The sequence below is a fragment of the Bactrocera latifrons genome, unplaced genomic scaffold (assembly GCF_001853355.1).
Source record: "Bactrocera latifrons isolate USDA-ARS-PBARC rearing strain unplaced genomic scaffold, ASM185335v1 scaffold_188, whole genome shotgun sequence".
Classification (NCBI taxonomy): domain Eukaryota; kingdom Metazoa; phylum Arthropoda; class Insecta; order Diptera; family Tephritidae; genus Bactrocera; species Bactrocera latifrons.
This window is the reverse complement of record NW_017535385.1, coordinates 180,167-238,189: the sequence shown is the minus strand read 5'-3', so window position 1 is coordinate 238,189 and position 58,023 is coordinate 180,167. Positions and strand designations below refer to the sequence as shown.

Genomic DNA, 58,023 nt, shown 5'->3' with positions numbered 1-58,023 from the left:
ATCACTATATATTTATATTTCTGTAATGCTTTCACTTTCTATAGCTTTAGTTTTCAAAAAGCTAAATGAAAATGTTCAAGTTAATGTGAGTTTTCAAAATTATGTAGCTTGCCGTTTGCCTCAAATAAAGTTGATGTTTATGACCGATCGGCGACAAAGCTTTTTACAGCTCAAATTCGTTTTTACCTCATTTTAATATCGGTTTTGCCTTTAAAGCACAAAAATTTGCAACATTTTGTCAAAAAGCTCACAAAGCTCACAAAAAGCTCTAACTAAAGTTCCTTTTTCAATTTAAGCTTTGGCTTATAAAGCTTTAACATTGAAAAGGTAATATTTCTTACAAATATGTTTCTGTTAAAATTAATGCTTTTCGTCTTGTCATTTATATTTGCACATTTTCCCTCACACAGTATTCAAAATCAGCGGGATCTTTTGGACGCTTGCAACTAACGCTTATTCTTTTGAAACTATTACTACTTTTGCCGTTAATAAAAAATTGCAAAGCCATAGCTAATTGATTTGATGCTATTTTGCCTGAAATGCTGTCGGAGCCATAGAAAATATAGAAAATTATACACAGCTATATGTACATACTTATACTTACATACACATGTGTATTTCCAACCGTACGACATAAAATAAAACGGAATTAACGTAATTTCATAGCGGCACTTTCATGAAAAGATTTAAACACCAAACAAATTAGCAGAGAGTGACTAACAAGTAACGATTTAAATACGAAAACTTTCTACTCACATGGTAAATTATTTTTTTTTTATACAATGCAAGTAAAAATCGTTTATTATATACGAAAAATAACAAAAAAATCCTATAGTTGCTTAAAAAAGTAAGTAAAAGTGTAAATTAGTATATGTAAAATGTGCGACCTAAATTCTAAATTATTTACCAAGCGAAAGTTTTAAATAAAACACACTACAAATGCAGCACTACTTTATACATATATGTACATAGAAAGTATATATAATATATACATGATTCCTTATATCCACTCCGAGATATGTCTGTAGTATTCCGCGCAGAAAGTGTAGTGAAATGATTATGATTTACACAGTTATATTGTGGAAACCAACGCCAATTTAAAGTCCAATCAAAAATCGTCACTTATCTTTGATAATTAAAGACAGATAAGAACTGTAAATTGTTTCGTGTAATATTGAGCATAGTGAGTAGTGGTACGAAGCTAAATTTACTAAATTTTATTTATACTTACAGTTATAAATATCTATATATACATACACGTATATATAAATGTCACTATTCGATAACTGAAAATATAGTTGTAATGTGAACAAAGGTTAAAAAAAAAAAACAAAAACAAAAAAAAACACAAAGCAAAACAAAATACCAAGCTAATCTTAGTTATTAATTTTAGTTACGGAATTTAATTAATGTATGTATAATTACGACTATTATTACTATTATGACTATTATTTAAATTTAAAGAGAAACTATATTATTGTTACACAAATATAATTAAAATTAAACTTGAGCGCAGTAAAATTAAATTGTATATGTAATTAATGTAAAAGTGAGACTAATTTAATATTATGTAAAAACAACAACAATAAAACTAAAATAAATAGAAGTCGACTAAATCCATAAAAAAGTAAATCAAACTCCATACCTGTGTGTGGGCGTAATTAGGCGAAGAGAATGCCGGCAAAAATCGCGCTTCAAACTCGCAACTTCGAAATGCAGCCGAGCTGCAGAAAAGCGCTTGCAATTAAGTAGTATTTAGCCCAGAAATGTAGCAGCAATGCTTTATGCTGTGGAGCTCAAAAAATTTCAAACGGACCATGCCTACATCACATGCGCGCTTTATCCTTTGAGTGCTGCGCACCTTCTCACGCAGCACGCGCTGGACACTCGCTTGGACTGCGCACGACTTTTGCAGGGCAACTCCGCGCCTAAACGCACACACACATGCATAAGTATATACATTCACACATACACACATTTGAGCCAACGTAAAAAGTCGAAATAATCCAAATATGGAAAATTGAGTTTAAGCCGCTCGTATTTCGATTGCAACGAATGTGTGTGTGTGTTCACCAAGTATGTGGTGTGGTTAATGTTGTTTAAATTTGTTTTAAATCTTGTTTTTAATACGCGAAGAGGAATATTATTTATTTTATTTGTAACATATTTTACTACTAATAATAAATGTATGAAAGAAGCATAGACTCAAACCGATTGTAAATTTCAAAAGATAAAAGAACACTAAAAACCAACTGTGTGTTAATATACCTACCATACTGTCTATACATGTACATGCATAAGTGTGTGTATGTATCGTATGTGGCGTGTATGCACTAAAAACAATCAAAAGGGAATAAATACATATATAAAAAACAAAACGTAAGAAAGTAACCAAATCGACTTCACACACGCATTAATACCAACATAAACATACATACATACATATATACATACATTCATACTGCATACAGAGCACATACATACATATACATACACACAAACAAACATACATACTAAAGTTAACGAGAATGATGATGTTAATGATGATGCACTCATAGAGTTGAAGAAATGATTATTATTATTAAATACGAAATAAATAAACAAAAAAATCATAAAATACTAAAATTTAAACTCCGTGCGTTTTTATTGCCCACTTGTTTTTTGTTATTGGCTAGAAAATTGTTAGTTGGTGCATAAAAGGTATTGGAGTTCACAGCTATGCTCAGCGGTTAGCGAACTCTCTTAGGTTTTTCAGCTAGTGCGTCTGCTCCCGTTGGCTTTTTTTAGTTAGATCGGATTTTCTCATCGGTTTTTTAGCAAGTTCGCTCTTTTCATCTCAGCAGTATCGAAGAAGAAGCTTCGAAAACGGCGCCATGCCAATTAAAGTGATTTTTATCTATCAGCCATACAAAATGGAGTAGATGACACGTTTTCCGGCTCAACGCCCTTAACATACAATTTTCGGCAGAGATTGCAGCTGAGTTTCAACAAATTAATGAAGGATGTTAACAGTTCTCGTCGGGCACGATCGTCGGGCACGATCATTTAGTCCTTTCAGCTCATTGTTGATTATAATCCCTCCCAGAAAAAGTTTTATAAGCTCCCGCTACGACCACTGCCTACTTCGTATGTTCATACGTCAAAATCTATTAAAAATATTAAGAAAACTTATTTTTGGTCTCTTAAAAAGTAAGCCGTAAGTTACAGGACATTTTTTTTACTTCCGGTTTAAATCTCAAATTGAAGCGTTATAGTCAATTTGACATTTTATATTTCCAACTAGTACCAATTCCAATCCCAACTAGTTCGCCGACTGTCGATTTTTTTATACAAAGAACGGAATATTTTTGCAATTTGGTATTTAAAAAATAATGGTTCGTCGACTGCCAAGTGGAGAAGGACCTGGCTTCACTTGGAATATCTAATTGGCGCCACGTAGCGAAAAGAAGAAACGACTGGCGCGCTGTTGTTAACTCGGCTATAATCGCGTAAGCGGTGTCTACGCCAATCAAGGTTCGTCGACTGTCCTATCAAAAAATAAAAATAATACATGGTAAAGTACTGATATTTTAAATGAATAGTTCGAGTTTTCACTGAGAGCTTTTATAGTACACACTTAAATACATAGATTTATACTTACATACATACATACACAGATATAATATGTCATATAGTAAGTATGTACAAAATCGTGCGGCCGCGGAAAACGCAAACAGCGGCAAAATGATGGCACACGGCAGCAGCAGCAGCAGCAGAAGCAACTCTGGCAACAACAATAAAATCAAATAAAATTAAAAGCATTAATAACAACAACAACAGCACACACAGCCACAATGCCCGCGACAGCAGGCAATGAGGGAAAAATAAAACTAAAGCAGCTGCTTCCGGTGTTTGATTGATAGTGAACTGGCAGTTTGTTTATCTCTTGGATTTGAAAGCAAAACAACAACACATCGACAAACCGACTAGCGAACACACCACATACATACATACAAGTGTATGGACGATTGTACATGTGTGCCGACTGCCGAGTGAATAAAAGAAAATATTCTAGAGCGGCAAGAGCACATTTCAGTCACGCACACACACATACACACACATCAACACTAACACAGCCATGCACGCCCGCATACATAGAGACGTGCACCCGCAAAGGCGAGCGCACGTCGGCGCATGTATGTGTGTGTGCATGTGGAACGGTGTTCAATTGCTCCGAGCGATAAGCACCATGCACACTGCCTACGAGTGCGGAGGGAAGGCAACGCAATCAGAGCGATGCAGAACAAAATGTCTGTGGCAAAAAGATGCAACGACTGAGAAAGGGACACTGCGCGCCGCTGCACTCTCGCGGGCCGCTGCATTGCGGCGAGACACTTATTTTTAAATGCATGCAACACACATACGCACATGCTTATGCACATAAAAATGTTAATGCACGAACATATGTACATACATATTATATATGTATAACGACATATCAGTATGCGTGTGTGTATGTATGTGTGTATTTACTTAGAAATTTGAGGAATACAACGTGTACTCATAATCGAACGCAAACCCCACACATTTTAATAAATACGCACGGATGTTTGCATAGCACTATACAAAAACAACTACAATTTAATAAAATATGCATATTAGGGTGCGCGACAATGGACATACATATATACATACATATACTTTGCAAGCAAAATGCTTTTTTTATAAGGTCCACTGCTAAGACCTTCTCGGTTCACTACATTGTTCTACAGACAAGCAATATCGTTACATGCGAACTTGTGGTAAGATACATCAGTTTATTAACCATGTATCTGTTTGCAAACACCCAGACACCATATGTTGTATTACTCTGCATGTGGATTACCCTAATATGACATATATATGTACAAAGGTGGCACACAAATACATTCACCGGCAATCGTTCCGCCAATTCGTTGAATGGAACGTCAGCCTGTCATTCAGTTGCTGGGGTGCACCATGTGTGAGCGGACGCACATGCCCCACTATAACACACAGGAAATCAGCTAAATTGCAACAAAACCAACAACAGCGACAACAACAATCATCAAAACTGCTACATCCGCCAATGCAAAAGAAAATATGTAGCGCAGAAATAATAGCAATACAAAATGCACGTTTATGTTGCAGACGATGGAGATGCTTCGCCGGCACCCAGCATCCGTTCACCACAAGCAAGCTCTCAACGTACACGCACACTTGCAAGCACATTTACATACATATGCACATGAATACTTGGAAATATGTATGTGGCATCACTTTGGCACTCGTAAGCCGTTTTACAGTTACAAAAGAGTAAGTTATCTCAGCAATTTCAGGTGGTGAAAATCCGAGGGAACGCAGATCAGAACTGGTGTTTTTGTGATTTCGAACAAAGTTTTTCTTCGATTAAAATCAGCTGATTAAGTCGATGGCTGACTGTCCCGAAAGTTAAGGTCTAGAGATATTACTGTTATTTGGGAGCACTGCTTCATCCTGGGTATTTAAGCTTCGTAATTCTAACAAGGGAACCTCTGAAACAAAATGGATGAAATTTATCCACACCATTTCCATAAACCCATCTCTAAAACCCGGCCCTCATGGCATTTACGACGGTATTTGCAGCATGTTTTTTGACTTCGAGCCTCAAACCCGTCGAACCCATCAGGAGAAGATAGAGCAGCCGATTGGTTTCCTTGCAGGGGACACACCACCAACACTTGCTGTGCCTCCCAAAAAATCACTCTGGGCTATGTGGCAGAAAGAACTCCACTGCAATAGCAAAACATGAACATCTGACAGCGGATGCTAAGCTAAACCGAATTTGTTGCTCCCAATTTGCTTGCAACTGCCGCCCTCCAAGGGAGCTGCTGGTGAGAGGAGCGCAGGGGCACAAATACAAACACAACCACAGCAATTGGCAACGTCAGCATGATCGTAAACACCATTGCTGTTGTTGTTGCAATTGTTGTTGAGTGCACAAGAACTAGCGTGGATCACGCAGCTGTTGTTGTTGACTACAACTTCAGTGATAATTTAATTTATTTTTAGGCTGCTTATTTATATGAAATAAGAGATTAGCAAGAAATTGCACAAACAAACATGTGCCCCGACTATGTAAGTGTGTGTGGTTATGCATTGTACGAGTATCTACGATAACTCCGCAGACTTTCAGTTGCTACATAATTGGGTATGTCCAGAGTTGGCATTTGGAACAACAATAGCACGGAAGATAAGCTATCTAAGCAGTTCTGGACATTCAATGAAACGCTTGCTTGTTGGAATCGGAATTCTCTGCTCACCTACATTATTATATTTAACTAAGTTCCGCGATTAAGGAGCGCTGTCGAGGTACTTGGATGCAATTGTTATAATGGCAACGATCTTATTTCGTTAATGAGGCGATGACTATGACCATAAAACATACGAAGAAAGCAAATCAACTGATTACAGGGTTTGTCAGGAAAGTAATAGGACTGATTTGCTATGGTAAAGGGCATTCCTAGCTAACGAACGAGCGGTTGGTCAGTTGTCTCCGAGCACCTGAAAAGAATTTCTGTGAGTGGTGCAAACCGAAAATGCATCATTCTGTGAAACTCGGTAAATCTGCGACAGAAACGTTTGATATGATCAAGCAGGCTTACCCAGACATTGCTTTAGCAAGAAGTGGTGTTCTTCCGATAATGTGACTCGTGTGCGTAAAGTTTTGAATTCAGACCGTCGACTAAGTATTGTTAAATTTGTCAAAATCTGTGGTTCAAGGCATTTTTTTTTTAGAGGGGGTATCATCAAAGATATCGTAATTTTTCTGGACGATATGCACGATTCGTAGTGGCCACATGAAAAAGCAGGCCTTGCAGCACAGTACGCCTACGTACTAAACCCTGAACTCTGTCATCATTGCTTGTATTTGTACGGAGCTACCGTGCCATTCTGCTCTTCATTCACGAGTTTCGCTCTAATTCCAATTAATTCTTAGATCATGGTTCATGACATTGTGACGGAGCACATGAACATGCGCAAGACCTGCGCAAAGATGGTCCCAAAAGTGCTCATTGACGACCAGAAATTGCGGAGAGTGGAAATGTGCCAAGAAAATATGAACATGTGGGGAAAGTGACCCCAAGTTTCGGATAACGGAATCACAGGTGACGAAGGATGTTTGAGTGTGATTCCGAGTGACACACGCCGACTGAAGGGATTCAAGCAGCCTGCAGCTCGGCTCTCAAGGCCATTCCGGAGGATACCTTCCGCGACGCCTTCAATGCTTGGAAATCGGGCTGTCAGCGCTGCATCGACGCAGAAGGAACATATTTGGAGTTTTTTTTCTCAAAGAATTGTAACGATTGCTTCAATAATTTGTTTTAAATCGACTCAGTTTTATTACTTTCCGAACAAAACCTGTTCAATTGGAATTCCATTTTTTATCTTCTTTAAACTGACTGTTTTTAGAGGCACAGCTCCTCCAAATAACTCTTAACTAAATAGATGCCTGTAATTCTTCAAGCCATACTTTCAAGTAATACTTGGCATTGGGTAAGTACTTGCTATCTTATAAATAAATGTAAATCCATACAAACGCTTAGTTGTTCTTCCGTTTTGTATAAAATTCTCTCAATTTTTAATTAGCTTATGGCAGGATATCGTGACCAGAAAATTGATATGCCCGCCTAAAGAAAGGCGTAGCAATAAAAGTCATAAGCACAACCCAAGCAATGCCTTTCGTTTGTTGTCGTATTCCCGCGAACGGAAGTCGTTTGTGGCTCCACGCACACCAGTCAACACAAGCACACGCACCGACAAACCACCACGAACATGAGTAATGGGCAATGTGCAATGTGTTTGCAAAGATAAATACTCATAAGGCAAATACATTGGAACACATCCTCTTTCTGAACTTCCTCTTCGTTTTTCATTTCTGCTCGATCCTCCGCTGATCTCCACGGTTTCCCTGCAACTTCATTTACCCGTGTTTACATATTTATTTTCGTTCTATGTACATAAGTATGTGTGGCTGTGCATAACATATTGCATATTCGCTTTCACATTCGTATGCAACAGGTGTATTGCAGGTGGACTTTTTAATAGTAAATATCCGGTTACCATCTTTGGATACTTTTATTGTTGGCATTTTCCAGCCCGTAAATTTTCTTATATAACATATTGCCGACAGAATTTCCTCTCGCAGCTTCTGTTGGCTGCGGAACAACGTAAAAGCGTCTCCATCTGATATCACTACTATAATTGTCGTACAAAAATAAATTTCCCAAATTGTACTTCTTTGCCGCTTCTCGACAAATTATTTAAGCTGATACAAATTTCAAATGTTTTGAATTGAATTTCAAGTAATCACAATCACTACAGAACAGCACAAAAAAGAGCAACATTGGCATTAGTGGCAAATAATCACCTTTCAGTGTTAATATTATCACTTCGTCTGAGCTGCGCAAACATCACCGCTCAGCGATAACCTCATAGTCGCTTTGGGTCATCTTTGTTGTTGCTTTATTTTTTTTTTTTACTCGAAAACAGAGACAACACTATATAAAATAGATCTGACACTCATATACATATACAAATGTAGGTATATGAATGTGTGTGTACGAAATTGAAAAAAAATTCTGTACAATTTTTCTTTGCTTACGCTTTTCGCCATGGTATATTTAATTGTTTTCCACCTTTGATTACACTGGTCAACACTGATTTTGGCTACGACGCATCTCCAACCTAGAATATTTCACTAATTACATAAATAGTGATGCAGATTTCTAGATATTGGAGCATACCGGTTTTTCGTTCAAGCAAAATGTATGTGAGAAAATCTCCAAATATCCAGAAAATATGTGAAGGGCAAAATGTGAAACAAAAATTTTTGGTTTAACACATATTTTTAGTTTTCATGATTTAAATGAACAGAAGATGAAGGCGGAAATTGCCCAATTTCGAATTTAAGAATTATTATTGGACATGGTCAATTCTTAATTTAAATCTCACGCGCTTATGGCCGAGTTTCTGTTTTACCAATTTACAATATCAATTTGAGATACCAAGTCCAGATCCTTCAACACCTGATCTCTCCAACGGAGTGGAGGTTTTCCTCTTCCTCTGTTTCCCTCGACGAATACTGCTTCGAATACTTTCAGAGCTGGAGTGTTTCCATCAATTCGGACGACATGACCTAGTCTCTTGATTCGGTGAACTACAAGTATGTCAATGGCGTCGTATATCTCATACAGCTCATCGTTCCATCGAATGCGATATTCGCCATTGTACATGTAATGCCGACCCATTAGATATTGTCATCTTCCATGTTTCTGCACAATATAGTAGGATGGGGATGATGAGTAACTTGTAGAGTTTGATTTTTGTTCGGCGAGAGAGAATTTTACTTCTCAATTGCCTACTCAGTTCGAAGTAGCACCTGTTGGCATGAATTTCGAGACTGACATTGTTGTTGGTGGAGGATGGAGTCATGTGTAGAAGTTCACGTAATTGAGGAAAGTTCTCTTAGCGCCATTCATTTGGAAGTAGCCAGAATCGGTCCTTTTACATACGGCTCAAGCAGTTCACGACTTCCGGTCTTAGAACTCTCTGGGTAGCCAAAACACATCCCTTTGAAGGCGAGCTAAAGTGATAAGGCCAACTAAAATAGTCTTTTATGAATCATTGTATTCGAATGTACAAACTCCAAAGTACATATTTAAGAAGTTATTTTTTTATACTACCAAACMTTATATAATATAATATATTACTATTGGTAACCTTGTGTTGTAAGAGAGCAATCAGCTGACTCGTTTCTATTTCTAATTTTCCCTGATATCCATGTATACCAACGGCTGAATCGGACGATAGAAACGGTCGTGAGAGTTCATTTACAATGTCCGCTCTTAAGATGGGTCATATCAGTTGATTGGGTTCACGGTATTGCATTGGTGATTAAACAATGCAGGACTTCTATGGGCTGGAACTTTCACAAACATTCCTTAGTCTAGAACTTTAAAAACCAAATGGGACCAATTCAGTTGCAAGGTCTACAAAGTACAAGATGCGTTAAATGATACTCAGCCAAAATAAAAAACTTTTCATAGAAACAGCTGTTTTCTACTAGCTGAAACGCCGCAGCATATTGAGAACCTTACGAAAGAAACGAAGAATGCTGATTTCTTTCAAGTAATTACCGCAACAACAGCATGTATACTAGTGGACCTAATATTATACAATTATCGAATGACTAATATTATTATTTGTAGTTTTTAACTGTGTTACAGACGGCTATTTCATTATAAGTAATTAAGGTAATGCTTTGGGCGAGTTTACAGTGCGACAAACGCTCTCTATCTGGTTTTCAGTGTTGCGACTTTCGTTTAGTTAGCTTCTATGGTCGTTCTCACTACTAAACGGCAAAGTGCATGTTCGTCGCCGGTTGTTCGTTTTTATCATTTACATCGGTGCGCCGTCGCTAGAGCTGCGATCGCGTCAACAAGCTGCATTTGTCCATGCGCAAGCGATCGTCGTCGTCGCACACACACTACTCAATGGAGAAATGGAAGAGTCAATGACCCGGAAATCGTGTCTAAAACTGACTGCAGCACCAACAGCAACAGCCAAAGCAACAGTAATAGCAACCATGCGGCGGGCATTGGGCGTTGGGCGACGGCAGTCACAACAGCGAACGCGACGACGGCGCAATACGAGTATGTAATGTTGGCGGCAGTCGAGAAGTGCGTGTGCGTGTGCGTATGCGTGCACTTGCCTACAAACATGTGCATCTGTATGTGCGAGGTAGTGTGCCTATGGACAGACACGTAAATTATGCATGGAGGGACTAATGGGTGAAAAGCCCGAACCGATGGACAATCAATGGCACAACAGCCGACGCGTTTTATTTAATGCAGGAAATGTAGAACTCCGCGCAGAGTGGCGTGGCGCAGCATTGAGTGGTTGGCTGGTTGGTGTGCGCGGTTGCGTGCTACGGCGGCAGCACTAGAAGCAGTCGAGGCAATCAAACGCAATTAATGTGACGTTGATGCCCATCTATCGATAGACCCCAGCCAGACAGTAATGGTCCAGATCGCTACGGGATGCACATAACACACTAAAATTATAGGCTCCACGCATTCTCTCGCCCATTCACGCAACGCGCTGCGGAACGCGCACCACACCATCATCGTCACCGATGCATTGACGCATTGGCTCATTGCGTGAGGCGAGAGTTGGATGGCGATTCAGATTTGCATCGCGCAGGTGATGTGAATGGCCCGATCCAAGCAAATGCTGAGTTAATACAAAACTACTTTTCCTAATTCACGCAAGTTGGCGTACACTTAAACCGTATGTATGTATGTATGTGCATACATATGTCCATATGTACTTCATAGATATGTAAAGCGCAGGCAGATTTTACATCGAGCGTTAGCTCCCCATTCTTCACTAATAATGCTCACCCTTTTCTGATGGCGTTTGCTCCTACTCAGTCGAATGCTCTTTTTTCCTCTTTGATTTGGAAATCTATTTTTATTCCACATTGAACTGCGGGGGCAGGTCTTTTGCTGGTCGGAGCTTTGGAGACGGCTGCAATAGGCTGTTGCTGCAAGTGCTAGTTGCAGGCCGACATAGCCAGCCGCAAAGTGCATTGATTCACCAGCCGCGTTCATTCTGCAATCGCTTTGTAAATACTCGTGGAGAATTTGTCGATCTTTGCTTTTCTTTTCTTTCTTTTCTTTTGTTCTTCTTTTATCTCCAACACGCGTAAAGGCTAGCCGACTTCTATTATGATATTTCTTTCCTGTTTTTGTTCAATTATCTGCCGTTGTTGTTGTTGTGCTGCTCTAATCTATCATTGTTATTGTAGTTGTTGCAATGTAATTTAGAGATTTCCAATTATTTGTTTGTCAGTTGATCACTTTCTATTCTTTTTGTATTTGTTTGGTTATATTTCCCTAGAGCATGGTATTAACGCCGAATGTAACCCAACTAATTAGCTGAAATTTATTAGGCCGAAACATTATATATGTATTTGAAGTGTGACTTTAAATAATTGCCCAATATTTTAAAGTTGTACTAAAAGAGGGTGATCCATTTCAAGGTTCTCTATTCGAAAGCACATTTTTTGGCATTTATTTTTTTGGAGATTATCTCATTTCTTTCAATTTTGGCCGCGGGTGCGTCTCAGATGATCCATTCGTTGAGTCCAACTTTCGATGACTCGTTCGAGCATTTCGACTGGTAACTGCCGAATGACACGTGTGATGTTTTGCTCCCAGGCCTGAATTAAATCGGGATTGTCCGTATAAACTTTAGAAATTATCTGCTCACCGAAGTGTTCTGGATCGCATCTTCTTAGAACTTTTCAAAATCTCATAGAGCGAAGCAATGTCGTTTGGGAAGGTCAACCGTCCTCAGTTCTTGCATAAACTGTATTTTGAACACTTTCAATTTAAGATCTCGGCGTAAGATGGGCCAAATCGTTCCATACGTCAGCTCGAGTTGCTTCCAATGGCGTCGAATCGACTCTCCGCGGTCTTCGTATACACTCACAAATACGGCTGCTTTTATTTTCTTCACTACGTGCTGGACCTGGTCTATTCGGTCCATATTATCCAATAATGAATGCTAGGTCTCACGATGGGAGATGATGTTGCGAATAGTACGCTCAATAGGCCGATTACGTCGACCATAAGTTGAGCGAAACATTTTTCACAGAACGTGAACTTTCGTAATAAAGTTGAACGATTTGTAAACGTTGTTCAGACGTAAGTCTTTCCATGATGAAATGCCAAACAATATGGAACAAAATTAACATGATTAACAGGACACACGCGTGAGCTGTCAAAAAAAGGGTGTAGAAACAAATACCTCTACTTGGCTCATCCGTTGTATGTTAGTACTTGGACTTTAATGTAATGCGATCGCAAACTCAAATCAGACTCAGCCTCAGAACTCAGACTACAAAGCTTTATTGAGAAAAACTGTGGTTCCGTGGGTCAAAAATCAATATTTGCTTCCTTCTTTTACAATCGGAGGTACGCATTCTAAACATATCGATGAATAATTCCCAATATTTTTATTCTCAAGTAAACGTATGTGTATGTGTGTAAGCACCAGAAAATCCATTGAAGTTCTTCCGCCACAGAGATTTACTAAAAAAAAAAAATATAAAAATATCTCTCAGGGGTTGTTTAAGTAGGCGTGTATCAAACATAACGGTATGTTGAAAAGCACACAAACCTCGCCGTACACACATACATAAATCAACTTATGACCATAAATGTATGTTACTATGAGGCACTGCATACTTGTCAAATATATAACACTTAGAACATCCTGTCGTAAGAACAACACCGTGCTCTTTCTTTCTGTTTTCTTCAAGAAACACTTGAAGAACGCTTCACATCCGCCGGTTGCGAAGCAAATCATACGCTATAGCATGTTCGTATGTGTTTCGCTGTAATACACTTGCTTATATATAAACAAACAAACATATATATAATTACCCTCTGGCACCGAATTGATTTGCCTAAAACTTTGACACTCTTCTCAGGGTCAATTTACTAGTGTTGAGAGTAACTAAGTTTTCTTGATCGACGGAAATTTAAATTTTTTCAGCGCGAAATCGCATATTCGAAGGCAGCACCGCTTCTTCCCTCTAAGGTTTTTTCCATTTATCATATGTACATTTGCACAGTTACTTTTTGTCCAGAATATTCAACAAATTTTTATTACATCATTTATTAGCGACTTATGATGAGAAATGAAGGGTTGCTGCTTTGAAATTGTTAATGAAATTCCCTTTAAAAGTACTCGTATAAACGTTTAATCGTAACCCCTGAATACTCATCTAATATCTCTCTTCTCCTCTTTGAGCGCTCTCTATTGTCAAAGTGCGTTTCCTCCTGTAGGTCAACAAAAGAAAGCTTTAAAAAAAAAATTTCCACCTTAAAGTTTTTCTCCTGTAATCACGCGTTATCACGGATCACAAGCCTTTAATTTCTTTCCCATGACTCCATATAAAAGGTGATCCAGGTAGAGGAATTTTTTCAATAATCGTTTCACGCCTGAACAACGTTTACAAAGCGTTATTAAGAAAGTTCACGTTCTGTGGAAAATGTTTCGCTCAACTTATGGAAAACATAATCGAGCTACTGAGCGTACTATTCGCAACATCATTTCCCATCGTGAGATCTAGCATTCATTATTGGATAATATGGACCGAATAGGCCATGTCCAGCACTTAGTGAAGAAAATATAGCAGCCGTAGCTGAGAGTGTACACGAAGACCGTCGAGAGTCGATTCGGCCCCGGTTGCAGCAATTCGAACTGGCCTATGGAACGATTTGGAGCATTTTAAGTCGAGATTTTACATTGAAAGCGTTCAAAATACAGCTTGTGCAAGAACTGAAGTCAACATCGCTTTGCTCTATGGGCCCTTGAAAATTTTCAAGATATGGAATATGTAAAGTCTAAATTCTATGCGAGCAATCCTGCTTCGATTCAGGACTTGGAGCAAAACATCACCAGTCGAAATGCTCGAACGAGTCATCGAAAATTGAGCTCAACGAAAGAACCATCTGAGATGCAGCAGCGGCCAACGTTTGAAAAAGGTGTCTACAAAAAAGAAATGCCAAATAATGTTTTTGTGAATGATAATAAATATTCCCCGTTAAATTTCTGTGTTTTTTCTTTAAAAAAGTAGAGAACCTTGAAATTGATCACCCTTTACATACAAACCAGACCATCATTTATGGGTCGTTTCGTGTCTATTGAACTTTACAGTTTAATTGTGCGCATGTCAGGTCGCTTATTCAGCAAAAGTTCCATAGATATTATTTACCCACATAATTGATGGTAATATCAGAGGCCTCAGTACTAAGGTTTAAGATACATACATATATTCTTAAGTAGTGCACTTTTTATTTTATAATAAAATTCGCGAAAACTTTTTTTAAGAGCTGGTATCATTGAAAAATCTTATTATATTGAACTTTCATTATTGTTCACCAACATGAAAATTGATTACAAAACTGCGAATATGGATAGCATGTACATATGTATGTGTGTTCAAAAGTGCGATCGATTTTGCACGCAATTCAGAAATCTAAAAACTTGGCTAATAGTAGTTTTCAACGTTGCTATAGCAAATTCTTACAAACAAACACGTACATCCATATAATACAGGAATACAAACATAGTTGCCACACATACATATATATACATATATGCAGTATATCTACAGTGACATAATTGATGCTGTGAAAGCTGCTATTTTTATTCGCGTTGCCTTGCTCAAGTTGTATGATAACAAATACATACATACGTACATATATACAAACACACGAGCAAATAAAGCGCTCGTCAGCAAGCTTGTAAGCCGCACTGGGGTTAGTCAAGCGCACGTCTCACAACACAATTAAAAACAATAACTACAATTGCGAGAAAAAAGCAAAATTATGTTTACAACAAATGCAGCCATAAAGGCGAAAATTGATATCAATAAGAACGCTGTAGAGTGGACTAAGCCAATGGCAGCTTTTGCGCTCGGAATTCTTTAAAGAAAAGCTGAGAAAAATTAGAAAAATCACAATCATAACAACTATAATAATACTTTAATGGCAACTAATTGGTTTTACAGCTTTTCTCTTATGTTCCAAAGCAGTTAGCAGATCATCTGTTTAAAAACTTTCCAAGTAGTAGTTTCAAATAACGCTGGTCAATACTTCGAAGGTTGTATCGCTCACTTGAATGACTTGAATGATCGTAATTTCTCCGAAGGGTTTATTCAAAATAAAATCGTCTTGGGCCATTTTTAATTCCGGGAAAAAGGTCTTTGGAAACCAAATGCTTCCAGATTTTGTCCCCCGATCCGAGATTGCCTCTAGCTAGATAGGTCTATCGCAATTATTTCAAACGTAATTAAAAAGCAGAGGAATAGGAAAACCTCCACCGCTTTGGTAAGGCCAAGTGGAGAAGAACTCTGGCTACACTTGGAATCTGCAATTTTTGTGCTGTTGTAAACTCGGCTATAACCACATAAGCGATGTCTACGTCAATAAAGAAGACGAAGAGCTTAATGTTTGGTCGAATTCATCTTTTTCAAATATTTCGAAAAAGCTTATATATCTACATGCRTACATACATACATGCATATATAGATATGTGTCTCCTAAGGCACAAAACAATCATTAGCGAGAAAATGCAAAAACAATTTAATAATGAAAAAGAGAATAATTGAAACTGCTGAATAAAGTAAAGAAGTGAAAAGATTCAAAACTTTATTATAATTATAAATTAAAAAGAGAAAAAAATGTGAATTTGTTACATGTTGCTTTTGGTGTTTGCTGTTCACTTTTACAGTTGTTGTTGCTTTCATTTCTGCTGAACTGATTGCCCGAAGCGTACTTGCTTATTTTGGAGTTTCTTTTACTTATCTTGTGGGTCTTTAGGTCTTTTATGTCCGCTCATACCAACAACAACGTGGACGGACGCGTGCTCTGGCAATACTTTGCGTAGCACAGTAGTCGGGCATGCCGCGCAGCAAATACGCCAAAGCGCGTAGCCACATACCCGAACTGCATGGAGTGAATCCAAAATGCCGCACATACACATACACACACACACACACCTACATTTACATGATAAAGATACAAAGGCTTATGTATACCTGTGTATATACCAACACCTACAAAAGTTTGAAGTGGAGATGTGGCCGGCAAAGTGGGAGCCACATAGGTGTGTACCAACACACGCCGAGGAGCAATAAATACCCGCCGTAAAACCTCATCAACGACGACAACAACGTCAAGTCAGAGTGCTCGCAGCAAAAATATGACCGTGATGACGATCGTGACAATCAGCCAAAAGATGAGGAAGGGATTACTTAATGTTCATTAGCGGCTTCATCATGAATATCGGCTTATAATAAGTTGGAACGTCTGTATACACATAAATCGAACATTGAAGGCATGGCTGCAGTCAAAGAAATAAAAGCTTTAGATTTACCGATATAGACAGTAATGTTTCTTGATCGGATGCAATTCATTCGTATATCCTTCTACGTCCCCACGGAGTTTCTCAAAACCCAGGAAACACGACTTGGAAGGCAATAGTGGTTTGTCCAACCATTTTGACAGTTCTTTACTTACTCTAAGTGCAAGATTGACAGTTACAGCAGGTCACATTTGAAAAAATCTTATTCTTCCACTGAAAGCTCAGTACATGTACTCTCTAATGTTGGACATCAAGTTTTCCAAATGTGACTGAAGCCAACTGCTTACTTTAATGAAGCTGGATCACCCTTAATGTGCAACAACAATTAACCGCTTTAATATTTCACCGTTTCTGCTTTGGCGCTGTTTCTCTTCTGTTTACTGTCATAATCATACACACACACATACACATGCAGACAGACTTTGGTATATTCTTACTTTTGCTTTTCGTTCTTCTACCCATTTCAGAGAAATCTCAGTTTTTATTGCAGTGCCTGCTACTGCTTATCGATATTGCCAGCATTGTTGTTGTAGCTGTAGTGCTTTGTGCCTTGTTTTGCATGCGTGTAGTGAACGCTTTGCCCGTTTTACGCCGTTGTTTGTTTTTTCCTCTGGCGTTGCTTGTTGTTCGAGTTTGAATTTCAACTTTTGTTTCTGCTTCATTCGTCCTTTAAGGTCATTAAACGTTTCCTCTTCTTCTTCTTCTTCTTAACCATGCTGCTCTTCGTCACTCCACACGTCCATACAAACTCACATAAATGCATACACACATACATATGTACGTTCATAAATACTCTCATTCAGTCTCACTTCATGCTTACCGTTTTTTCTACCTTGGCCACTTCGAGAACTTGCGACGTCTTCTTTTTGCAGCACTCTCGCTGGCGATCGTGATCGTTCTTGTACGTGTGCGTATGTTGTGACGCGAGTTTTGGCTTTGAGAGCGGTTTATAACAATCTTTTGAATCGCTTTTTATTCGAGTGTGAATGAGGTCTCCTTAATATTTTACCCGTCATAACCGTTCTAAATATTCCTCTGCTGTTACGACCGAAATATCTTTTCATAATATTGTGGAATCATGATAGAATTCCATTGACGACTTAAAAGGTGTATACTATGTAGCATTGTTGTTGTAGCCTAACATGATTCATGGCTTTTATGCGCCTGTTATTGTCCATATTTATGGTCGCCAATTCTTTCCCGCTGGGTTGTAATTTTATCGTCGTCTGTATGGCACCCAATATTATTGTAAAAAAAAAATACGAAAATCCCCTGCTAGCCTTCGCACACATTGGGTTGACAAATAACGGCACATAGACTGTGTGTCAAAAGTCGGCGTTTAATTAATTAATCGAATTGACATCGGTGGGCATCATGTGAAATTCCCGCTATGTCAAGATCGGTCGGCCGCTAAATGACGCATTTCCATGGAGTCCTACTCTCATTTGGAACACGCTTTCATTCAAGTGGTGAACATGTGTGTGTGAGTGGTGGTGTTAATGTGTGGTGCAAATGTACATGGCAAGTGATTGTATTAAATGCCGTCCATATTGGCAATTACAGCAGGCGCCGCCTGCCTTTGAACTGCGCGTTTGTTAATCATAACTGTCTTGAGGCGATCCGACGAAAATTGCACCGCCGCTGACACTGACAGTGACACAGTTAACAGTTGCGCTGATGGGAATTACTATTTGTCAGCATATAAATATGCACATGTTTTTACATATGTATGTGTGTGAAAGCATGAGTGGGAGCATTTGTGAGCGAGTGAATGTGTTTCGGATGTTGTTGTTACTCCTTAATACGGCCTTCTTGCATGATTAAGCTACTCACCCCCACCCAAATTGAGGGTCAACACAGAGGTTAATTTCATATAATAGTGACTGTAAATTTCACAGTACAAATATATTTATGCATAAATATGTATAGTATATGTATGTATCAACATATATGTATGTATATACAGTTTCTGAATTTGCATTCTACGACAAGTAATGCGATTTCACACATACAAGTTTCCAGCTCTTTTATATGGTCAAGATAAATTATGAATTATAATTTAAAAAACAGGGGTCGTAATGAGTCTTGTGGACTATAAATAAATTGTTTCTTCACATGAGGACGTAAACGCTTAAGCTAAACACCTCTACTGCCTTAAAACTTGGGGACCAGCCTCTTTGGAGACCCTGTAGGAACTGAGAGCTGACTTCACTGAATGAGACGAATGATTAGTCGGTATGAGATGTGCAAAAAATATCCTTTTACAGAAATTGATTATATTGAGGCTTTACACTTTGCACTTGAGTTCTAGCATGATCCGATTCTTGTGATTTTAGCGACATTGCCAACACTTCCTCGAATTCAGCATGGTAATATCCTGCCTTAGTTCTGCTTTCACTAGACTGGATAAGGAAGCGAAACAAATAGGTCCGATCAAATAAACAGTCCCCGCACTCTCGACTTGGCTGCCATGACACTGTTGACAGTCATGTCTTCGAATTTGTAGATAATTTCATCTGTCTTTGAAGAAGTATTAACACCAACTACAATGTCAGTCTCGAAATTCAACGCATAATAACTCTTTTAAATATATGCTACTTCGGACTGAGTAGGCAATTGAGAAGTAAAGTTCTCTCTCGACGAACAAAGACCAATGTCACTCATTTTTACCGTTCTGCTATATGGTGCAAAGGCATGGACGTGATAAGTCGAGGTTACGAGTTTTTGTGTTTCCAGAAAACATTATCAGAGTCATGTCGCATATTAAAAAATGCATGGAAACCATTACAACGTTCGACAATCCCTGTCGTACAATGAGGTGAATATTCGTACGAATACATGTGACATGGCAGCCAATATGTCAATTTCCAAGTAATGGAATTCATGTTTCATTAATGAAACTATGAGCTGATGATACTAAGAGAAAAGCACTCATGATGCGCTCAAGGAGCCTGATGAACAACCCACCTAAGACTGTAATCCGCACAGCCTTCTGTTGTTCTTCTGAATGGCAATGTACTCCTTGAAGCATTGGTTACAAGACCATTGATAAGTGAAAAAAATGAAAAAAATAACTTGTCGTTTCTATGTTTTCTGAACTTCATCAAATGCTAAATGCTATGCTAAATTTACTCAATGTTGCACAGAGTGGGGCTACTAAAGGAGAAACATATAAAAAAAAACGACTATATAATATTAAACAATAGATACTTTGGTTACAAACTTATCTATATACATATATCATACTTTTTCTGGAGCGATTGGTAATCGCCATTAAAATTGTTTATGTCACAGTTATTTTGAAAAAGCTGTTATTAATTGTTGCCTCAGAAGCGTGCGTGTTTCGTTGTACTCGGGGATTTTAGCCAAATTGACGTCTTCGCCTTCATCCAAACGATGATCGTACAATTCCTCACCAAATATTTCATTCCAATCTGCGAACAGAAAAATTACATGAAATATTGCAATTAGTATTCTTCGCCTCAAGGAAAATATAAGTCCACTCCAGGCGGTTCGCAATATACAATAACATGCTTACCTTTACTGAAGTCGTGTGCGTTGAAACGCACCCAAAGTGTATAGCGAAACACGTTAGTTCGTAGCGAATAGCCCATCACCTTGATATTTGAAAGCTTCGGCTTATCGCTGTTGGGGTGTTTTGTAGGTTCTATGCCTGGCCGTGGATATTGGCTTAAAGCCACGTACTCCTCATTCCTACCGACTTCCTGCAGCAATGGATATAAACTTTTGCCTTCGCCACAAAGTAAGTTCTGGGTGGAAGGTGCTGATTTGTTACACGATGGCAATGGCGGCAAATGTGCTAAGTCCACCAATGTCGGAAAAATGTCTATAAGTTCAGCGATACTCTGAATATGGTGAAATTCATTTGTTGGGAACTCCGGACTGCGGATAATGAGTGGCACGCGCAAAGAAACTTCGAAATTACTGTACTTAGCCCATTCTGCATGTTCACCCAAAGACCAGCCATGGTCACTTGTCACTAACACGATGGTGTTGCTTTTATTTAGATGTGCAATAAATTTCCCAAATAGGTCGTCCACATAGGCAACGGAGGCATAGTAGGCCTGACGTATCTGGGAGCGATGTCTCGGCGAAATCGGACCATAAGGGAAGGAAATGTTTTGATGTTTGAAGTCATCTCGCGAACGCACATCTATATATGGATTCCAAGCGACATTCGGCATATCCTGTGGCTTATTGGTATCTGTCGTATAATTATTGAAGTCTTCGAGGCGAAATTGATCGATGAACTGTTGCGGAAAGCGCAAATTAATGTGCGGTTTGTGAAAGCCAACTGCTAGAAAGAATGGCCTACGACGCTTATAAGCACGGACGAAGCGTATAGCTTCAGCGGTAGACTCAATATCAGGCAGTGTCTTTAGCGGTTGAGTTTGCAGATGAACTGGGCAGATTAGATTTTTCCGCAATACTCCGCCAGCATCTGGACACACTGGCGAATTCATGTACTTCTCGCTCTGTGGCCGAAACACTGGCACCGACCAACTGTAGGGATAATCGTCCGTATTGTTTGATGAAATGCCTGGATGGAAAACTTTTCCAATGCCATAAGTGTAGTAATTGTGTGTTTTAAAATACTGTGGCAGAGTCGAAAAGTTTCCGGTAAAATCGCGCCAGTAATTGTAAAAGTCGTAAAGATGCAGCGTATCCGGACGACGGCCAGTCAGCATAGAGTTGCGACTGGGAGCACAGAGCGATTGCTGAAAATCACATGGGTCTTAAATTCTCTACAATTATTTGAGCTTATTTCATTTGAAGTAATTCATGCAACTAACAACTTCCATACCTGGCTATAAGCACGTGTGAAGTAGTAACTATCTTTGATGAAGGCGTCTAAATGAGGGGTTTGCGCCAAATGATCACCATATCCGCCCAGCGCAGGGCGCAAGTCGTCAAAAATGATAAGCACAACATTGCGACGGGATCCGTTTTTTGCCGCTTGTACGGCGAGTAGAAAGAAGATGCAGAACAGCAACATTAGCAGAACATTACTCACTTTGATTTTTAACATAGAACTCCCAAAGCAAATAATATACAACGTACTTAGTAATAAATAGTAAAATCTGTTATTTCCAGAGCTCCTTACTCGGCGACTCTCTCTGCAAAATAAATGAAATGCGAGACGGTAGTTACTTTCTTAAAATTTGTTTGGAGCCAATTATTACAAGTTGCGACAACATCACATAGTATGTGAACACACACATACTATACACATTTATACATGCAAAATAAGAAGTGTACACAAACACATTTCCAAGCACTCTGATCGGCGGAGATTTAATCGAAATAACAAAGGTATTTTTATGACAACTTCGGTCGGGCTCAAGTCCAATAACTTGGAAATACAATAAGAATTGAGCGCACAAATTACAAGCGTTCATACAAGTTGGAGCTCATCTCAATTGTTAATTTACCGGAAGTATAAGACACCTACGAGTATTCGTTCAAACAACCCGCACATACGTATATACTTAAAAGTTATGAAAATAATATGGTGTGGTACATAATAATGTGTTTTGTTACTTTTCTGTGCTTTTGCGTTTTCTGCATTTATCACATTTGCAAATAACCGTCGTATTCTAAATAAATTATATTCAACTTGGTAGCACTGGTACTCTTAACTTTTCCGGTGCATCTGTGAGTACTGTTCGTTTAGTATAGCCCGTTTTGCAATGTTTGTTTTCATCGTCTGTTTCTTCAACTTTTTGCCCAGCCAGAGCACGCAAAGCACACATTTGCCTAAATCTGCTACAAGTTACAATTTTACGTATAATGTCGGCATCTATTCTAAAAGCAGGGACATTTAAGCACATTACTTGCCGTAATAATATTTACCCGAAAAGTACTCTGCGACGTTTTCCTGTTCCAGATGATTTTGTCTTCTGGTCAGCTGAGTATGTAAACTATTCGCCACCCATTTATACTGCGGCACATATAAACGGACAACCTTGGGCCGATCCGGACATCGGTTGTGCTGATTTTCAACCCAAATGGAATCAGCTAGATGGCGCTGTAAATCGTGTATCGTTCAACGGAATTTACAAAATTGAAAATGGGCTTCCTATAAATCCCTTTGGACGTACGGGGTTGAGTGGTCGGGGATTACTAGGTCGTTGGGGGCCAAATCACGCAGCCGATCCGGTGGTTACACGATGGAAACGCAACACTGATGGCAGCGTATCTATAAACACTGATACACAAAAGTAATGTAAATGTCTTTAGGAATAATTGCATTTAAACAAATAACAAATTTTACATGTTTACAGAAAAATTTTACAAATGGTCGCAATACAACGCCATGATAATAAAATGTGGGCCATACCAGGAGGGATGGTTGATCCTGGTGAGAAAATAACCGCAACGCTTAAACGCGAATTCATGGAAGAAGCTTTAGATAGTTTCGGTAAGTAAAAGTTCAGTAGTTTCGTTGAAATCCGCTGAGATAAATTATATCAAATACCTTTGCATGGTCAAATTCAGAAAATCAAAAAGTGATTGAAGAGTTCTTCACGAAAGGAAATGAAATATATAAAGGTTATGTAGATGATTTTCGTAATACAGACAATGCATGGATGGAGACAGTGGCTTATAATTTTCATGATGACAGCGGAGCTCAGGTGGGAAAACTGGCGCTGTCAGCAGGTGATGATGCCGCAAACGTAAAATGGCTGGATATTGATAGCACCATAAAATTACACGCAAACCATATTGACATTATTAAAGAGGTTATAAAACAATTGAACGCCTATTGGTAATTAACAAATATAAGATGTATCTTAGTTAATTTTTTTTTATAAATAAAGTAATGAAATCTCTGTATATTTGTATGCATACATTTGTTTCAAACTTATGACGAAACTTGGCACCACTGAGCTCCATTGTGCCAAACAGCTGTTGTCAACACACGATTTTGATTGGTTAGTTGACAGCACAAACAAAAGTTCCATGCGTGTAAAGTTGTTTCAAAACATATACAAAACATTCCGTATAAAATATAATCATATGGCTGTTTTCACGCAAGTTTTTAATCCTTTGACAGCGCAGAACGAATGGGCTGTGCATGACAATGATTACGATTATGATTTGGAGCTAACATGCACAGGATTTGGAGACATGTTGCATGACAAGGAGCGCAATCAAAAGTACTTCAAAGCATTACGAATGGCTATTGCTCGCATGCATGCCGACGGTCGTCAAGCCCACGTGTTGGATATTGGAACAGGTACAGGGATATTGGCAATGATGGCACTAACCGCCGGAGCTGACACAGTAACCGCATGCGAGGCATTTATGCCTATGGCGAATTGCGCTGAGCGCATATTTACGGTAAATGGTTTTGGAGATAAAGTGCGTTTGGTAAAGAAACGTTCAACAGAAATGCGTATCGGCGTTGATATGCCGCAAAGAGCTAATCTATTGGTGGCCGAGTTATTAGACACTGAGTTGATAGGTGAAGGTGCTATTAGTATATACAACCATGCGCATAATGAACTCCTAACAGACGACGTCGTATGCATACCATCGAAAGCGACATGCTATGCCCAAGTTGTACAATCACCATTAGCCTCACAATGGAACACCATGAAAATAGTTGCTGATTTAGATGGCAATATTCTACTACAGCCACCTAAGAATGTATTGCAATGCAAAGGAGATGCTGCAGTACATGATATGCAACTCTCACAATTAAGCTTAGAAAAATATATTCCTCTAACAAAACCAGCCGAAATTTTTGAATTTGATTTCAATAGAAAGTCTAAAACACCAGTGCCGTCACAACGACAACAATTACTTGAAATGATTGCCTTACAACCAGGTTCAACTGATTTAATATTCTATTGGTGGGATATAAGTATGTACTCCGGGGATAATTTAGTATTGAGCTGTGCTCCATATTGGGCCCATCCGAACTACAAAAGCAGAGACGATATAATACCATGGCGGGATCATTGGATGCAAGCCATATATTACATACCAAAACCACAACATATTACCAGAACTGGAGAAAAATTTGTATTAAGTTGTAACCACGATGAATATTCGCTTTGGTTTGATGTGCATAACACGCTAAAGTCGGATACATCTGTTTCACGACATGCTTGTACGTGCAATCTTCACCTCGCCTATCCTCGCTCACGAATTGGTCAAATGAATCAGTCGGTGCGTAATAAAAAGTTTCTAAACTATTTGGAGAATAATTTAACGAAAGACTCGCTAGTGCTGTGTCTTGGCGATGGATGTATTTTGGGTGTGTCTGCTGCAAAGATGGGTGTCACATCAGTTGTAATCTCCGAAAATCACTATTTTTCTAAACGTTTCATGGAGTCTGTAGTGAAAAGTAACGACATAAAAAATGTGGAATTTATCGAAAATATAAATAGCCTACCAGAGTCGAAGTTATCGCAGTTAACCCATGTTTTTGGGGAGCCATACTTTTTTAATGCTATATTTCCATGGGATAATTTTCAATTCGGTCATCTTTTGCAAAACATCATTGAGAAATTACCACCAACAGTAAAAATAGCACCTAATTCCGCCAAAATATTCGCAGTTCCTGTACAATTCACCGACCTTCACAAAATCAGAACACCAGTGCAGCAATGCGAAGGATTTGACTTGAAGCCTTTTGATCGAATGATTAAGGTAAGAGATGCAATTGCGAAATGTCGTTAAGTAAATATTTTATATAACTTAAATTACAGCATGCAAGGGCAAAGCTGCCTAACCACAAAATTGAAGCACAACCCCTTTGGGAATATCCCTGCAAAGCGTTGGCAAAACCTCAAGAACTTTTGCATGTAGATTTCCACAACTTTAAGAGGGAGCAGTCCAATAACGGTGACATCCAAACTGAAAGGTATGATTTCTTACCCCGACACTCTACGAGATGGCTAAAAAATATAATTTCATTTGTAGTGATGGAACATGCAACGGGATCGTGTTATGGGCGGAATGGAATATCGATGGAGGATCAGGTTGTAAATCGATTGTGAGTACGGGCCCTGTAGAACCAGTTGAGCCAGGAAAGTTTATTAAATGGGATATGTTCGTTCGACAAGGTGTACAATTATTCGAGCAAGAATATCCTGTTATTGATGGAAAAAGTAGCATACAATGGACATTACAGCACAAGCCAACATTAAGTAAAATTGAAATGAATTTTAATGTAAATGTTTGAATTTCGTCTTTGTGTATTATATAAGATAGTACGTTTAATTTTAAATTGTAAACTCGATTGACATATAGATTTTTAGGTATGCATATCTAGTATATTTATAAATTCGAAAACATCAATATAACAATATATGGATATATGACAACGTTATCAAATCGCATACATATATTTTTATGTATATGGAAAAATTAATTAATTTTTTGGTATCTCATGTTCCATTTGTGTTAGAACAATATTACGATCAGTCTGCGTAGTTGGTGTTGTTTGCTTTTGGCCAAATTCGCCACCCTTTAGACGTTTGCGTAAATCTAAGGCACGAATGTCTGTCATTAAGGAATGCTCTTTGTTCTCTAAATCAACATCAATTTTCTGCGCATGTTCTTCCAACAAATTGTAATTTGCTTTAGATTCATCAATTTTGTCCATTAAACGACGTCGTATGGCCTGCAGTTTCTGAACCTCCAAACAAAGCTGGTCATGAGCCTCATCCAAGCACAGTTCCATACCAGAACGTTGCGCTCTATTCTCCAAACGGGTTTCCGCTAATTTCAACCCATCGGTTTTATCTCTTAGCGCTTGCTCTAAAGTTTTTATTTCACACACCGCTTTCTCCATTTCTTCTTTCATCTGAAAATATTTCAGAAATTTCATGAACGCCAGATTTTTTTAATAGTTTTGATTTTATAATATTTTTATGGTAAATAAAGGGCTTACTTTCATTTGTTGCCATTGAAGTTCGTTGCGTGCTCTTTGTGTCTCGAAGATACGCTTGCGTATGGCATGCTCAGCGCGTTCTTGTTGTGTTATCAACATGTTGCGAGCCTTTTCACGGCACACGAACAATGCTTCTCGTATAGCGTAGGTGTCAGCCAATTCGTTCTCAGCCATTTGTTTCATATTCTTGGTGTGCTCCAACCACCCTTGATAGGTGCAACAACTAGAAAACATCATAAACAACATTGTCAATAATTTCATCAATCTTAAAACTATGGAGGTCTTACTTCTTTGGATTACGCGTTGGATCAGGTTTGTAAGTAATATTGGCTGCAAATTTATTTAAATCAAGCTGTGCTACATCCAATTCTTCAGCCTCCGATTTGTTTCCGACTTCCAACCCCAGTTTGAATTTTACCTCTTCTAGGCGGCCGAGTTTCTCCCAAGCTCTCTGACATTGATCAGCAAGAAGGCGTTGATTATTCTCAATAACAGCTAATTCGTTTTTAATTTCCGTATCAGCATCGTCATAGGTCAACTCAGACCCTAAGCGACAATCGCGCATGGTCAAACATTCAGCAATAACACTAATAGGGGTTTGCATAGCTTCAAGTTCCCGTTCCGTAGAAGCCTTCTCCTCCTCGAGCATTTTCATTTCCCGCACAATTCGTTCGAATGTTCTGGCGATAGTTTCGCGCCACCTCGCTAATTCTGCAATGCTGATAAATACAAAAAGTATATTCAGTGCTTAATTTTCTATATCTTTGCATCCGCTTACCGATCTGCCAACGCCTCATTCGTTTCGTAATTCGTCCAATCGCCTTCGATGCGTGTCTCATTGCGCAGGGTTCTTGAACTGTGTCGGATGTTGAAAGCGTCGTTCCGCCTTGCATCGGCTACATTCCGTAATTGATTTACACGACCATTCCAGTCAGATAATGCCAAATGCTGTAAAGGCTTCTCCAATGTTATAACAGTATGATGAGCCATAGTAGTAATGTTATATATGTGTCGGCAATTATATATATATAWAATATACGTATTTTATGAAAAATCACTGATTTTATGCTTGTAAACTTCAATTTGGGTCAGTTTTGGTTAGCTCAAAATATATACTAAAAATATTTGGGAAGTTTTCGAAATTTATTGGAGCATAAAAATAGAGAATTGCTTCGATCAAATTTTTAAACACGATACAAAAACAATATTGTTATTGGACTATGGGAGAGGATACTACAAATTTTCCATTGCTATAACAATTGTTTATTAGACAAACATTTTAAACCGCTATCCGGTGGAAACTTTTTACTATGGTATCAAGAAAACAAATACAAACATAGCGTAAATGCCCTTAGCAACATAGTTATAGTCCTATAGTTATTATGCTACTCTCATTGATGTTGAGATAATTCCCAGCCTAACAAAGTTTTTATATTTATTTTCTATTAATTTATTTTACTTTTTTGCATTGAACTTTGCCTTTATGCGCAAAATTTTTTAAAATGTTCGAAACTACTTTTGTACTTGAACTACTTTTTGTACTTGAAAATGTATTATATATAAGAGAGGACATAAAAACGCACAAAAGAGTATATAAATTAAGAAAAATTGATTTAGCATTATATATGTATAATCGATTTTAATTTCAGTTTGCAAATGTTTGGATTGAAGTGCAGATAAACCGGAAATAGCTGACTAGTAGAAGCCCCTGCACGTAAAGATAAAGCAGTGAAAGATCCCTTTACAGTGTAGCCCAATTAAGTTTTGGTTAATTTCTCGAGTTTGATATATAAAAGATTTGGCATAGTAATGAGTTGGGCAGATTAATGCAAACAATACCTTTAAATTTTGCGTTATTTGATTTACAATTGTATTAGTATTATATTGTTTATAACACTTTTGTTATCTGCGTTTAACGAAAAGTACATTTAACAATATTGCATAATTCATCGAATTAAAACAGTATTGCTGAAGAATTGGTTATGGGTAATGGCACCATTATTCTCTGACATTCGGTTTATTGCATAAACTTGTGATTGGCAACTCTATGAGATGAAAATCCATTGTAATAGCATTTTCGTTTTAAAGACACTACACACATTGCTGATTTACCACTGAATCTTGTTGCAGTTATAGATTTACAATGATAATTGAATTAAAGGCAATAATAGAATTGATTTAGATAATTCATTGGCATCATTTTTTGACATTGGACAATTGTTATTGTTGAGTATTTTGCGAAGGTGCTTCGAGTGTGAAGGAAACAGTTGTCTACAGAAATATTACACACCCGTAATTTATTATTTTATTTGGCACAAGAGAAAGTGAGTAAAAGATATTCGCAAAGTGGTGCCACTTCCGCGACATTGTTGAAAATATTCGACGACGACGAGAAGAAAAAAGTTAACGGCGAGCAAAAAAGTCAGAGCGAAGAAGGTGGAACAAAAATAGCAAAAGTCCACAATGGCGAGCACCGGTGTTGGTAAGAAAATTTTTCGTGGAAAAATTAAAAAAAACGCGTATTATTGTGCATTAGAAGTATTTAAAGTGGCCTGCGTTGAAAACAATTTGATGTTTTTGGTTCAAAAAGGGATTGTATTGAAGCATTTCGAAAACATGTGACGTGCCATAGAGAACTGCGGAAGCTTTGCAAGTTTTTTTTTTTGTTGGATTTTTGATTTTTCACATCTCCACTCGCTGACAGCAATTTGAAGTACAAAATGTAAAGCACTTGCAGTAGTTACACGGCTGCTATTAGGAAAAAAAATAATTTTGACCAAAATTTTGGTGGAAGTTAGCACCTATTTCATATATTTATATATAATGAATGTACTCAGACGATAACAAGCGTTCCAGTCGAACTAGGCAGAATTACCCATTTATCAAAAATATATAAGATGGATAAAAATCAAGAATCGTAATACCATTAAATTAATTAAAGTAATGTGAAATATCAACGTAATTTGAAGATAACTCAAACTCTTACAAATTTAAGCTGGAATATTTACAGGTTTATTAGTCCTTTAAACACCATGACTTAACATTTTCACTACTTCTTCATAGTTTTTATTATCTCAATTTATGCAGTCTTTATTTCAAGTTGATGTACAATAGTACTTTTGTTGCTGTTATTCCACCACTATACTCATACTACATATTTAGGGCCTTATTTAATTAGATTAGGAATTGAAGGGTTTACATTTGGAAGAACACCCATATAGTTTAAGGTCATTCATTATAAGTGCGAAGCGTATAATACAATAAAAATCTCTCCTAGCGTTAATTATTTGTAAATATGTCTTCATGAACGCAAATTATGGCCATAAGTGACTCAATCGTAATTATTGATCTTGTATTTTAAGCGACTATCGTAATAACAGCAGTAACATATAAAAAGCTAAACTATTTCCTTACAAATAGCAAATATTTAAACGTTCAAATATCCTTATGTGCTACTCAAAAGGACTGTTGATTTTCAATAAGCTCCAGTACAACATCCCTCGTAATGACTCATTCACATTTGCGTGAATCGTTATTCTCGCTTTTGAAATAAACATATCCAATGATTGATAAATACTGTTAATTATAGATGAGTTTATGGCATTCATATTTGTTTTTGACGGAAACTACGAAACTATTCAATTTACAACAAAAACTATTAACTAATATAAATGTAAAATTTAATATAATTTTATTAGGGATATTATCTTTCAAAAGAACTTTGTTAAATAAAAGGGTATCTTTGTTTTAGTGGTTCCGCGAAATTTCCGCTTGCTGGAAGAGTTGGATCAAGGCCAGAAAGGCGTTGGAGATGGCACGATTTCATGGGGCCTCGAAAATGACGATGACATGACATTAACACACTGGATCGGCATGATAATTGGCCCTCCTAGAGTAAGAAAAAATAGCTAATATAATTGGTTCTGAATATTTAAAGTACAATTTCGCCTCTTGCTTTCTCAGACACCCTATGAAAATAGAATGTATTCCCTAAAAATTGAATGCGGCGATAGATATCCCGATGAACCGCCCGCAATACGGTTTTTAACAAGAATTAATATAAACTGCATTAATCAGAGCAACGGTGTGGTAAGTTTATATTTAGGAATGTTCATAAGACAAGTTTGAGATATTAAAGTCGCCATTTTTTTTATCGGTTTTAGGTTGACCATAGATTAGTACCCATGCTAGCCAGATGGAATCGGGAATACACTATAAAATCAATGCTCCAAGAAATACGTAGAATCATGACTTGCAAAGAGAATCTTAAATTGGCGCAACCACCAGAAGGCAGCGTTTTTTAGTTGATCACCTCAATTGTCGTCACTGACAATTCAGCAACAGCTGCCGCTACTGCCGTTGCCGCTGCTGATGCTGTCGCCCTGCAGTTGCTGTCATCAAAGTTGCCGAAAACCGAAGTCATAAATGTTCTACGTAAACGTCGTCGCCGTTGTATAAGTCGCCACCACTTGAACGTATTCTCATCTGAGAACATGTTATTATTATTATTATCATTCTCTTAAATTTAATTAAACAAGTTGAACCGAAAATGGAACCATCAAAGAAATAAAGTAACGAAAATAGTAATAATAATAAGTGGAAGAAATTGAAACAAATCTAAAGTATCTAAAAAAAAAAACACACAAAAACAAAAGTAAAAACAAGGCGAAACATTGAGCAGTAGAAAGTAGGGGAAAAGAACTATAGTAGTAATGAAATATGCAAAGAAACATAGCAACTTACGAATTCATTAACACCATAAACACTAGTATCACACGCCTATAATACACACACGGCCGAGGAAAACAACTGCATAACATAATTAAGATTATAAACGCATTAAATATTTATTAATTAATGAAATATTAACTTGAACAATAGATACAGAGGAAAAGCGTAATATATTGAATGTGCTGCAAAGAAATTATGCAAAGTTAAGGAAATGAAATAAAGTAGCGAACGATGTTAACATTCAAGCGCGCCAATAAGCGTGCATCTAAATGAAGCTTTTTAACATTGAAATCAAATAGCACCAGCAGTAATTTACCATTCATGCTGCAACACTAAGAGCCGGCAATTTTCTGATAGCGCGGCAAAGCTGCTGCATATAAATTCGCTATTTTAAGTTCTTTTGATTCGCACTGAGGGGTTCTCTTAAATATTGATTTCTTATAATTTGACATTTCACGTTGTATACACTTTTTTTACAAATACGTTAAATTCTTTCTCTGCCTACAAAATTTAGATAGAATTTATTTCATTTCATTCTTATTTGTCTCCTTCTAGCCCATTTTACTCTGAATCGTGGGGGAAGTATAACACTCAGTTGATGACTATTTAATGAAGCGTAAATTGAATGTAGAATAAATTACATTTCCATTCAGCTTCTAAAAGAAAGTGTAAATTTCTTGATTATTTTCCTTAATTACTATAAATAAAATAATACTTAAAACGTAAATAAATGCATTAAAAACAATACCTAAAATAATTTCAAAAATTGTGTTTAATTGTTTGAGATTCAATTAAAAGCTGAGGGAGAGATTTAATGGCTGACGAGTGTGAAAACCAATTCTAATGAATAGGTAAATAGGACGTGCGTTTCAACAGCCTATAATTGTCAGAACGGAACTATACTTTTGCCCCTTTGCATTATTAGATATTCTCTATTCAATGATAACAAGTATTTCTTTCGTATATTTAGCATTTTATTTGTGGTTTTCATTCTTTAATAATTACGTTAAATGTAATCTTTAGTTTAAATTGTAACAATTTTCTAAGTTTCTTTGGGAGTTATGATTGCTGCCAATTATTTCTCCCTGCAGTGAAGTTTTGCGCTTTCTTCAGCTGATGACGGTGCTAGCTCGGCATATTTCGTTTACATAATTTTTCTGAAGTTTTAATGCTTAATTTTTTTTGGATTGTGTTTAGCAATCTACTTATCTTTGGGTGTAAAAACGATCTTTCTAGATTTCAAAGTTGACCACTTATGTCTCTTGATATAGTATGCGATTACGCCCAAGAAAGCAAGAATTCCAAATGCCTTAATTGTAAGCTGCTTGCGATCGTCGTGTTCTGGCTCCGAAGTCCATTTAAGGAAGGTGGCTACGTCCTTTGCCAATTGACTCGTAGTTGGAGGTGTACCATCTGAGTACTCAATAACCTTGAAAGTAACAGTAATTTATGACAAATGTATAGAAAGCTTTTTTTACGATTTAGCTACCTCATTGTATAGCACTTGAGACATGGAAATAGCACCGCCAGGGAAGTACGGGTTAAAGTACTGTCCATCACGCAACACCACACCAGCTGGAGCATCGTAATAACCAGTAAGCAGTGAAAATACGTAATCTTCACCTCCTTTGCGAGCTGATACAATGTAGCTCAAGTCTGGTGGATAAGCACCGTTATTGGCAGCACGAGCAGCCTCTTCGTTCGGGTAAGGGGAGGGGAAATAATCAGAAAGTTTACCCGGACGAGTGTAATAGTTTCCGGTATCATCGGGACCGTCTCTAACCTACATTTATCAAAATAAGAGATATCTAAATTCCGATTTCATAATTTATATATTAATAATCTACCATTATTTCTTCAGCTTCTGCCTTTGCTTCCGCCTCAGTGTGAGATACACCTACCAAATTGCGGTAAGCAATATAGCGCATAGAGTGACAGGCAGAACAAACCTGCTTATACACTTCGTAGCCACGGCGGATACTACAAGGAAAACATTGGAATATACATAATTTGTGTATATAAAGATTTTACTTTCTCACCTTTGATGGTCCAGAGAGGAGATAATACCCCTATGGCTCCATGGCATTGCTGGTGGATGTACTTCTGTGCCAGATGCTTCCACTGAGCTTTCCAGAGCAAACAGCAAAGCCCCTAAGCCTCCAGCGACCGCACCAACCGACGCGATGAGCTACAAGTAAACAAAGTTCTTATCATATAAGGAATTACGTAAGTCACAATTGCAAATCAAAGATTGTTTATTAGTAATAGAACTTGCAAATATTAGCTTTCAACTGTGGCAAACTATTACACGTTGAGGTTATGTTTGCTGCTTCATTATGAAATATATTCAGAATGAATACTTTTTGTAAGAAATATTTTAAAAACGATTTTCACCGATTGTAAAAACAATTCGTTTGGTAGTAATTCTGTCACTTGCAAAAACTACATTACACAAACCTTTTTTTGTCCATTCGTCCATGCCTTAGCGGTAGACAGCTGTTTGGCCTGGAAATAACAAAAAAAATTTACTATTAAATTTATAGTTCATTAAACTAAAAAACAGTTGAAGTTTTGTTGCCTGCGGAATCTCTTAGAAACATATGAGCTAATACTTTTTTATATGTCACTCCATCTATAATAGCCTCTATTCTGCCTTGTTATGTAAGCAATGCAAGAAAACCTTCCAGCCCCTACAAATGCAACATAAATTTTGTATGACACGAAATTCACAGTTTTGTAATACCCATCCGAGTATGTATTTTGTCTTAAACATTTTAAGATATAATTTAATATTTTATACAAATTCTGAAAATGCATAATTTTTGCTAACCAAGAGCTATGTTTTCTCCCACACTTTGAACCGTTGCCTAACCAAATTTCACGTTTATTTCAAAATAATTGGATAAATAGTTGAAGTACCTGTTGGAAACCAACAACTCCCGAAGTTCCTAATAATTTGGAGCCACAGATTCTTCCTAAATTCGCCGCCATCGTGGCTATTGGAGGTACAACACGACTTTTTGAAGGATGAAAGAAAATTCGAAACTGTCCAATTGACATATACACGCATCCACACAAACACCAAAAAGTTATCACACATACATATACTTCTCATGCGAGTATAGCAAATATATTCTTCGTCTGACATTCCTTTTTTCATTCATTACTTGTCATTTCTGCTTCTTGCCAATTGTACTTCGAATATAGCTCCTTCACACAAAATTTTATTTGTGGATTTTTTGTATTTACATAAGTTAGTGTTACATTATTAACAATGCTATTATAATGCATTTTCAGAGAATACCCAATTTGTATACTTTTACAAACTGTTGCTATAGAGTATAATTGTTTTTTTTTTCCTATTTAATTGATTGCCATAATAATTTGGAAGCCACTTCTGTAACTTCTTTTCTGATGTTGATAGATCGTCAGAATCAACTGAAATTTCCTTATTTCATATTTTTATTTTCTTTCGGAATAATGTTGCAAATTTAGTAAAATTAGAAGAAAATTCATGCATTGCTGCAGTTCATAAAATTGGCCAATGGAACATCGAAATTTTTCGTGCAATAATTTTCGATGCTGTGCTCGCACAGATTGTTGGTTACGAATACGTGGCCCTGAACTGCCCTGCACATCAAGGTCGCTATTCATTATTGGACAACCGGTGCCACAGTTGGAAGGGCCAACGACGTCTTCAAATTTAGGTATGTGATCAACACATATTAACTCATTTATCAAGCTTCATTCCTTTTTTGTATCGTATTGTTCAAAATTTATATTCGGAATTCAAAATGTGAAAATTATCGTACCTTGTCAAGTCAAGAGGTTAATTTTAGATACTTTATTGTATTAAGTTTTTATTCACAAAACATTTATAACACATGATTTTCCACAGATCATCTCAATTACATCGTAATATTTTCCTTCCAGCATTTCGATATACAAGACCGACCGAAATTATTCAGGAGGATATAAATTTGAAACAATTACTTCTTTCGGATACCACAACACAATGCTCTCCCCTTCATCTGCGTCAGTTACTTCGTCTCTATAAAATTGATGTTCTCTCTCCAGCGCATATTCTATTTTTGCTTGTTTACCTTATTGCATTGGAGTGTGGTTTTGTGCCGAAACAGCTATTTAAGAAGTTTTGCCGTGTGCTTCCGACAATTCCACCTTTCCTTACCTATCACTCAAAAAATGTATTGTTTCTAAGTAGGGAAAAACCGATGTATCAGTTCAAGAGCCCTCATGAGACATATTTCTCCATTGAGCTTCGTGTGCTAAATCGAAATGTAAAGCATAGCTCTCTCTACTCAACACTTACGGCTCTTGTAAGTGGGAATTATCTACTTGTGACTCTAACTCCAACTACAACTACATTGAGGGGTTCTAGCTCTTGTTTGTCAATTAACCGTTATATTATATCACATTTAACTTCGCATGAACCGATATCGCGGTATTTTAGAAATCTAGACCAATTAACAGCACAATTGCGCGACAAAGTTTTTATACCAGTTCGCAATGAGCAATTAGCATATATGGGGGCAAGTCCTTATCCTTCAATTAGTGGTCTGCCATCGGATATTCGTGAGATCCTCTACGAATATCTAAATGAAAACGATTTGAAAAATTTGTCCCAAATGTCCAAGCAATTTTATGCAGAACTAGAAAAGAGGAACATGGAGAGCTACAAAGAGGACATCCAAAATGGACCTAACGAACAGACCGATTTAGAAGAAAGCGCTTTGGAAAAAGATAACAGTAAAAACATATTTGTTTGATGAAGTTTTTATGAAAAGAACCTTAAATCAAAATAACTGGCTGTTTTAGTAAATCTTCAATTTTAAATATTTCTAGGTAATGCTTTCTAGGAAGATCTGATATACTATAACATTAAAATTAATGTAAAATAAAATAATATTATGGACAACAAATGTTTCAGAAAACATCTTGGCACATTCCTTTAAAAGTACTTTAATAAACTTATATTTCTATGTATAGAAATTTGTGTAGCAAATACTGAAATCGTATTTCGAAATTCGAAAATGAAACAGTCAGTTCGAATAATAAATGGATTGGCAACCCATTCGCGTTTAAATTGTCAAATTAGCACAGCTGAGTTCATTTTGTAACTAAATAAAACAATCAACATAACATAATTCTATTTGTTGGGTTACGACCACTTTTCAATGTGAATGAAGTTAGAAAATATCTAAATCCAATTGGTCTAACTTAGGGTTATAAGAATTTCTTTTGGAGAAAATACGTTTAGCACATTTTTAGTACAAAATAAAAAATTGTGAAATAGTTGACAAGTGAAAAAGTTTAAAGTGGCAGCGCTGTTTTGTAGGGCAGTACATCCATAGAATGTTCATTAATTCTGTAAAAAGATTTCATGAGTAAAGGTAAACACTCCATAACACAATTTCATGAAGGTTTCAAAACAGTTCATTAGCAGAATAAAAGCATTAAATTAGGTTGACCACAATGATTTAAATCATGTGGAAAGTAGTAAGCAGCGCAATGTGACTACAATGCATTTGTGAATATAGCTTTAATACTGCTTGAGAATTAGTATTTTATATGTAAATAATAGTTTCACACACGTTATATATGTTTGTGCATATGTGCGTATTCATATATTATATTTGCTTCGTGAGTATCTAGCAAAAGGAAATTGGCTGAATCATTTGCCATCAATCTTTAATTTTCCATGTGAGAAATTAAACATGTTTCACATGTAAATATGTATGTACTCACGTAAATATATACATGCATACATACATACATGTACATTAACCATAACATCATATGGACGATCGCTGAGGGAATTCACGATTGGTTTAAATTCCTCTGCGTTCACAATAGAGCTCATTCACCAATCTCGACATTACTAGCTTACATACATACATATTTATTTCAGAAATTAATCTCTTTACGTTAAGATTCAATAACTTGTAACGGAAATTAAATAAAAAACGGTTGAATGGAGGGGATCATTGATTCTCTGTTAGGTTGATGGGAGATGTTTTATAAGCAAAATAGGTATGCGCTTCTACAGTATTTTCATATTCTATAGGCATGTGTGGCTAAATATGAAAAATTATAAAATTTGATGAATTTATAATATACGATTAATGAAGAAGGCGCACATAAAAATAAATATAATTTTTATTTTATAATATAATTACAGACAATGGAAGGGAACGAGCACGATGACGCGAAAAAATCATTGCTGGAGAGTCTGAACGAGCTTTATAAGTTATCTGAAAATAAAGTACTGTCTCAGGCGCATTGCTTATTTATGACCGTCTACGTTATTGCCCTACAAACGGGGTTTATACCGCAAAGTTTTATTGTTAATCGACTAAAGGGCTTAGTGCCCCTTGACTCCTGGTCCACAACTCATAAAAGCAATATGAAAATATGTTGTAGTCAACCGCCGTCGTATCATTGCGATTCCCCACATGAAACATATTTTTCAGAAAATTTTATTTCAGCTTTAAAATCCGAGGAGGAGGATAAATTGAAATCTAAATTAATCGCATTAGTCACGGGTGACTTTATGATGCTCACCTTGTCGCCACATCCATCAACAAACTTGCTGGGGCGTAGCAGTTGTCTGTCTATCGGACGCTACGTTATAGACCAGTCGGAAGGTAAAAACAGCCTAGACAGCTGTTATCAAAAGTTAGATCAGCTGCAAAATCAATTGCGCAATGAATTATTTGTGCCGTTGCGTATGGATCAGCTGACCTTATTAGGCGCTTTTCCATTGCCAAGTTTTATGGGAATTCCGCGCGAGCTACGCATTGAAATCTACAAGCATTTAATCTCTAAGGAACTGCACAAGCTCCAGCGGGTTAGTAAAGAAATCCTCTTGGAAATAAAAATATTTAGAAATAAAATTTAAGCTGGCGAATTTTGACTCATTCAAAGTACAAGTGATAGAAAGTAACTGTAATACAATATTCAATTCTTTTACAATAAAATTTTGTTAAACATAAAGCGGAATTATTTAAGTATTTGACAATTTTATTTGTGGAATAAGTACATACATATATGGAATATACAAACATACATATGTAAGTATGTATAAAATATGCGGGCGAATTTCCACTTCAAATTATCGGATCTGTTATTTATGAAAAGTTTTTTTTTTGACTAAAATTCGAACATAACCTTCTTTAATGAAATGTGCCATTTGGTGTACTCGAGTAAAAAGCTCTGCTGTGGTAATGTTACAGCTCTTCTGTGAATGTTTACACAAATACAAGCGCATGGCTTATCATTCAACCTTCATTAAAACATGTCTGGGCAATAAAAAACGATATCCTTATCATCAGCGTCGTTACCGATTTGTGATAAGGCTTTCGGTTTCTTGCTGTTTGTGTCACAATTTCCGGCCAAAGTCATCGTGACGAGAATGTGAGCGAGCTTTTTTGAGAAAGTGCTGTAGATTGTTGAGAGCCAATACCAACAATAACAATTCGGATTGGCCATTTGTGTGCTAGCGAAAGTTCATTCACCCATACATTAGTCCTACTTATCTGATTCTGTTTTGTCTCATTAGTGCAACTCCGTTCGCTTTATTTTGAATGTCAGTTCTCGAATGAGGACCTCTTTGTAGTTTTACATACTGTTTGCAGCACTAGAAACCACTGAGTCTTATTTTTTGCTTTGTGCGATTTAAACCTGAATGTATGTATGTAGTAATACTCAACTGGATTTCTGATTATTTAAAAGATTTTGTTCAGCGATGAGCCCCATATTTGGCTTAATGGATGTGTAAATAGTGGCATTTATGACGAAGAGCAATCTAAAGAGATTCAAGAGCTGCCATTTCTTCCAGAAAAAAACAACGGTGTGGTGTGGTTTTTAGGCCGGTATAATCAAAAGTCCATACTCCTCCACAAATAATGTCGATGAGAATGTAACCGTCAACGACTATTTGATGTCTGAAACTAAAGCTCGTGCTCTCGGCGATATTTGGTTTCAACAAGGCGGCGCCATTTCTAAACAATCGCATCAATCAAAGGGTTTATTGAGAGAACACTTCGTTGGGCAGATAATTTCAAGGTTTGGGCTGGACGATTGGGCACCAAGATCGTGTGATATCACACCGTTAAACTTTTTCCTTTGGGGATATGTATAGTCTAAAGTCTATGCATTCGCCAGTTTCCAGTCGAATTTCGAAGGAGTTGTCGAAAATTGGACTCAACGGATAGACCATCTGAAACGTAACCGCGGCCAACATTATAAAGGGATAATCTTCAAAAAATAAATGTCAAAGAATGTTTTTTAAAATCATAATAAACATTCCTATTGAATTTGAAGTTTCCGTGTTTTTTCGAAAACATGGAAATGGATCACGCTTTAATATTCGGTCTGCAGTTTCCGGATAGGTTTCTGCTCAATAGTTTTAATATATTCCACTTGCTGTAATTGATAAAGGTTTCTGAGAGTTTTTGATATAATGTCGTTATCACACATGTTTTCATTCCTTTTTCCCGATTAATGAGGCGAATCCTTCCATTGGGAATGTTTTTAAAAGTATTGGAGAAAAACATCAGCGTTGCATAGGAAAGGTAGAAAAGAAAGTTGAATGTGAAAATGGGTATAATAGTTTCTAGGCCAAATAGCATCATTGACAATACTCTATTGAAGTGTGGAAATATGCCACATCCAACCGAAACGGATGCGTAGCATAAATTGATTAACTCTTACCAAACGAAATGGGTCAAATGAAATGAAAAAAAAAAAGTTTAAATGCTTAAATAAAATATGCAAATTTTGTACGTACCTGCACACATACATGTATACAATGCAAAGGTAGTGTTTTCAATACAAATTTACCTACATTTGAACATAATCAAAGAGGGTCCTCCGAGACCTTTAAATTGGTACAAAAATGAAACAATACTCCAATGAAACGAAAGCTTTGCAGCGCATTCATTACTACGCTCTTCTCTTACTCTCAAATTGTCTCCACCACTACCGGATGTGAATGGCGGCGAGCTTTTGCCGACCACTGCCGACAAAATTGGAGCAGCATCACCGTGAAACGAGTGTTTGGCTTTGTGAGAGGTCGAGCCAGTCGCTTACAACTCTCGCCAAGCACGAGCAGATGCACACAGCCACACGGACCGATGCATCGAGTTGCGTTTAAGGATACAGCATCCTGACAATTGTGTGAATGACATCAATTCATTCAAATCAGTTTCGTTTCGTTAGCGCCAGAGCGCAGTTTGGTAAGCGGACGGGCCATACGGTTAATACGATAGGATAGTGCGACCACCGACCGAATTCTGTGGTACACATTGTACATGTGTGTGAAGATTGTGTGTGTGTGCGCTCGCTTGTTTACTTTGAAAGCGATAAAGAAAGTGAAATTAGTGAAATGGTGAAACATAAATATCAAAAGCCATCGACCTTATCCCTCTAAAATTTTATGTTATAAAAAATAAGTATTTGCGCAAAATTTCTACGGCTGAGCTTTTATGAGCCTTTTAATGTGGTGCCATTGTCAGCTGTTATTTCAACGGTGTAATGTTATGGCAAATATTTGAAAAGTATACGTTTGCTGTTTATCGCAGGCACCAATTAAGTGTGTGTGCTTAAGTATATATGTGTGTGTGTAGCAGTGTGTAAAAAGTGGAGTATCAATATTTGAAATAAAAAATACAAAATATATTTACAAATGTATATATGTACCAGAAAATGTCTATATAAAGAGAAATTGCACATAAATTCGCATCTTGTCGGAGTGCCGTTAATTTTATTAATTTGAGTGATTTGCGGGCGAACATGCCTCTATACATATATACATACTTACGTAGAGAATTGTTGAGCGAAAATTTCATTTCCCATATATCGATCTTCAAATATACGAAAAAGTAAGGTGAAACGTGTGCACCGCTTTATTATATCGTAGTACATGCATACATACAGGCTTATATGTCCATCCTCACCCACATGTGTATGTATATTCCATTGAAAACTAGTTGCTAACAGCTTCTAAATGGTTGTTTCGCTAATCATCTGGACATAGGTTGAGAGTAAGAAAATAATATTTACGCTGCACTATCGAAGCTTTCTTGCATAGGCAACTCACATCGATACAGTTTTGACGAATTTTGTCAACTAGACTTCTGTCGCTTATTGCTTCTTTTAGGCCCCTACATTGAAAGCTTTCACCTTTAACTTCTTTAGTGACCATCTAAACTATTAAACCTGATCTCAGTTCAGCCACATAACTACTGTTCCGTTTTTAAGCTAGTCATTTGGAGAGCATCTTTGAAGGCCATTTTAGTTTATCCAAAAAGTTCCGGACCGAATTAAATTGGAGTCGCCAAAAAGTGTTTATTAGTTTATTTAAATAGAGCAACAGTTCTCTCAAAAGCACCTACTTCTGCCTAAAACTAGCCAGGGTCGGATCCACTCTCCACAGTCCCCCCCAAAAGTTGAAAGTTAAACATTATTTCCATTATAAGTGGCACTCCAAGAAAAAGACTTTGAGTTGGAAGTACAAAACTATATAGGTCCCCCTCTCCCCAAAAATCCACTCTGGATCCGCCTCTGAAAGTAGTACAGATCTCAGTCTAAGATTCTATCAACTCTTCCCAGTTTTCTCTTTACTTTATTCCGGTTTTATTCGACAGATACCCACTGGTGGTATGAGAGAGCCATAAAAAATAACTTTTCGCTTTTTGTTTGAAAAATTATATAGAACAAGGACAGCAACATTTACAGTTATTGAGTTCCTAAAATACTAAGGAAAATGTGAATGAAGAACTGCAGCTGTTTTGGAAAGACGCTGCCGTATACTAAATCCTCGTATAATCGGTTTTCAAATGAAAGGTGTCGAAGTTTTTCCACTCGTGCGAGCGAGTTTTTGGTTTACTGCCGCTGCGGCTGCTGCTGACGATTAAAGTGAAAAATCAAATCGAGCAAAGTGCAAAGAGTTTTTGTGCGTTCGTGCAAGTTTGGCGCGAAATGTTTGGCGTTGTTCGGTACTCGGCTATTAATTAAGTAATTTTAATTGGTAAAGTTTAACGACACGCGTGTGCGAAAGTCCCACAAATAGTTTAGAAAATATCAAATTTAAGAAGATTAAAATTGAAAATGTAGAAAAAAAAGTATACCCAAAAAATCGCAATAAATTAAATCTTAAAGAAGTAATGATATAAAAACAGCAACGAAGCTGACTGCTCAAAGACATTTCTAGGATAAGCGTCTGCAAATATACAAAAAGCGCTCATTTCGGCTAAGACAAACACCGTTAGCTGTGCGAGGGGGCGAAGTATTTGGCAAACTGGATTATACCGCAGATAATAACGGGCCATGGGAGAAGAATCCGGCTGTCGCTGTGAGTGCTGCTGGCAGCGCCGGCAGCGGCGGTCACGGTTCCGCCAGCGCAACGACATTGGCCAGCGGTGGCACCACAACGACAACCACCGTAACGCCAATCACCACAGTCGCTGGCATTAAGCCGCTGCAACAGCAATTGCAACAACAATTGATGCATCAGCTGCAACAACGGCAGATGCAGCAGCACCATCAACACCACCAACATGTACAGAGCGCGGCTAGCGCTGGCGCCGGCAACGGCACTGGCACCGGCACCGGCATCGGCACCGGTAGTGGCAGTGGCATAGGCTCGGCTAGTGGCAATAATTTGGCTACGGGTGGCGGTGGGCATTCGCATTTGCATGTGACCCATTCGCATCCGCACCAACACGCCCACGCGCACACCCATACACACGCACATCAGCATGTGCTTCACCAAGGCGCTGGCGGTGCACTGCTACAACAACAGCAGCAGCATCAACAAAAGCAATTGCAGCATCAGCACTCGCATCCACCGTTGGCGCCACACGCACATCCGCCGTTGCAGCATCATGTCTCGCTGGGCGGTGCCGGCAGTCATCGCTATCAGTCCATGGTGGCGGCTGTGGTACAACAGCAGCAATTGCAACAACAACATCAACAACAACAGCAGCAACAGGCTACGCAGCAGCAAGCTCAGCAGCAACAACCACAACTACAGCAGCACCATCACCATCGCCAGCATTCCACGCCGCAACATCACCGCTCGTCATCGCAACACTCCGCCACCACCATAAGGCGTCGCACACTCTCRCACGTTTCACGCTCTTATTCGGCGTCCGCGGCCGCCGCAGCCGTAGCAGCAGCAGCAGCTGCCGCCTCGTCCAATGCGAATGCGAAGAACTCTAAYGGTGGTGGTGGTGGCGGGGGCAGCATACAGGTCGCCACGAGTGTGGAACGCTCACGTTGCCGTTCACCAATGATGCTGTGCCACAGCCACAGTGACGGCGAGTTTCCCATGTACAAAGGTGAGTACAACAAAAGCTAATGCTTTCAAAAATGCTCAATATGCCTACCCATATTTATGAACTACTTCAACTCTCCAATATTCAACAACAAATTATCCCATAACAGTCGCACTATAAATGCTAACAAGACCGTTGCCTAAGGTCTCTGAGATTCCAAACACCGCATCGTTATCATTCTTGAGACTCACGGTTATATTAAATCGAGGTAATTGATTAGCTGACAGCGAACAGGAGCAATGGAGAGCAAGAGAGTATTCTCAAGTGCAGCCGCATTGGCAATCGAACAAACTAACACACTCGAGGAGCGAATGCACTTGAAATGACATGTGCAAAGCAGCACACATTGGAGCATAGATGTTTCGCATTGATTCAATTGAAAATATGGCAACGATGTAGTTGTAATAGCAACTGACGCTAACAAAGCGGCAAGCAGGAAGTGCATTGAACTGTTGCATTGCAGTGGCAAATACTTTCTCTACTCCGCAGTGCAGCCATGCTTTATACATGTCTGAATTCCTTCATGAATTCTAGTTCATGATTGCCATCTCTCTTAATTTACATAAATACTATTTCTGGATTCCAAGAATTTCTTGGAATTCAGCGTTTTTTCCTCTGAAATTGTATCAATTCACAATTTGTTTGGAAATCCAGCGATCATTGCAAATGATGACTAAGCTTACAATAGAATTTTCAACTCAAAGCGAAGTGAAATTGCTCGCCTCCGTCGTAAATTTGTTTCAATCTCACGCATGACCTCACCTAAGCACGGGCTATGATACCTTTAATGTGTGCGTCGACATTGTTACACACTTTATCGTCTTCTACACTTTGTATTTAATAACCTCGCCCAGATAGTGCAAATGCACTCAGCCATACGTACGTCTTTTTATGGCTGAAAGCGTCATCATAAAAAATAAGCTATTTCGTCTTAAAAATATAATACATACTTCGTGACCGAAATTTTTATCGCCCATCAAGCATTTGGCGATAAGAAGACTTAAAATTTCGCACGGATTTTTAAACATTATATTAGTGCAATAGTACATATGTAGGTCCTTTTCGTTCCCACAACCATTCGTTATCGATTGATACACACCACTTAAAGTGTGTTTCGTATTTTTTAAAGAAAAAATAATTTTTTTTTTAAGTTGGCGCTTTGAAAATGTGTCAAACTGCGCTTGAGTTTTGATAAGGAATAGTAAAGAGAGCCATTATTTTTTGTTTGATTGAGCATAGTTGGAGTTATCCGATTAAGGCGAAATATTCAACATTTTGTGTGATAGTTTGTTGCTATGTTGAAAGCAGTTTTATAGAAACCCTAGTCCTTATTGACAAAAAACTGGGACAGCCGATATTCACAAGCTTCATTAAGGCGAATGTTTCAACAGCAAAATCATTTGCCTTGGACATAAATATTTAATAATCACTTGATACCAAGTCTAGACTATAGGGTGGAAGCATAACAGCTCGTTTATCAAGTTCCCGGGGTTGCTATGGTGTTCCTATTGATGTGTGCGGTCTGCTGTTGTACTGATGGAATACAATTACTCTGCTATTGGCGAAAGATAACCGCTTGTGGCACCTTCGGGTTATATTTACCTTCAAGTTATTGTTGCTTCTTTCATTGTTGATAGTGCGAATTAAAAGTTTGTTCATAGGTGAGTAGCTCATTGTAGATGATTTCCAGCTAAAAACCCCAAGCAAAACTTTCCTGATTGTCAATCTTGCCTTGACCAACATTTGTGAAGCGTCAGTGCGATCTACTACGACTGTTTTTCCTTGACGTTGTTGTAAGTTGTTTACTATTTATAATCAGTAAATATTCCCTTCTGAAATGGACCGATTTTTTGCGACTCAGCAGATATTCATTCATTTCGTACAATGCTTAGTTGCTGGGTAATCGAAACGTGGTTACATGATGACCGAGCTCGACGATTTTCATTATCTTATCGATTTTTTATCGATTTTTTTGACACTTGGGCTTCCAGAACGTAGAGGATCCTTGAAATCGAAATTATCGGAAAGGAGTCGTTGAATCGAAAATTGTGATTAGTCACACCTCCAGCTGGCTGGATTGAGTTTTCGTATTTATCGAAAATAGAAGTAAGTGAATTGTGGCGTATTTTCTCTTTGGGGCTATACATGTGGGGTAACCCGATTGCAGAACGCGAGAAACTGATTACTTCAGCTATCCACGGGAAAAATAATGGATTAATTTTTATTGGACTTATTAAAGGATGATTCATTTCGAGGCTCCCTACTCTTTATAGAAAAAACTTGAAAGCTTCAAACTTAATGTGGAATGTTTATTATCATTGGAAAGAACATTCTTTGACATTTATTTTTTGAAGATTATCTTTTTCAAAAGTTGGCCGCGGCTACGTGTCAGATGATCTATTCGTTGAGTTCAATTTTCGATGACTCGTTCGAAGATTTTGTCTGATAATTAGCGAATGACACGCGTGATGTTTTGCTCCAAGCCTTGAATCGAAGTGGCATTGTCACATAGACTTTAGATTTTACATATTATATCTCATAGGAAAAAGTCTAACGGTGTGACAACACATGAACTTGGTTGCTAATCAGCCGGTCCAAAAGGTGAAATTATCTGCTCATCGAAGTGTTCTCTCAGAAAATCCATTGCGAGTTCAATTTCAGATATCAAATTGTCGGTTATCATGGCGCGATAATGGTGGCCATTACGATCAAGATTCCACCTGCCTACAAACCACACAAAACCGCTCTTTTTCTGTATAAAATTGAATCTCTTCAAGTTGCTCTTAGTCTGAAATGCGGCAATTTCGCTTGTTTGCATACCCATTGAGCCAGAAGTGGCCCCATTGCTGAACAAAATTTGAACCGAAAACGTCCGATCTTCTTGGAACTTTTCGAGAACCCATAGAGCGATAAGATGTCGCTTGGGAATTCGAGTCGTTCCATATGTTAGTCCAAGTTGCTGCGAGCTACTCCGAATCGACTCTCCACGGCTTCGTGTACCCTCTGCGCTATGGCTGCTAGATTTTCCTCATTGTATTTTACAGAACGAGAATTTTTGTAATGAAATTGAACGATTTGTAAACATTGTTCAGGCGTACGCTTTGCATGATGAAATTCCAAACAATACTGAACAAAAATATCATGACAGCTTGACACGATAAATTTGTAATTATCAAATAGTATTTCGTTTATTTTGCATTGGATTTTATATGCTTTTGTAATAGAGTAGATCACAGTGAAATAATTCTTCTAGACGTTTTACCAACTGTTAAATGCAACGACATAAGTTATTATGTTTTTGACTGTAGGATACCCACATGTTGAATTATGGTTCATATGGAAACCAATTTTTATCAACTCTGCTCTCCCTTTTTCAGCTTTATTTAGCTGTATTATTTTCATGTCGTCATTTATTTTATTGAAATATTAATTTCTGTTGTTCAAGCTGCTATTTATCAGAATTACAGGTAAGCAAATTCCTGAAAAATCATAAAGGCAATGCCTATAAAATGCAAATTCATTGTTAAAATTAAATCTTAACTTTGCTTTCGCAGTCATTCTCAAAACTAATTAACTGAGAAGCAAAAACGAAAATAGTAAATAATCTGAACAAAAGTTGGCGCCTAGCCTACGAAGTTTTGCTCAATTGCTTCTTAAATGCGCTCTGCGCACCCACCACCTCAGTCCATATGTGTACACACATACTTACTCAACTTACTTTTCCTCGTTTCTCATACATAACATAAAGGACAACAGTATTTGTGTAATGGCTTAAGCCCAAATGAAAGAGAATAAGATGGCCGACCGAATTCATAAGAACATAATGAATGGTATTTGTTGTACTCAAAAATGCTTAACTGTAATGTATTCCCATTTTGTATTTGTTTATTTTAATTATTCCAATAATGAAAAAACGCTTTCAAGAACTCGATTTCAATAAGTGTAGTATATAGTAGTAGATTTCAGAGAGCGAAAGTAAACCCATTGATTTGTTCTTGTAGACTTTAGACAGTTTGAACATATCATTGGATTTTTAAGTGCCATAGACGTATTTGTAACTTGTCTCCCACGGCACTGTTGACAGTCATAATTTCGAAGTCGTAGATAATTTCGTCTATCTTGGAACCAGCATTAACACCAACAACAATATCAGCCTCGAAATCTAACAGGTGCTACTTCGGACTGCCTAGGCAATTGAGAAGTAAAGTACTCTCGACGAAGAAAAAACTCTAATAGGCACTCATCATCTGATGAGTCGGCGTTACGAGTCTTCGAGTCTTCGGCTCTGCTGAAGAGTTATGGTCCGAATGAATGAAAACACTCCAGCCTTGAAAGTACTCGACGCAGTAGCCGAAGGGAACAGCACTCCGTTCGAAAGAGAAGGACCTGGCTACACTTGGAAGCTCCAATTGGCACCAACCAGCGAAAATGTAGAACGACTGGCGCGCTGTTGTAAACTAGGCCATAACCGCGTAAGCGCTGTCTATGCCTATAAATAAGAAGAAGAATATATTTAATGATTGAGTTACCTTTCCCCCTCGTGAGATGGTAACGAATGCGCAAGTGGTCTTCTGCAATATCTAGCCGGAGTCCCGGTAGCTTTGGCGTACGCTCGTCCAAATAAACCGAGTAGTTATGTCATAAACATCCATAAACCACGCATCAACGTGAGTGGGTGTTTGGGTGTGTGCTTGCACAAGTGCGCATTTCGAAATTCGAGTATTTGCAAAATGCGAAACAGAGTAACGCGAGTGAAATTCCAGCGAAACGCCAGCACCAAATTAGATCTCACACCCGCAGAGAAATGGTTTGGCTCCGCAGACAAGTTGCCGCAAGTTGTGGCGTTCAACTTAAGATGCTGCGCAGCTATGTGTCGACTTGGCACTTGCCAAATGGCTGGCAGCTTGCAGCGGGGTACGGTGGTTTGGGGTTTAAGTGTGTCATTTGCATAAAACCGCACATTTTGCATTCTGAATATTTTGGCGCAATGCTTCACGAAATCACTGTTAACTTCTTCTCGCCCCAATTACCACACGCGCATAACGGTATACGATGGGCATATTCGTGTGTTTGCCGTACGACAAGTTGGTGCTGCTCTACACAGCCTCACACACACACACACAAGTTAAATCGGCGTTTGTATGTTGCCAAATTTCTGCAGGCCAGTGCCAAGCAGAAAAGCGAAAAGCGGCAGCCTTATCGTTGTCGCGATGACTGACTTTGACACGAAAACACAGCCACCGAGAACCTTGAACCTTTTCACTTCTACAACAACAATTAAAGTGATAGCTGAAAAGAGATTGGGCAAATGACTGGCTAAGCCAGTGAGTTAAGTAATCGTGTGAAAGCGTTAGCGGCCAGTAGGAGTCAGCAACAATAGCAAAGCTTTAGGCTTGCCACTAGCCCCCAAATAAAGATCAACAATAAAAATTTAGTTAAATGGCATGAGAGTGTTTTACATAAAAGCCGAGGCGGGAATTGACACACAAATGCCTGTGTATATATATGTATGTATATACTATTAGTTGCGGACTTTTGCAATAATAGCCATCATTCCGTCTAAGCGCTTCACTAAGTACTGGCTTTTAGGCAAATTTCGGAATTTAATTATTCACCGTTAGCGTTTATTATAAAATCTCGCGCAAATATTCGCTGAGTTGCAAATTGAAAACATGCGCGCTTTGATATTGACTCATATATGTATGTGGATGCTCTTAGAATTATAGAGAAATGAGTGATGAAAACTTCTTAGCACTCAGTGCGGCGTTGTATAAGTTAATTAGCACCACTCATTACTGTTTCTTTGTTATCTATATAGACTCCAGATAATTCTGAACTCGTACTTTTTTTGTCAAGGTGGCTCCTTGCTAGACTCATAATTTCTAAATTGGATTTCTGCTACATAACCATAGAAATTTTGAAGTTCCCTTTGAAGTAATGAAATTTCGGTACATCACATATTACTCCACAATATATAGTCTTAGTTATTGCTAAGCACTATATGTTATAACCTTTATCTTTAATGAGGGAGAAGCTTGTTCAAACTTTAGCAGAGGTGTAGAGAGTAACTGAACTTAGTTTTTACCCGAATCTAAATAAGATATGTTTTAGGCCGCTATTTTCATAAAAACCAGTAAGGAAAATCTTGGCACCAGTATTGACAGCTTCGAAATCTTCCGCAGAACAACTCTTGCCAAAAGGTGCTACTGCGGACTTAGTAAGATATCGGACAATATCTGATGAGTTGACGTTACGAGTTTTCGGGAGAAAGATTCTGCGGCAGATTTATGGTCCTTTGCGCTGTATGAGGTAAACGACGACATATTCAGCGAATTGGAATGGACGAAATACTCCAGTTCTGAAAGTATTCACGCAGTACCCGCCGGAGGAAGCAGGTGAAGAGGAAGACCTCTACTGCGTTGGAGAGACTTCCAATTGCCGCCACATATGGAAAAAGAAACCCGACTGTCGCGCTGATGCTAACTCGGCTATAACCGCGTATGCGGTGTCTATGCCAATTAAGGAACCGGATATTCCAGGTGCATGCCCTCCAATCGTAGTCCTTATTTCGTTTGTCATGGTCGTCATCAAAAGGGGGGTCTCCCATCTGAGGTTGGTTGTTATTTTTCATTGGGTGTGTTTTTTTACGTGGCGGGTCCCAAATTCAGCGCACAACAGTGTGAAGTTGATGTTTCGCCTTCTCACTTTAGCTCGCTTTCAAACGGTGCCCTTGGGCTACCCAGAGTATACTTGGTCAAAGACCGGAAGTCGTGAGCTACTTTAGTCATATTTAAAAGAATCATTTATGACCACTCCCAAGTGAATGGAGATCAGAAAACGTTCCTCACTTTCGTGAACTACTACTCATGACTTCATCCTCCAAGCACCAGTCACTTATATCTACTTTAAGTGAAGACTCAAAGTTTACCATGAAAAATCTTAAATAATCCCTAAGTGCAGTATGAGTGCATAGCTGACAGAGAAGACTATGCGCTCTGGTTATGGTGGCCATTAAAACACGTTTCTGATCAAACATACGCCCACATACTTGCAACAGGAAACTTTATTAATTTCGACGACGGCAAGCGGAAATAAAGCGCCAAGCAAGGAGAAAACAAACGAGCCGCACGTCTTGACAACTCTGATGATGTGGCGGGTTAAATTAGTTCAGCACTTACTCAACACGAAACGGAAGTGCGAAGGCTAAAGAAGTGCGCCAAGGGAATATACAACCATAAGAGAAATCGCAAAAGATAGTACGCAGTAACTGCAAATAAACAAAACGTTGGTTAAGGGCAGGCAAGAGCGCTGAAAGCTTAAAATTGAATTCCCTTTACAAATCAATCGCAAACTCAACAATGTTGGATACTCCCGGAATGAAGTCCAATGGTCAATGGCTTTTGAGGTGTTTTTTCTCTTTTTGCTTTTAATGAGCGAATTATTGTAGAAAAAAGTATATGCTATCAATAACGCTTGCAACAAACTAAGCGCTGCATATCAAGTCTAGCATTTGAGTGAACATAAACACACACTCTTATTTACACGGCAAAAGCCATGCTAGATCATAAACGCCGTTAATATTGTTAGTATTTAAGAAAGAGTGTCTAATTGTCGTGCTGTTGGTGTTTGGACAATTGCAGTGTCAGCGTTGCCAACCCTTTCGATTTGATAATTTAGTTCTGTAGACACAATAAATCCAAACTAATCAAATGTAACGAATAATTATAGTCACAAAACTAATGGAGTTGCCGAGCCAAGGTCATTAATATTAAATTCTCATTACACACACACAAACACACACCATCCATAGTAATGTGTCTCCTTAAACTTATGGTTTTGGTATACTTTAGTGCAGGTGAAGGTGTGCGAGCATTGTTCGAAATGAATAATTTTCCGCAAATAAATTCAAATAGCTCGTTTCGAGTAATAAATCCAATTGAATTCTCACTTAGCCCATGAGTAATTGCCAAGGTAAACTGAACTGTGTAATCAATGGAATGAAAGGCTGTGCTATCGTGCTTGTCAGAAGCAACAGCATGGGTAGGTGCATTGTCACAAGCAGCACTATCGCGCTATGAGTGCCTTTTACAATATAACGGTATGACAAACTAAAGTAGGTGTGGCTTTTTAGTTGCGCGCTTCTAAGTAAGCACTAATTTCTAAAGAACGGTCATGGGCACGGGCGCTACTTTAATATTACATTTGAACCAATGTAGGTAAACATGGAAAAACATAGAAATAATCCCGAATATATCACCGAAAATTTAATATCATCGATATGTTGGATAAAAAATTCAACGAATGGGAATGATGGTGAACGAGAAACAGACTGTCCACTACTGTTGGCATAGCTTACGGCATTTTTTAATGATGAATATTATTAATAGTAGTGATTTTAATATGGTGGAAATACTTCTTCAGCCTGCTGAATGGCAGCGAAACGTTCTATTGCCCGATCCAGAAGAAGTTCGAATAGCAATTACCTGTCTGAAGAACAAAAAAGCGGCGTGGGCCGATGGATTGCCGGCCGAGATATTCAAATACGTGGGCGTGGAACATGTATCAGCTTCTTTGTAGAATACGGTCGGACGAAATTATGCCCGACGATTGGAATTTAAGTGTGCTCTGCCAATTCACCGTGGGATAACATCCTCAACATCGCGTATAAATTTCTATCGAGCGTACTGTTTGAAAGATTAAAGCGCATCAGCAACAAACCGATTGGACATTATATGTGTGGCTTCAGGTCTGAAAAATCAACAACTGAACAGATATTCACCATTCACCAAATTTTGGAAAAGACCAAAGGTTATTTGGACAGCACGAAAAGGAGCTGACTTTATGCTGCGATGCCTAAATTTTCTATCCACACAAAACTAATACAACTGTGTAAAGGGTTCAGACAAGCCGACTCTCTATCGCGCGAATTCTTCAATCTACTCCTGAAGAAAATAATTCGAAGTGGAGACCTGCATAGAGAGGGTACTCTCTTCTATAAGAATGCACCACTGCTGATGTACGCCGATGATAATGATATCATTGGCCTTTTTCTGCTTTCTACATTCTGGATAAGGAAGTGAAGCAAATGGGTCTGATAGTGAGTGAGAACAAGACGAAATATCTCCTGTCATCAAGCAAACAGTCATGGCACTGACGATCTGGCCTCCAGATCACTGTTGACAGTCATAACTTCGATGTCGTAGTTAATTTCGTCTATCTTGGAACCGGCATCAACATCTACAATAATGCCAGTATTTACTAAATCAAGTGGTTTCTAGGCCACATGCCGAAATTACACACAAAAGAGAACTGAAGTTACCCAAAGCCATTTCCGACATCGTTCATTGGGGAGTTGAGTTGGCAATAACAAAAAATTCTACATTTGAGATCGATCAGCATCGTGAATTCACTTATTGAGTAGAGCAAATACCTGCAAGTGCTTTGGCATACTAAGCATATGAATAAGCTTCGGTAATTATACGCTGGCGAGGTGAGAGTGTGTTCTTTCGGTTTATGTGCTCCGTTAAATGACACAACTAATAGCCGTTAACTAATTTGAGACACAGCAATTTACCTTTTGTGCTCTAGCCGGCGAGAACCACCATATACGCGGACACCGCTAATTAAACAGCTTTGCTGATTTCATTTCACTTAGCTGACGGCTGCAATTTCAGTCCAAACGGCGACGCGTTGAATGGTATACGAATACGCTAAGTTGTTGGGCAAACGGGAAAACGGACAGTGGCTGCTGGAGATCGAAAAGTATTTGTAATTGGAAACGCAAAAAACTATTGTGAGTGGCGAGAAGCTGTGATTTTGGGTATGCAGCAGGGTGTGGAGTGTGTGGTGGATGATGCAAATTTTTTGTGTTACTTATCGAAGTGTCGAAAACAAGTTTGAAGTGCAACTAAACAAGTGAACAAGTGCCGCAATTATATATATGTATGTGGATATATTATATATGTAATGCCGAAGTTGAAAATCAGAAAATTCTTAGAATCAGTGAGCACTAACATGTAAATTAGCGCAAAGTGACGAAGGGGCAAAGTGCTTGTCTAGAAGGACGCAGTATGCTCACCTACATATTGATTAAGAATGTGTGCCAAATAGGAGAACACTTGAGTTTTTACTAAAATACTTTTTGCATTTCCTCGCCTTTTCCGCTGCTGTTCAAGCACTTGTTTAACTGTGTCGCGCTTTTGGTTTTCCTCACTGTGTCCATTGTAATTCTTCCCTTCGGCATTTCCATTGTGTACTCGCGCGGCATTGGCGCATTGCAACGGCCAGCGACCAACGGCCAGAAGCCAGAAGCCATAAAGAAGGCTTTCCAGCCGAGCGCTTTGGCTGCGCGCTAGTCTTCAGCAGCAATGATTGATTTTTAATTTACTGTACCACCTTCGTGTTGTTGCTGTTGCGCGCGGTCATGACATGCCTACGTCCATCCATCAAGCGCTAAAGTGTGAAAAGGTGTACAAAGTGAGATGTGAAAATGAAATGAAATAAATTGTGATAACTGCTTGAAAGCAATTCCCCGAGAGTGCGTGTTCTTGCTAATTTTTGTGTTATTCACTAAAGTGAGTAAAGTAAGTTGTTTTACACGGCGTCTCCACTGCGCATTTACTAAACTGTTTCGCACGCTGCTCGCCACTTTTTTAACTAGAGTAAACATCACGTAGCGCATAAAAACGCTCAGCTATCAACGGAAGCACACACACACCTCCACGCATATACGCGTAGCGGAGAAAAAACCTGGCACTTTCGCAGATATGAGCGTTGGCAAATAATGAAATGCGAGTCGCACGTGCATGAATCTACGTCGCGAGCAGCCAAAAATAGACCGGGAGCTGCAGCTGCGACGGCTGAGCTTTAGTGCTGTTTATTCATTCACTTTTATCCATTCTACTTTCTTCTTCTACGCGAGTGTTTGTGAGTTTGCCTTCGTTTGCATATAATTCAGCGGCCGTACTTGTACTTATAAATATGCGTAGCATGTGTTGCGCCTGGGATCAGCTACCTGCTGGCACGCACTGCAAAGGCCCATCAACATCGAAGTCCTCATCGTCAGCGGCGGCGGCAGTGCAGCACTACAGCGAGCAGCTGGAACGCACCTCAGCCACGAAGCGGCTGACGGCGAAGCCTCCCACGCGTGCACAGCCCCATTCACAGCAGCATCGCTCGCAGCCACAGTCGCCGTCGCCGTCGTCGTCGCAGCCGCACCACCGTTACAGACGGCACCATCACCACCACCATCATCAGAGCCAGCCGTACAACCAGCGGCAATGCTATTATCAGCACAATGGGCTGCAGTATTCGTACCAGGAGTACGGTGTTGGCGGCGCTAGTGGCGGAAAGATGACGAGCAACTGTCGGAAACGGAAACTACTGTATTTCTTTAAAACAGGTAAAGTTATGAAACGTTTTTTAGGGATGTTATTTATATTTTATAACTGTTAAAGGGTCGTCTTCGGAACGTAAGCTTCTAAAATTCATTATGTACCAAGTGGTTTCCAAAGTAAATAGGACTTTGACAGGACATGTCGAACGAGTGTTTTAGCTTGTTGACCTCTACGTCTGCATAAGGCTTTCCTTTCATGAGCAAATGCATTTTTTCAAAAAGAAAGAAGTCGCACAGTGCCATATCAGGTGAATAATGTGATTTTTTGCCAAATAACCACATGTTGATCGTCATTTATCTCCTCACGACCACTTTAAAAACTTTGGAACCACTCGTGCACTCTGCTACGGGATAGGCATCATCGTCATAAACTTGTTTCATCAACTGAAACGTTTCGTTTCGTAAAAGGCAATCGATAAAGATAGCAGATTCTAACGCACCAATCGAGATACATATAGATGGCGCCACCAGGGGGCGCTAGCTTCAAAAATTCCTGCTTTGGAATGCACCTTGTATATTAAAGAAGAATTATGTAATATCTAAAAATATGGCTAATTTTGGTCGAGTTCGTAAGACATATATGATATCGAGATATCGACATCATTCTTTGTGCTATGCTTTCCTCAATATTCGAAGTTGCTCTTACTCGTACATTGTTCCATATGTGTAAATTATGCGTTGGGTATAAAATTGTCGTAAGCTTTTCGCTCACACTCTATGTATTCTTTTCTTTTCAACTACTAATGCGAATGACAAAGTGTAAATGATGTGAGTCATGAGTTGGAAAAGTTATTCCGTAACTTTTAAGTATGCCGTTGTTCTGCACTTCCAACAATTATTTACATTTTGTCTGACGCGTATACGCTTCAAACACTTCCAAGGCTGATTAAATAGTTTATAATGACTTCTCATGAATGTGGCTATAAGAATATGCAGTTATCGGCATGTCTTTGAGTTTCGAATTTCGAACTTTGAACTGCTTAGCCAAGTTTAAGCTGCAGCCGAGGGAAGGCTAAATTTTGCCTCCAAGTACTATACCTACTATACTATATAAGTCTACTACGCTATAATGTGCTGTGAAATTTATTTTTTTATAACACATCGTTCACATTTTCCTGAGAAAGCTGCAAAAGTCACACCCCTAATGCACATGACCGCTTTCCAACAATAAACATGCCTACGCATGTCTTCAGAATGTAAAACATTGCGTAATTGCTAGGTATAAGATATGTGTTAAATACACATGCACTTATGTGCCCGCCTGGCCACATTCACACACATGGCCACATTCACACGCAGGAGGAGGCGTGGAATATGTGTGCACTCGTCTATAAGTTGCCTTTGTTGTCCTCCTCAAATAAAGATAATGTTGTAATTCATTTAAATTGTTCTATAAAAGACACGGCGAACTACCGTTACCTGGCATTGATGCGTGTGCATTTGTATTATCCTAGCCCACTGAGGCGTATAAGTTACGTTAAACGCGCTATGATTATGCTTTTTGTTTTGCAGGGCGTATGAGTAATGTTTCCTTTCGCGAGTAATATGTATTTACCTGGCTTGAATTTAAATCTACATACGCGACGGGTGGGAACTCATTATACGTTCCAGATAAGTTAAGATAAGGCTGTTTTCTCCATTTGTCCATGGGACATCTCCTCTTCAGTTGTGCTAGCGGAAGCAGCTATACTTTGTTCTTCAAAAATCCAAGTCTAGTTAGATAAAGATTTATTGTCTGTACGAGTTTACATGATGTCAATAGTAAAATGTGAAATTACATTACGCTGATAATTTAATAATTTACAGGCTGTTGAAGTGGATGTTAACTAGTTGGACGCAAAATTATTGATTATAATAGAATGGAAGTATGAGATGTTGAGCGCTTGTAAGAATAATAAATAATAAAGAGTAATAGTTTCTTTCGCAAATATTTCATAAAAAAAACGACAGTCGGGTCTACGAAAACTGGAACGGACCCGGATTTTTGTCCGGCCAAGGACTGTCAACACGGCAGAATTCTGCCGTTACAACAACATAGGTTACAGACAACATGGTCTACATAACCGGAATGGACTTGAATGTGAATTTGTGTTTTATAAAAGAAACCTTCCAAACCATTAAACAAGAGCTGTAATTGTGGAAATTTTCTCATTTTTGTGCATTTTTCTTTCAATTCATGTCAAAGGTTAATGACCTAAAGGAACGTATTACAAACCAGCTTCAAAAGATAATATCAACCTTCGTGTAAGCAAACAAGTCTTTCTGCAAACGCAACAGCACTATTCGGCAACAGCCTGGAACATTTCCGAGAATGCATTTGCGATTTTGCTTTTTATTTGCCAGACCTCCTTATTTAAGCACAAATTGGCTTTTTCAGCACACAGCTACACACAACAATCTGAAACCAGTGTGTATGTCTTGCGGCAGAGTTACTTAGTTAACAAAATGTTGCCTTCGGCCGTTTAGATGCGTTCACAGTTCTCAAATGCATGCCACACCAGCGCACTATCTATAGACTTGTATGTGCTTTACATCATAAGCGCCAGCAGTGTTCATGCAACCGATTTGCAGTCTCCATGAATACACATCGTTCCTATTTGCTCGCTTGCGCCTGTCACATGCAGCATACT

General features: G+C 38.3%; 9 protein-coding genes across 15 annotated transcripts; 6 read left to right on the top strand and 3 right to left on the bottom strand.

The window, feature by feature from the left end:
* Nucleotides 1-19,671: 19,671 nt before the first annotated feature.
* LOC108967427 (iduronate 2-sulfatase) lies at nt 19,672-22,532 on the bottom strand. Of its 4 annotated transcripts, none has more exons than XM_018930824.1 (4): nt 22,454-22,532; nt 21,806-22,118; nt 20,519-21,719; nt 19,672-20,414 (listed from the first exon to the last, which is right to left on the bottom strand). In XM_018930824.1, exons 2-4 carry the CDS (start codon nt 22,028-22,030, stop codon nt 20,275-20,277), a joined length of 1,566 nt encoding a protein of 521 aa, XP_018786369.1. In that variant the 5' UTR covers nt 22,031-22,118; nt 22,454-22,532; the 3' UTR covers nt 19,672-20,274. The 4 variants fall into 4 exon arrangements, with proteins under 4 accessions (XP_018786369.1, XP_018786367.1, XP_018786366.1 ...); XM_018930822.1 differs by having other exon boundaries at nt 22,434-22,527; XM_018930821.1 differs by lacking the exon at nt 22,454-22,532 and adding an exon at nt 22,267-22,419.
* Nucleotides 22,533-22,713: 181 nt separating this feature from the next.
* On the top strand, nt 22,714-23,838 carry LOC108967444 (ADP-ribose pyrophosphatase, mitochondrial). The gene is made up of 3 exons (XM_018930858.1): nt 22,714-23,222; nt 23,286-23,422; nt 23,500-23,838. Exons 1-3 carry the CDS (start codon nt 22,792-22,794, stop codon nt 23,772-23,774), a joined length of 843 nt encoding a protein of 280 aa, XP_018786403.1. The 5' UTR covers nt 22,714-22,791; the 3' UTR covers nt 23,775-23,838.
* Nucleotides 23,808-26,354, top strand: LOC108967442 (protein arginine N-methyltransferase 7). Its single transcript, XM_018930855.1, has 3 exons — nt 23,808-25,662; nt 25,722-25,876; nt 25,936-26,354. The coding sequence occupies exons 1-3, from the start codon at nt 23,869-23,871 to the stop codon at nt 26,195-26,197; spliced, it is 2,211 nt and encodes a 736-aa protein (XP_018786400.1). The 5' UTR covers nt 23,808-23,868; the 3' UTR covers nt 26,198-26,354.
* Nucleotides 26,263-28,050, bottom strand: LOC108967443 (tektin-2). Its single transcript, XM_018930857.1, has 4 exons — nt 27,687-28,050; nt 27,196-27,627; nt 26,909-27,131; nt 26,263-26,821 (listed from the first exon to the last, which is right to left on the bottom strand). Exons 1-4 carry the CDS (start codon nt 27,896-27,898, stop codon nt 26,387-26,389), a joined length of 1,302 nt encoding a protein of 433 aa, XP_018786402.1. The 5' UTR covers nt 27,899-28,050; the 3' UTR covers nt 26,263-26,386.
* Nucleotides 28,051-28,985: 935 nt separating this feature from the next.
* On the top strand, nt 28,986-31,909 carry LOC108967414 (ubiquitin-conjugating enzyme E2 variant 2). Its single transcript, XM_018930803.1, has 4 exons — nt 28,986-29,390; nt 30,660-30,802; nt 30,872-30,997; nt 31,072-31,909. The coding sequence occupies exons 1-4, from the start codon at nt 29,372-29,374 to the stop codon at nt 31,210-31,212; spliced, it is 429 nt and encodes a 142-aa protein (XP_018786348.1). The 5' UTR covers nt 28,986-29,371; the 3' UTR covers nt 31,213-31,909.
* Nucleotides 31,910-32,591: 682 nt separating this feature from the next.
* LOC108967416 (cytochrome c1, heme protein, mitochondrial) lies at nt 32,592-34,726 on the bottom strand. The gene is made up of 6 exons (XM_018930805.1): nt 34,559-34,726; nt 34,097-34,144; nt 33,679-33,827; nt 33,487-33,619; nt 33,129-33,422; nt 32,592-33,068 (listed from the first exon to the last, which is right to left on the bottom strand). The coding sequence occupies exons 1-6, from the start codon at nt 34,697-34,699 to the stop codon at nt 32,841-32,843; spliced, it is 993 nt and encodes a 330-aa protein (XP_018786350.1). The 5' UTR covers nt 34,700-34,726; the 3' UTR covers nt 32,592-32,840.
* A 153-nt stretch (nt 34,727-34,879) lies between these two features.
* Nucleotides 34,880-36,583, top strand: LOC108967418 (protein nutcracker-like). Its single transcript, XM_018930808.1, has 2 exons — nt 34,880-35,346; nt 35,573-36,583. Exons 1-2 carry the CDS (start codon nt 35,184-35,186, stop codon nt 36,424-36,426), a joined length of 1,017 nt encoding a protein of 338 aa, XP_018786353.1. The 5' UTR covers nt 34,880-35,183; the 3' UTR covers nt 36,427-36,583.
* Nucleotides 36,584-36,798: 215 nt separating this feature from the next.
* On the top strand, nt 36,799-38,659 carry LOC108967420 (protein nutcracker-like). 4 transcript variants are annotated; one of them, XM_018930812.1, is made up of 2 exons: nt 36,799-37,050; nt 37,839-38,659. In XM_018930812.1, exon 2 carries the CDS (start codon nt 37,842-37,844, stop codon nt 38,556-38,558), a length of 717 nt encoding a protein of 238 aa, XP_018786357.1. In that variant the 5' UTR covers nt 36,799-37,050; nt 37,839-37,841; the 3' UTR covers nt 38,559-38,659. The 4 variants fall into 4 exon arrangements, with proteins under 4 accessions (XP_018786357.1, XP_018786356.1, XP_018786355.1 ...); XM_018930811.1 differs by lacking the exon at nt 36,799-37,050 and adding an exon at nt 37,058-37,080; XM_018930810.1 differs by lacking the exon at nt 36,799-37,050 and adding an exon at nt 37,267-37,300.
* A 1,599-nt stretch (nt 38,660-40,258) lies between these two features.
* Nucleotides 40,259-56,937, top strand: LOC108967413 (hormone receptor 4-like). Its single transcript, XM_018930802.1, has 4 exons — nt 40,259-40,262; nt 42,976-44,001; nt 54,956-55,399; nt 56,906-56,937. Exons 1-4 carry the CDS (start codon nt 40,259-40,261, stop codon nt 56,935-56,937), a joined length of 1,506 nt encoding a protein of 501 aa, XP_018786347.1.
* The last annotated feature ends 1,086 nt before the right edge of the window (nt 56,938-58,023 follow it).

Coding starts and splice junctions, on each gene's coding strand:
- LOC108967416 (XM_018930805.1), bottom strand. CDS start 34,699: ATGTCAATTGGACAGTTTCGAATTTTCTTTCATCCTTCAAAAAGTCGT. Junction 33,620..33,678: donor TCCTCTCTGGACCATCAAAG/GTGAGAAAGTAA, acceptor TTTTCCTTGTAG/TATCCGCCGTGGCTACGAAG. Junction 33,069..33,128: donor CTCAAGTGCTATACAATGAG/GTAGCTAAATCG, acceptor GTTACTTTCAAG/GTTATTGAGTACTCAGATGG.
- LOC108967420 (XM_018930810.1), top strand. CDS start 37,271: ATGTGCGTATTCATATATTATATTTGCTTC. Junction 37,301..37,838: donor TCATATATTATATTTGCTTC/GTGAGTATCTAG, acceptor ATATAATTACAG/ACAATGGAAGGGAACGAGCA.
- LOC108967443 (XM_018930857.1), bottom strand. CDS start 27,898: ATGGCTCATCATACTGTTATAACATTGGAGAAGCCTTTACAGCATTTG. Junction 27,628..27,686: donor AATGAGGCGTTGGCAGATCG/GTAAGCGGATGC, acceptor TGTATTTATCAG/CATTGCAGAATTAGCGAGGT. Junction 26,822..26,908: donor TTCAATGGCAACAAATGAAA/GTAAGCCCTTTA, acceptor AAATATTTTCAG/ATGAAAGAAGAAATGGAGAA.
- LOC108967427 (XM_018930821.1), bottom strand. CDS start 22,400: ATGAACGCTTGTAATTTGTGCGCTCAATTCTTATTGTATTTCCAAGTT. Junction 22,119..22,266: donor ATCAGAGTGCTTGGAAATGT/GTTTGTGTACAC, acceptor TTTATTTTGCAG/AGAGAGTCGCCGAGTAAGGA. Junction 21,720..21,805: donor TCACACGTGCTTATAGCCAG/GTATGGAAGTTG, acceptor TGTGATTTTCAG/CAATCGCTCTGTGCTCCCAG.
- LOC108967414 (XM_018930803.1), top strand. Junction 30,803..30,871: donor TGATAATTGGCCCTCCTAGA/GTAAGAAAAAAT, acceptor TTGCTTTCTCAG/ACACCCTATGAAAATAGAAT. Junction 30,998..31,071: donor TTAATCAGAGCAACGGTGTG/GTAAGTTTATAT, acceptor TATCGGTTTTAG/GTTGACCATAGATTAGTACC.
- LOC108967444 (XM_018930858.1), top strand. CDS start 22,792: ATGTCGGCATCTATTCTAAAAGCAGGGACATTTAAGCACATTACTTGC. Junction 23,223..23,285: donor ATAAACACTGATACACAAAA/GTAATGTAAATG, acceptor ACATGTTTACAG/AAAAATTTTACAAATGGTCG. Junction 23,423..23,499: donor AGAAGCTTTAGATAGTTTCG/GTAAGTAAAAGT, acceptor GGTCAAATTCAG/AAAATCAAAAAGTGATTGAA.
- LOC108967418 (XM_018930808.1), top strand. CDS start 35,184: ATGGAACATCGAAATTTTTCGTGCAATAATTTTCGATGCTGTGCTCGC. Junction 35,347..35,572: donor AACGACGTCTTCAAATTTAG/GTATGTGATCAA, acceptor TTTTCCTTCCAG/CATTTCGATATACAAGACCG.
- LOC108967442 (XM_018930855.1), top strand. CDS start 23,869: ATGACGAAACTTGGCACCACTGAGCTCCATTGTGCCAAACAGCTGTTG. Junction 25,663..25,721: donor CTTTTGATCGAATGATTAAG/GTAAGAGATGCA, acceptor CTTAAATTACAG/CATGCAAGGGCAAAGCTGCC. Junction 25,877..25,935: donor GGTGACATCCAAACTGAAAG/GTATGATTTCTT, acceptor TTTCATTTGTAG/TGATGGAACATGCAACGGGA.